At 49.3% G+C, this 69,374-nt stretch overlaps 2 protein-coding genes across 8 annotated transcripts; both read left to right on the top strand.

The window, feature by feature from the left end:
• The first annotated feature begins 13,276 nt into the window (after positions 1 to 13,276).
• SCAMP5 (secretory carrier membrane protein 5) lies at positions 13,277 to 25,909 on the top strand. Its single transcript, XM_059180353.1, has 7 exons — positions 13,277 to 13,383; positions 17,093 to 17,156; positions 17,895 to 18,023; positions 21,074 to 21,230; positions 22,333 to 22,434; positions 22,838 to 22,955; positions 23,198 to 25,909. The coding sequence occupies exons 2-7, from the start codon at positions 17,150 to 17,152 to the stop codon at positions 23,390 to 23,392; spliced, it is 708 nt and encodes a 235-aa protein (XP_059036336.1). The 5' UTR covers positions 13,277 to 13,383; positions 17,093 to 17,149; the 3' UTR covers positions 23,393 to 25,909.
• Positions 25,910 to 26,823: 914 nt separating this feature from the next.
• PPCDC (phosphopantothenoylcysteine decarboxylase) lies at positions 26,824 to 51,950 on the top strand. 7 transcript variants are annotated; one of them, XM_059180346.1, is made up of 7 exons: positions 26,824 to 26,983; positions 30,123 to 30,272; positions 31,441 to 31,649; positions 45,731 to 45,826; positions 46,682 to 46,810; positions 50,776 to 50,944; positions 51,379 to 51,950. In XM_059180346.1, exons 3-7 carry the CDS (start codon positions 31,515 to 31,517, stop codon positions 51,462 to 51,464), a joined length of 615 nt encoding a protein of 204 aa, XP_059036329.1. In that variant the 5' UTR covers positions 26,824 to 26,983; positions 30,123 to 30,272; positions 31,441 to 31,514; the 3' UTR covers positions 51,465 to 51,950. The 7 variants fall into 7 exon arrangements, with proteins under 7 accessions (XP_059036329.1, XP_059036334.1, XP_059036330.1 ...); XM_059180347.1 differs by having other exon boundaries at positions 26,861 to 27,017; XM_059180348.1 differs by having other exon boundaries at positions 26,861 to 27,034.
• Positions 51,951 to 69,374: the final 17,424 nt, after the last annotated feature.

Here is a 69,374-nt window from a genome sequence, read left to right as displayed (position 1 = left end):
TGATGTGGACTGGATCCCAGGACCTCAGGATCATGACCAGAGCTGGAGACAGATGCTTAACCAACTGAGCCACCCAGGTGTTCCTCCTTCGCCCATTTAAAAAGTGGGTTATTTTTCATTGTATTATTGAGTTTTGTGAATTCTTCATATATTCTACCTGCAAGTCTTCTATCAGATATGTGGTTTGTCAATACTTTTTTTCCATTCTGTGGGTTTCCTTGGTGGAGTTTCCAGTCTGGTTGGGGAGAGAAGACATACACAGGGACTGGGTAGTAGGGAGAAGGTATGGAGGAGAGAAGAATTGTGTGGGGAGGCCTAGGATGAACTATCTGAGTTGCACGGTCGACCACCTGACTAGTTAGTGGACTGAATGAGCTGCTCTGACATTGCAGGTAATAAGGTGGGTCATTGTATACACAGTGCCATGGGATCAGACATATATGCTAAGTGTAGGGACCTGACATCTCACAAGACCAGGAGCATGGAGTGGGATGGGGGGAGGTGGGGCAGGAAGGTCTTTCTTAAGAAAGGAGATTCCATATTGCAATCTTCCACAGGACTACTGGTTTACCTTGGAGGCAGCATGATGTGACTTGAGAGCCTGATGGACTTGGGTTTAGATCTTGGTTGTAGTAGATGCTACTACATTGTGTTCTCTCCCTTATTCCTTAACCATTTCTGATGACTTCATACTGCAAGCCCCTGGGATTTTCTGCCCAAGGGCTTTCTGTTCAGAAGGCACACTGGAAAGTCTGAAAATGCCAGGAGCAGCTCTCAAACCTTAGTTTCCTCACTTGTTTGGTGGAACAGCTGTGTTGCATTCTGCACCACTGTGTCCCAGAGGTCCCCCATAAAGATGCCCGCCAACCACCCCCAATGCGAACATTGCCCATGGTGGTAACCTGCTCATTATTGCACCCTGAATTGGTTTCCATTCATTTCTTTGTCTCTGCTTCCTCCACAACTCTACCAGTGTTTCCTGGGTATCATCTCTCAAAAAGGTTATTTGGTACTCACATCCTTATCCCACTGTCTGTTTCTGGGGTTTCCCAGAAACCCCTAAAAAATACTAAAAAATACTAGTTCTTCCATTTCTTAGAAATCCATTTTATTTCCTTGGGCAGATCACTTCACCTCTTTAAGCCTCACTTTCCTCAGACACAAATTGGGGATAATAGCACTTCACGGAGTAGTCATGAGGCTTAGCATCTCACTCAGATACATTAAGAGTTTAGCAAATGCTAGACAAATCCTCTTTTATTTTCAGTTGCTTACTGGCCTATAACATAGATACTATCCCAGACACCCTTTGGTGGACATGCTTCATTCAACCATAGCGAGGCAAGAGAAGACAAGTGGCCTGGAGCTGACCCTATGAGTGACTGGATTCTTGCTCCCAGTTACTTACTCCCTCCTTGCAATTGACATCCCCACAGTTTGTTATGCCTTGCATCCTCTAGAGAGAGCATGTCTTCTGTCTCTCATGCATTAGCCATATGACATGCTTTGGTGAGTGGCATGTGACATTTGCCACATGTGAGAAGAAGCTTTAAATAATTTGCATGATTTGACTCAGGCTTTTTCATTCCTGCCCTCAACCATGAGAAAGACATGTTCCCAGCACACAGTATAAACAAACAGTTATTAACTGTGTAACAGTTCTTGTGTTACATGTGTCTACATGTGTTAATGCATTTCATTGTCACAGAAAACCTAGACACAGGTTCTGTTCTCACCACCCTTGTTTTATATATGTGGAAAACTAAGGTTCAGTAAGAACGAGTACCTTGATCAAACCACCAAGCTGGGGAAAGGCAGGAAGTCTGCTTTCTAGGTCCATATTCTTAACCACTGCATTGTGCTCCTTCTCATTGTAGGTGATCAGCATGTTTGTTGACTAAAAGTTTGTTTAAATGATTGTCATCACTGACAACATTGTTCCTTTGCATTTACTCACACTCTGAAGATGTAATCCATTGGGACAAAGATGGGCTTATGACTCTGGACCTGGATATTTTCCTGTCTTATTTGTTGGACAACTAAGAGGTCCTTTTGATTCTCCTGACTGGGAAAAATATCCTCTGAAGTCATCATATGGAAACCCAGACATTTCTTCGGTAGGACCCACATGAACCACAAGATATCTCCTGTGAATTCTGTGTGGATCCCAGACAGATTACCTGTAAACTTCAGTGTGGACCTCAGGCCCCTCTCCTAAAGGCTTATGTGACTGCTATATCTTTCCCTAGGCTCACATGGACTCTCCACATCTCTCCTGTTAGGAGCCATTTTTTTTTTTGTTTTTCTTTTTAAGATTTTATTTACTTATTTGACACAGAGAGAGAGATCACAAGTAGGCAGAGAGGCAGGCAGAGAGAGAGGGGGAAGCGGGCTCCCTGCTGAGCAGAGAGCTGATGCGGGGCTCGATTGTAGGACCCTGAGATCATGACCTGAGCTGAAGGCAGAGGCTTAACCCACTGAGCCACCCAGGCACCCCAGGAGCCATGTTTGACAATGTCCTCAGGTTCCCATTCCTCATCTTATTGAGTCTTCCCCATAGCTCTGTAAATCAGCTAAAGCTTGCATTATAGCAGGGACAGAGAACAGTGACTATGTGAATGAACCAGGGACAGGACTAACAGCAGAACACAGTGTCCTGCCCTGTAGCACATGATTCTCCCCTCCTGATTGGCTTGGTAGCCAGACTGTACTTCCTACTCAACCCTCCATAGCCCCTTAAACTCCCTCCCTTCTCTTCCCTCTCCCTTGCTATTTCTTGTCTGCCTGTCTTCCCTCCCACCCTCTTTCCATCCCAGCTGTGGGAGTGTGGTCCCACTCCCAGCAGGCTAGAGCCAGACAATAGGCCCTTATTCTGGGCAAAGAATCCCCTCAGTGTCTCCCACCCACGGAGGCTCCCTTCCAGGCGCAGGATGGTGTGAGTGGAGGGCACTGTGAAGGGCAGGAGCCATTGGCTGGGAGGACAGAGGATAGCCTTGGTTGTCGAGATCCCATAGGAGGTTTGCAACATAAACACTGTTCACTATAAAAGCTTGTCTTTCACTCCCAGCCCCATCTCTCCAAGTGGGTCTCTTAAATGTCATTAGTTCTGGGTTTTTAAATATTTACCCTGGTCTCTACTCTCTTTACATGTTCATCTCTGCCAATCACAATCTCTTTCATTCTTTTTTTCTGTGTCTCTTTAAACTTTTGTCTTTCTATTCCTTTGTGTAGCTTGCCTGTCCCTATTTCTGGTCTCTTTCTCACTTCTTCATGTTTTCTCTGTCTCTCCTATCTTCCCATGTCTTTCTTTCTTTCCAAATCGTGATCTCTCCACGTCTCTCCATGTTTCTGTGTCTCTGTGTTCGTTGTTCGTGGCTTTCATCTCATCTTTCTATGTCCATCTTTCCATGGATCTATGTGTCCATTCTCCTACATCCTATCTCTGTTTCATCTGTGATTTTCCATCCTGCATCCTCTGTCACTTCGGGCTTGTGGGTCTTAAGGACCTTTATCAGGTACCCTGCTCACAAAGCTCTTTCTCTCCTCCTTTCTGGTATGGTCCCAGCAGCCCCTAGGATCGGCATAGAAATTATTCTCCCCAGTTTACAGATTTGGAAGCTGAGGCTCTGGCTACTGGTACCTGGCTTCCATCTCTGGGTCTCTTTCTCCACGTTCTAGTTCTCTGTGCACTCTTGTCCTGTCCGTGTCCACAACCACCTGATCCGGGCGTGTCCGGGAACTTAGCACCTCGGACAGTTCCTGCAAGGTGAGGGGGTGGTCAGACCTTGCTTCTCGCGAGAGTAGGAGGAGCGGCCCTAGAGGTGGCGCGGGAGTCTCGCGAGAGCGGCTGCTGCTGCGGGCGCGGGTGGCGCGGGCGCGTGAGGAGCCGGCCCGAGGAGCGCGCGCGCGCTCCCCGCCCCCAGCCCCGGAGCGGCTCGCGGCAGGCTCCGCGCCGCATCGCCGGGTGAAGCGCAACGCAGCGCAGCGCGGCGGCCTCTCCGCAACCGAGCGGCAGCGGCGGGTGAGTCCCGGGCCTGAAGGCCAGGAGAGGGGCTTTCCAGGGAGGCTGGGCGCAGGGCGAGATGTGGTCACCTACTCTCCAGCTTTGTGCCCCCTACGCTTCACCTTTGCATGCAGGGGCAGGCCAGGCTGCTGGAGAGGTGGGGAGTCGAGGTGACCTTCCCTGTTTGGGGCAGGAGAAAATCGTCGCAGGTGCCCCCGGGCCCCCAACCCCCACCGTCCCCATTCCCGGCTCCCGCAGAGGGAACCCGGGTCTTGGGTGACGTCAGACCCCTGGATTCTGGAGCCTGGGCCTTGGGCCCTCCTTCGCCCCACCTGGTGTTCCCTGGAAACCAGCCTCCCCCTCTTCCTGGGGATGGTGCACGCGACTGGTGGCGGGGTGACAGTGGCCTCCTTTGGGTCCTTCCTCACAAGAGGTGACTGCAGGTGGACCCAGGCTGTGTCCCCCGTCGCTTCCTTTGGTTTGCCAACCCTTAGTCGGCGGGGGATGGGCGCAGTGGCTTGACGGAGCCTAGGCTCCACTAGGGTTTTGGGATGGTGAGTTGGGAGTGCCGGATGTAGCTCATTCCAATATTGGCAGGAGTTGGCTATGAGGATGGGGGTGAGGTGTTTGGGAATCCATTCCTGTCCCCTCCTCGGGTAGCTCCTGGCCTGGGGGTTGGGGAAATCAAGTAGAGACTCCTACTGAGAATTCACCATCTTTGGTTGTTCAGACCGGTAATGCCCCTGCTGCGGGATGAGGAGATCTGCTAGGGCCTGGCAGGCTTTCCTGCAGAGACAAGGAGAAACCGAGGCAAGAGCCAGTGAATAGACTTGCTAGGGGAGGGGAGATTTGGATGGGGTAGAGTCAGGAGAGGGCATTCCCTGCGAGTGATATGGGCAAAGAGGAGGGAATTAAAAACAGCTGTTGGGGATGCCCGCCTGTGACCCCAGCCATGTGACTGTGCCCATGGGGTAGGGGAAGTCTGGAGAATTTTGCAGCCTGTGCTTTTCCTGTTCTACTTGTACAGGCGCAGGGACTGATGGGAGATCTTGCTTGGGGCTACACAAATCTTGCTAGCTTAGATCTGACCTGGGCTTACTTGGTGAGCCTGAAGGCAAAGTCCCTAGAACTGAGAGAGGATGTCTCTGGTGAATGGGTCACAGAAAGAGTGTCTTAGGTGTAGCAAACCCTGTGGAGAGTTAGTGGGGTCCTGGGAGGAAAGCTCTGGATAGGGGCCTTGGGGTCTGGAGCTGTTTCTTTAACTCTTTCCCTGGCTGGCTAGCTGCCTCTGAACAAGTTGATTCCCCTCTTGGGCCGCTCTTTGCCAACACCTTCCTCTGGAGACAAAATAATAGGACTAAGTACTTGTCCTCCCTTGAGGAAACTGCTTGTTCTAGTTTATAGAGTGTCCCTCCCAGTTCTCCATTTTCCTGTTCTCTCTCCTTCCTCTGCCTCCCTCCCAGTCCGTGCCCCCTCCCCACAGCATTTCCTCTACAGGCTGCCCTTCCTTCCCTGCTGATAGCCTGGAATCTCTGAAGGCTGCTGGGAGGAAGTAGCATACACACAGGGTTGACAGAAGTTGTGGGCTTAGCCTGACTGGAAAGGGCAGCAGGTGTTCCACTCCCACCCCTTTGGGAGAGTTTTCAAGTCTAAGGAAGAACAGGGGTTGACTGTGCTCTGTCCCCTGTCCTGTGCTGGGTGCTTCCTGGAAGTCTTATATATCAGGGAGTGAGGAGAAGATTGGATGAGAGTGAGTGCGCACTTGCTGTCCAACAACTGGTTCAGAATTTAAGCAGTGGGATTGTGGTAGGGTTATCTGGAAAGGCTTCCCAGAAGAGGTGGGATGTGAGCAAATAGTCGGACCTAGAGTTAACAGGGTCTAGTAGGCCCTGGAAATCGAGGGGGTGGCTAGATATGATCTCCTGCATGAAACTGGGTTGTGGGGGAAGCAGATCAGCCTGTGGTAGAGAAGCAAAGGTAGTGGTTTGGGGTGTTTGTAGCTGATTGACACAGGCCTTGAATGCCAGGCTCAGGATCAGCAGTGGTCATGAAGAGTCATCATAGGACAGTGATAGCAGTGCCAGGAGAGTGCTGTTTTCTGAGGATGATTCATAGTTCTGGGACTTCAGGGCTGGGGATGTGCAGCTTGGGCTGGGATAAGGGGATTAGAGGTAGAGCAAGAGTGGGGAACTTCCCTCTTAGCAGCCTTGCTCTGTGCTCTGGCTTCTCCTGCACTGAGTCATCCAGACTTTGCTACACTGACCTTAGAGCCATGGGCACATGGAAACAGCATGGGAGCAAGATTGGGGTCAGGCTGGAGCAGGGTTAGAGTCTCCTCCTTTGAGTCTTACACATTCTAAGTTATTATCTTCACCCCCTCCTTATTTTCATGGAGGACTTTAGTGCTGGACCAGTCTTTGACTCCATTGCCTCCCTCTACCACCCTTTCTACCAGCCACTTGGCATGTTACTACCTCTGAACTCTTAAACTCCAATATCCTCTGAGCACAGTCCAGCTTCTGTTTTGTATGCTTTGTGACCTCAGGGAGACCTCTAGTTCTCTGGTACCTCCATTTCCTCTGTCCCATGAGCGTGACACTTTCCATGTCCTTCCTGGACCCCATGGTCCAACCATTCTCTGGTTTGTGCCCTCAACAACCACATCATTTTGCCTGTGTGTCCCACTCCAGCAACAGACTCCTCCTCATTTTTGGACTCTATACTCAGAATGCAGAAGTTTCTGGGGGCTATCAGATACCAGGGCAGTCTGGTTCTACGCCCAGTCTCCAGCCCCACCTCTTTCTCTATTACTTGTAGAAACCCTTTCCTTCTTCCCATCAGCTCCCCATTCCATTTTGTGGGAGAAGTATCCCAAGCTGGCCTACTCTCCCAAAGCCCCCAGGGAAGGGGGTTTGGTGGGTGTATGGGAGGTGGAATTGCAGCCACGTTTCCCCATTTCTTGAATTTGATTTCTCGAATCCCAGTGGAAGGAGGGCTCTAGTCTAATGTGCCTGCTCTGTGATATGGATGCTGGCCCTTCTTATCTCCTGGGGTCTCAGTGTCCATCAGCTGTTTTCCCCCTGTTGTATCTTCACTCTCCACAGTTTTCTGTAATGCCTTCCTCCTGCTTCTAAGTATATATATTCACATATTCTATCTCGATAAACTTTTCTATGGTTCTACGCCCAGTCTCCAGCCCCACCAGGAGAGTGCTGTTTTCTGGCTTCCTATGTCCTCCTCCAGCTGCTGGTGTTTTAAACCTATTGCTTTGTCTTAATGTAAGAGTGGTATGAGACCATTGTAGAAATTTTAGAAAATAAAGATAAAAGGAAAGGAAACAAATAACTTATAATCTCATTATCCAGAGATGACTACTATTCATCCTTCGTTACAAAGTCTCTCAGTGTTGTCATTGATACTGTGTGTGTGTGTGTGTGTGTGTGTGTGTGTGGATTAAAATTTAAGCCAATTTTTTTGAAAGACGAGTCTGCTAGACTGGTCCCTTCTTCCTCTCCCTCCTGTTTTCATTTCTTGGCAGCTGGCCTTTACCCCACCACTTCCTGAAGCTGTGACCTTCGAATTGCCCGATCATCCCGTGACACACCTGACTGCTTCATGGCCACGATGGTGTTGATCCAGTTAATCAGTCATAAAAAAAATTGAGATAATCTGAATCACTGACATGAAAAATTTTTGAGAGATATTGCTGAGTGGAAAAACACAGGTTATAAAAGGGCATGTATAAAATGATCTTGCTTTGAGGGCACCTGGGTGGCTCAGTCAGTTTTAAGCATCTGCCTTCCGATCAGGGTCATGGGATCGAGTGCCACATCGGGCTCCCTGCTTGGTGGTGAGTCTGCTTCTCCCTCTCTCTCTGCTGCTCACCCTGCTTATGCTTTCTCTGTCTTTCTCAAATAAATAAATAAATAAAATCTTAAAAAAAAAATCTCGTTTTTGTCATATATGCTAGTATATACATTAAAAACAAAAACCTAGAGGTCAGTCTCTTAAAGAGGTGATCTCTGAGAAGGTCATTTAGAAGAACTTTTATTTTCAAGTTTATATACTTTTTTTTAAAAACTTGTAAATATTTTTATACAAAGCTAAAAAGCAACACATTTTCATTTTATGACAAAACTATAAAAACTATATATGAGGATATATATATATATACATATATTTAGTTTTTACTTAAGTTACAGTTAACATACAGGGCACTCTTTCTCTTTCTTTTTTGTTTGCTTTTATTGTTTTAGAAGGGGGAGAGGCAGAGGGAGAGAGAGAATCTTTTTTTTTTGTTTTTAAATTTTATTTGTCTGACAGATCACAAGTAGGCAGAGAGGCAGCTGGGGGGGGGGATGGGTGGGTAAAGCGGGCTCCCCTCTGAGCAGAGAGCCAGACAAGGGACAAGGATGCAGGGCTCCATCCTAGGACCCTGGGATCATGACCTGAGTTGAAGGCAGAGGCTTAACCCACTGAGCCACCCAGGCAGCCCGGAGAGGGAGAATCTTAAGCAGGCTCCCACCCAGCTCAGAGCTCAACTCAGGGCTTGAGCTCACACAACCCTGAGATCATGACCTGAGTCAAAATCAAGAATTGGATGCTTAACCCACTGAAGCACCCAAGTGCCCCATGAGGCTATATATTTAAAAAAAAAAAAAAAAAAAAAAAAAAAAAGGAAGAGGAATGGAATATTTCAGTGGCTTGTAAGACTCTTGAGGATAAAGCCCCAATTCTGCCCAGGGCCTTCAAGACTAAGATGACCCAGCCCCTTCTACCTTGCAACACTATTTTTGACTTTGCTTCCCTCCCTTCACCGTGAGCTTCATTTGTCCTCTGTCCGCGCCTGGCTTTGGAGACTTCACGCTCTCCCGGTTTTCCTCCTGCCTCCCTGGCTGCTCCTTCTCATCCTTTGCCAGCTCATCCTCTTTAGACTGTTTTTTTGCTTTTGTTTGGTTTTGTTTCTGTTTTTTTTTTTTTTAATTTTTTAAGATTTTATTTATTTATTTGACAGACAGAGATCACAAGTAGGCAGAGAGAGAGGGGGAAGCAGGCTCCTTGTTGAGCAAAGAGCCCGATGCAGGGCTCGATCCCAGGACCCTGTGATCATGACCTGGGCTGAAGGCAGAGGCTTAATCCAGAGCCACCCAGGCGTCTCTGTTTTTGTATTTTTGAACAGGTAATACATTTACATGATTTTTAATTCAGAAAGATGTTCCAAGTTTCATGAGTTCTAAGATCACCATTTTGATATTTCTGAAAACATTTTAATATCTGTATCTTAAAAATTTTCGGCATCTGAACAATTACAAGTTGGCAGTGTATTTTCTTTCTTTTTGTAAGTAAAATAATGATTTATCTTAAAATTGATGGTGTCTTGGATTAGCTGATACAAAGATACAAAGTAAAAATTATTCCTCCCTCCTGCTCCATATCCCTTGGGGAGCCACAATTACTGTTTCTTTTTTTTTTTTTTTTTAATATTTTATTTATTTATTTGACAGAGCGATCACAAGTAGGCAGAGAGGCAGGTAGAGAGAGAGGAAGAAGCAGGCTCCCTGTGGAGCAGAGAGCCCGATGTGGAGTTCGATCCCTGGACCCTGGGTTCATGACCTGAGCTGAAGGCAGAGGCTTTAATCCACTGAGCCACCCAGGTGCCCCCACAATTACTGTTTCTTTTTTTTTTTTTTTTTTAATTTTTTTTAAAGATTTTTATTTATTTATTTGACAGAGAGATCACAAGCAGGCAGAGAGGCAGGCAGAGAGAGAGGAGGAAGCAGGCTCCCGGCGGAGCAGAGAGCCCGATGCGGGCCTCGATCTCAGGACCCTGAGATCATGACCTGAGCCGAAGGCAGCGGCTTAACCCACTGAGCCACCCAGGCGCCCACAATTACTGTTTCTTAAGTATCCTATTAGACAGTGTTTGAATATCTATTATCAAATAAAAATATATTTCCCCCCCAACTTTTTATTTTGGAAAATTTCAAAGCTAAGAGAAATTTAAAGAACAGTGCAAAGGGGTACCTGGGTGTCTCAGTTGGTTAAGCATCTGCCTTCGGCTCAGGTCGTGATCCCAGGGCCCTGGGTTTGAGCTCCACATTGGACCCTCTTCTCGGTGGGGAGCCTGCTTCTCCCTCTCCCTCTGCTGCTCCCTCTTGCTTATGCTTGCTCTCTGTCTGTCAAATAAATAAATAAAATCTTAAAAAAAGAACAATGCAAAGAACATCTGTACTCCAGGATATTTCACCTAGATTCACTAATTGCTAATATATATTTTTAAAGATTTTATTTATTTATTTGTCAGAGAGATAGAGAGCACAAGCAGGGGGAGCGTCAGGCAGAGGGAGAAGCAGGCTCCCTGCTCAGCAGGGAGCCTGATGTGGGACCTGATCCCAGGACCCCGGAATCATGACTGAGCCGAAGCAGATGCCCAATCAATTGAGCCACCCAGGCATCCCGCCAGTTGCTAATATTTTGCAACATTTGCTTTATCTGTCATCTATTGAACTATCTAATTTTTTTTGCAGGACCCTTTGAAAGTAAGTTGCAGACAAGATGCTGACCTTTAAATACTTTAGCACATATCCCCTAAAAATGCTCTTGAGAGCTGTGATTTAAAAACCTAGGATCCACTGTGGGATCTCTCATGTGTCTTTAGTCTCCTTTAATTTAGATGCTCCCCTACCAATTTTTGTCCTTTTGACATTAATATTTGTCTTAAAGAATTTCCCACAGTCTGGTTTTGTCAGATTGTTTTTTTTTCCTAATTTCAAATTAAATATTTGGGCAACAATACTATATAGATGATCTTGTGGACTTCTAGGTGTATCACATCAAGAGGCAACATGTCCTTTTGTCCCAGTGTCAGAAATGCTAAGTTGGCTCACTTGTTCTGCCAGTTGCTCTCTTTGTAGAAGTACCTTTCCTCTATTGTGATTGATAATGGGAGGGGCAACAAACGGAGAGATGCTTCTCCTCCCCAGCACCCCCAGCTGGTGTTTTTAGCACAGCCATAGCACAGCCATCGATGACCCCAGCCTATATCAGATAGTGAATTTTTAAAATTGTCATTTTGTTTATATTTATTAGAAGAACATTCCCTCTCCTTCCTTTTCTTTTGTGTGTCTCCATAGACTACGTTCTTTTAATTTATTGTGTTGTAATCCATTACTGACATCATTCATATTCTGCTCCAGCTTTGTATTTGGAAAACTTTTACCCCAAACTAAAGTTGAAGGGACATTTATATTGCTTCACCTGGACTCATACCTTGTTCATTTGCTTTGATTCTGTATGTGTCCATCCATCATTTTTAATTTTCTGAGCTATTTGAAGCAAGTTGTAGACATAAGACACATTACTCCTAAGCCCATGAACACATTTTCTAAGAACAAGGGCATTCTCTTATGAAACCTCAGTTCCATTATCACACCCAAGAGATGTAACATCTACCCAATCGTATTATCTAGTTTCCTTTGTTATCCCAGTGATGACCCTTGTGGTGTTTCCCCCATGAATAATCCAGCCAAGGTTTACCCATTGGCTCTGGTTGCCATACATCTTTATTCTCCGTTGGTTTAGATAATCCCTTATTTTATTTTGTACTTTTAAAAATAGTTTAGGATGTTGGCATTTTAAAAAAGATTTTATTTATTTGCTTATTTATTTATATATATGTGTTTTAAAGATTTTATTTATTTATTTGACAGATCACAAGTAGGCAGAGAGGCAGGCAGAGAGAGGGGGGGAAGCAGGCTCCCTCCTTCGCAGAGAGCTCCATGCGGAACTCGATCCCAGGACCCTGGGATCATGACCTGAGCTGAAGGCAGAGGCTTTAACCCACTGAGCCACCCAGGCACCCTTATTTATTTATATTTTAAGATTTATTTATTTATTTATTTTTAAATATTTTATTTATTTATTTGAGAGAGAGACAGTGAGAGAGAGAACATGAGCGAGGAGAAGGTCAGAGAGAGAAGCAGACTCCCCGTGGAGCTGGGAGACCGATGCAGGACTCGATCCCGAGACTCCGGGATCATGACCTGAGCCGAAGGCAGTCGTCCAACCAACTGAGCCACCCAGGCGTCCCTTAAGATTTATTTTTAAGTCGTCTCTATCCTTAATGTGGGGCTCAAACTCACAATCCCAAAATCAAGAGCTGCTCCACCAACTGAGCCAGCCAGGTGCCTTTAGATGATGGCATTTTTTATTTTTTTAAAAGATTTATTTATTTATTTATTTGACAGACAGAGATCACAAGTAGGCAGAGAGGCAGGCAGAGAGAGAGGGAAGCAGGCTCCCCGCTGAGCAGAGAGCCTTGGGGCTCAATCCCAGGATCCTGGGATCATGACCTGAGCCGAAGGCGGAGGCTTAACCCACTGAGCCACCCAGGCGCCCCTATGATGGCATTTTTTAACAGTCCAGGTCAGTTTAGTTTTTATTACTATATTTTAATAGGCACTCATTTTATTTATTTATAGATTTATTTATTTATTTTAGAGCGGGTGCACACATGAGCAGGGGGAGGGGCAGAGGGAGAGGAAGACAGGCCGACTCCCTGCTGAGTGGGGAGCCTGTCACAGGGCTTGATCCCTGGACCCTGAGAGCATGACTTGAGCTGAAATCAACCAAGAGTTGGAGGCTTAACTGACTGAGCCCCCAAGCACTCCCAGGCCAGTTTAGTTTTTAGAATGCTCCACAACTTGCATTTGTCTGCTTATTTCTCATGATTGGATTCAAGTTAAACATTTTGGGGCAGGAATACTAGGTAGGCGATGTTGTGTCCTTATTGGTGCATCATACTGGGAGGCCGTAGTGTCTGTCTGTCCTGTTATTGGTGACATTAAGTTTGATCACTCGGTTAAGGTTGTATCTGTCAGCCTTCTTCACGCTAAAAGTGCCAATTCCCCTTTGTAAGTAGCACGTCATCTTTGGGCTGGTACTTGGAGACTCCCACAGTCTCCGGTCCAGTGGTTTTGGCAGCCGTCGTTCAAATCAGTAATTATAGTGATTGTGGCACTGGGAGATCTTCTAATTCTGCCACTCCTATGTTTATGGCTAGCTTCTTCTACGAAGAAGAGCTCTTCCCTCTCTTTTTTAAAAATGAGAGTGTCCCTTTGGACTCATGGATTATTATTTTTTTTCACAAAGTGGTGGTACTTATTTTTGACTTTTATATTTTATTTTATTTTTTTTTAAAGATTTTTATTTATTTATTTGACAGAGAGAGGCACAGCAAGAGAAGGAACACAAGCAGGGGAGTGACAGAGGGAGAAGCAGATCTCCCGCCGAGCAGGGAGCCCAGTGTGGGGCTCCATCCCAGGACCCTGGGATCATGACCTGAGGCGAAGGCAGAGGCTTAATGACTGAGCCACCCAGGGGTCTGTGACTTTTACATCTAAAATAGCACTTACTATTTATCTTATTAAGAAAGTTGTGTATATTCGGTGTAGAGAATTTGGAAAATACATAGGGGAATAAAGGAAAAGATTAAAATCACCTGTGATCCCCACCATTAGATGAAAATTCCTGAGAGCATTTTGGTGTATCGTGGATTATTGTTTAACATTCAGGATGTCATATGTCACTGTCATTCTTATTTTTGAGACTCTTGATTGTCTCAGATTTGGGTGGTGGTAGCTCTTTTAAACTTGTGTCCTTTTTTTAAAAAAAAAAAATATATATATATATATTTTTTTTTTTAAAGATTATTTTTATTATTATTTATTATTATTATTATTATTTTTAAAGATTTATTTATTTATTTGACAGAAAGAAATCACAAGTAGACGAAGAGGCAGGCAGAGAGAGAGAGGGAAGCAGGCTCCCTACTGAGCAGAGAGCCCGATGTGGGACTCGATCCCAGGACTCTGAGATCATGACCCGAGCTGAAGGCAGCAGCTTAACCCACTGAGCCACCCAGGCGCCCCTTAAAAATATTTATATTTATTTATTTATTTAACATAGAGAGATCACAAATAGAGCAGAGCAGCAGGCAGGTGGGGGGCGGGGAAGCAGGCTCCCTGCTGAGCAGAGAGCCCGATGTAGGGCTCAATCCCAGGACCCTGAGATCATGACCTGAGCCGAAGGCAGAGGCTTAACCCATTGACCCACCCAGGTGCCCCTAAACTTGTGCCCTTTTGACCTGCATCCATTTGTTGTATACATGCTTGTCTCTGTTACCTCACGATATTCTAGGCTATCGTGGTATTTCCTTGTCCTGGCTTGAGACCAGCCATATGTTTTTTAAGCTGTGAGTTCATACTGATCCCTCATTTCAAATCCAACAGCACAGGCCTCTTACTGTCCCACCTTGCATGTTCTCTCTCCGTATTTTAACAGTGAGAACCCAGGTCCTACAACAACCTGTACACTTGTATGTCCTCTCCTCTGGGACACATGACAAAGCTTCAGCATCACCACACTATATAAACCTGCTTATACTGAAGCTTTCTTTCCAGTTATTTTTATCCTGGAGATATATTCTTTTAAGAGAACAAAGAGTGCTCTGACCAAGTTACTTGGCCAGTTCTTTTCTCTATGTGGTCGTGTTATCAATTTCCTGTACAGTTAGCGTCATTTGCTTTTGTTTATTTCAATTTTAGGGTCTGCTTTTCTTTCTGGTGTAAGTTCTTGAGTATGGAAGAGATTATATATACAAAAAGTATGTGTAAATCTTTACTCAAAGAAATCTCACTAGTCATCCTAGCCCTTCCATCCTGTAGGTGACCATTTTTATACTGCGTGGTTTACTTTTCCTGTGTTTCTTTTGCAAAAATAAGCAAATTTGTATGTATGTTCTTATCCCCCCCTTTTACGTAAAAAGTAGCATACTATATATACTTGTCTGTGCTTTGCTTTTTTTTTCTTTAATCATTCCACAACAATTAATAGAGATCCTCTTCATTCTTTTTTTTTTTTTTTTTAAAGATTTTATTTATTTACTTGAGAGAGAGACAGTGAGAGAGAGCATGAACGAGGAGAAGGTCAGAGAGAGAAGCAGACTCCCCATGGAGCTGGGAGCCCGATGCGGGACTCGATCCCGGGACTCCAGGATCATGACCTGAGCCGAAGGCAGTCGTCCAACCAACTGAGCCACCCAGGCGTCCCTCTTCATTCTTTTTTTAAATTAAATTTTTTTCAGTGTGCCAAAATTCATTTTTTTAAAAGATTTTATTTATTTATTTGACAGAAATCACAAGTAGGTAGAGAGGCAGGTAGAGAGACAGGGAAGCAGGCTCCCTGCTGAGCACAGAGTGCTCACAGATGTGAGGATGTGAGGCTGGATCCCATGACCTTGGGACCATGACCTGAGCCAAAGGCAGAGGCTTTAACCCACTGAGCCACCCAGGCGCCCCCAAACTTCATTTTTTATGCACCACACCCTGTGCTCCATGTAATACATGCCCTTCATAATATAGTACTCCATTGAATGATATACCATAGTTTATTCAAACAGTTGCATTTAGGTCACTTCCAACATTTTCCTATTGTAAAATAGTGTCATGTTGAATGACATGTATTTATTGTTTCTTATTTGTGGGTAAAAAAGCAGAAATAGGATTGTTGGGTCAAAAGGAAAAAAAATTTTATTCTCTTCTCCCCTCCTTTTTTTTCTTTTTTTTTCTTAAATTATGAGTTAGTGTATTGTTTTGACTGTTCTGTGTCTTTTGTTTCCCATTGTCTAGACTATTCTATATCTGTGTCCTTTTTTTCAATGACTAGTAATCGTGGAGATCTTTTCATAGTAGTATTTTCTTTTAAAGAGCTGCAGAGCATTTTAAAAAACTGCAGAACAGCCCATTGTATGTGTGCACTGTTTATTTCCTTATCCCCTATTGCTGTGTAGATTCTTTCCAGTCTTTTGGTGTTACAAACAATGCTACAATTAATGCAGCTGTGCGAGGGGATCATTTCAGGCAGGTTTCTACCCTGCCTGTCTTTTCCCCTTTTGTGGTAGATGTTGTTGGTTTTTTCTTTTTTTTTAAGATTTTACTTAGTGAGCATGAGAGGGGGAGGGTCAGAGGGAGTTGCAGACACTCCCCCCCCCCCCCCCCCCCCCGCTGAGAAGGGAGCCTGACTCCAGAATCATGACCAGAGCTGAAGGCAGTTGTTCAACCAACTGAGCCACCCAGGTGCCCCAGTATTGTTGGTTTTTCTTTTAAATCTGTATTTGATTTCATATCACAAAGGGGCCATAAAAGATTATTTGACTGGAGCTCTAGGAGGGTTGTTTTTTTTTGTTGTTTTTATTTTTTAAATGCAAAGATTTTATGTATTTATTTTGTGGTGTAAGGGATAGAAAGAGAGAGAGCACAGGAGCCACCCAGGTGCCCTTAAAGCAAACTTTTAATTGAAGTATAACACAAGAAAGTGCACAAATTGTAATCTCATGCTGGATAAATTTGCACCGAATTGACACTGTGTAACCTTCTCCCAGACCCAGGAACAGACCAGTCCCAGTACCTCAGCTTATGCTCCCTTCTTCAAGGTTAACACTATCTTGACTTCAATTTTTTTTTTTTTTTTGGAACCCGCCCCACCCAGCCTTGACTTTTAATGCCTTGCTCTGTGTTATGGATATTTTCTTGGTAGTCACCCTTCCCTTTTAGAGGCTGCATCACACAGGTTATTGACTATCTCCTGCAGAGGGCAGAAACCCCATCTGTCTTACTCTCGCTGCCTCCACGCTGCCACATTACCCATCCCTAACAAAGGACTGAAGGCAAAAGCTGGAGAGAGGGGAGGCCAGCCTGTGACTCTTGTCATGTTCAGGGTCAAGGAGTAAAAGTCTCTCTTTCAGAGGTCTCTAGTCTCCTCAGGCCTTCTCTGTTACTTGCCTTTGCCTCATGGGCTCGCTTCCCAGCTTCTTTTCCTACCCTTGGATAGGGTTTTCTGAAGATAAACCCAATGCCTTGAGGCAAAGGGCAGGAGCGCCTGGAAGGAGGTAGCTGGTGGTGCTGCCCCTGCTGGGCTCCTGTGGGATGTGGGAGCCCGTTCTGACCCAGGGAGCTTCCAGCCCTGTAGGGGCTGAGACAGGGTCTGGGTCATGTAGGGCCTCATCCTGCTCTGGTTTTGCTTTCCTTCCAGGTCAAGACAAAGAGGCGTGGGCAGGCCGCTGGGCCGGCTGGTGCCATCCTTGCCATCATGGCAGGTAAGGACAGGGTCATGTAGACAGGACATGTAAGTGAGCAGAGGGTGGGTGGCCCCCTTCCTAGTCTCCTTATACCCTTTAGTTTTTGGAGGTTACATTCTTTCTCTCCTCCCATCCCTGGGCTTTCCCTGGCTCCCCTCTGAGGCGTGTCTGTCTGACACCATCAGCCTGACACTGTCTAGCTCTCTGACCGTGGGAACCTGAGACTGAGAACCCTGAGGCTCTGGTCCTGCCAGCCATCTGACTTATAAGCAGCAGGGGTGGCTCAGTCCTTGTCCCCTCTGTCATCACTGCTCTTTAATACTCTGAGACCCTTTCCTTCAAATTTCTGAATTGCTGGCTTCCAAAGGCTCAGGTACAGAATGCAGGAGCTGGAGGGACCTTTAGAGACGATCTGGCTCAAGCCCTGCCCATCCCTCTGGATAAAACGAGAACATGGATATTGGAATGGACACGGGAACCCCTTCTCCAGGCTCACCCATCCTGCTTCATCTGCCTGGATCTGGACAGCATTTATTGTTTTCTTTCTGAGAAACAACAACACTGGCTCAGGGCCTTTGGTTACTTTGGGAACCTCCTAGCAGAGGAAGCGGGGATGGCTGGGAGGGGTTAGCAGTGTAGTCTGGGACCTCAGGGGCCAGGGGTGGGGGACCGCTGAAACTAGGGCAGGAGGCTCATATTGGGTTATCGGGGAGGGGGCCATTCAAGGTGATGCTGTGCCATATGCTTCACCCACAGAAAAAGTGAACAACTTCCCTCCATTGCCCAAATTCATCCCCCTGAAGCCATGTTTCTACCAAGACTTTGAGGCAGACATTCCTCCCCAGCATCTCAGCATGACCAAGCGCCTCTACTACCTCTGGATGTGTGAGTGCTGTGGGATGGGGGTGGGCCGTGGAGGGTGGAGGGAGGAGAGGGAGAGGCTGGAGGGTGCTGGGCACCAGGTGGGATGGGGCGCTGCAGGCCCGGCTGTCCATCAGCCCCACTTGCAGTAACTGCATGGGCCATCTCCCAGCAGCCTCCTCGCGTGGGCCAACCCCCATATGGACCCCAGTTTCCCTCATCCCCCTACCCTACACTTCCCATTCACAGAGCATCTGGATGAGGGTCTCTGTCCACAGGATCATTTCTCTTTTCTTTTTTTCCCTTCCCTTTCCCACTGGGGTGGTTTTCCAGGGAGCCAGTGGTGGCTGCCAGGACCTCGGGTTCTGGATGCAGAGAGGAATCCTTGTCTTGAAGCCACATTTGTCTTGCTTTCTTTGGAAAACTGCTCAGAGAAAATAGCATTAACTGGGGGTCGGGAGATACGGGATTCAACTGGGCTGGTTGTCCAACTCCCCAAGAGCAGATTCCTCACTTATAGAAAGAGGGTGTTGGCTCAGTGATCACTATGGTTCCAAGGAGTTCTGTGTTGTGTGGTCTGTACTTTTCTAAGACTGTAGAGTTCTAATGTTCTACAGTGTTGAGGTCCAAAGTGTCAAAGTCCTCGTTGCTGATGGTTGGTGGCAGGTTGGTGGGAAAGTGTCATCTTAGAGGGATGGCACTTGGCTGTCCCCAGGCTAGTCAAAGGTACCTTTAGGCATGTACAAGGAAGGCAGGCTGACTTTCCCGTGCTGGGTTCTGGCCTCAAGGAAGCTTAGACCTGCGGTGTGACCACAGTCAAGGTCTGTCACATGTGATCTTGCCTTGAGTCAGCCCGCACTTAGCTGCCAACCTGAGGAAGTGATTGCTTGTGCCCAGAAGAGGTAAAGAATGCTGTCTTTGCAGATTCTTCATGGGGTGGTAGAAGGAGTGCGGAGATAGACAGACTCTGTTTCAAGTCCTGGCTTGGCCTTTAGTGGAGAAGGCATCTTTCTCTGTGTAATGTGAGGGAAGGAAGAGATGGGGGCAGGTGGAAGTCGGTCTGTAGATGTTGGGAAGAGAATGAAGAGGTCACCTCTGATGGCTTCTATTTTTTCCCATCAAATGTGATGTAGAAGTGGGGATGGGAACTTTGAGGAAAGTGGAATTAGAATGAGAGCACCTTTGTGGACAGAAGGTGAGGACGCTATCCAAAGACACATGACTCCTAAGATTTCTGGGCCATGCACAGGGTTCATTTGAGGTTGGCTGACGTGAATTTATAGTCCCACCAGGCTTCTATGTAGGCTCCTTTCCTAGCAACGTTCAGCTCTGGTACGGATGGGAGTTGTGTTCATCTGGGGGGAGGGTGACCAAAAGACAAGGCTGGGGTCCCTTCATTAGGGAACATGTAATGAACTATGGAATCTAAGTGGGACAGGGAGAGAAATAGAGATGGAAAAAGCTGAGTGGCCACGTTAATGGATGTCTGTTCCAAACAGGGGATACAATAATTACAATAGAGGAACTAGAACCAGTGAGCTAGAGAGAGAGGGATGGGACTGGGAAGAGAGGTGTTAATCAATATAGAAACAGGTTAATGTCTGTTCTATGTAAAGAGCAAATAAAATCAGTTCCGGGAGTTCCGGAGTTCCAGGAAATTGGGGTGCAATGAACAGAGATGGAGGAAATGCAGCCGAAGTTCAGAAGAAGAAATGTTCACCCTTGTCGTGAGGGACCCTGAGGCGGGTATACCTACACAGGTGACAGCATTGTCCCGCCAGACTTGGGGAGCACCCCACTTGGCCCTGGGATCTGGGAACTCTGCTCCAGAGAAGATCTCATCCAGGAGCTGGATTTAAGGGCTATAAATATCTTCCTAAGTCCTCACTAGGCACCTGCCGGATGCTTTGCTCCCAGGGAAATGCAAATGACCCTTGAGATGCTTAAGGGCTCTATTCAGATGCCTGGTTGTTGGAGGCAGAGATGGAGGCCCACCCCCCAGCCTTTGTTTATTCAGCAGGTCTTTGTGGAGCCTTAAAGAGACTCAGCCTATTGTGGAGCCTTAAAGGGATTCAGCCTCATGTTTGAGGAAGGGAGCATCCTGATGTCAGAAGCCCTGGGTGTGTGGTAGTGCCAGCACAAGTCTTTGAGGTTTCTGCTGACTGTGACTTGGTGATCCTGTGATTCTGAGTTCAACTAGAGTATGTGGGCACAGAGGGGTGGGAGCCTGGGTTCTGCCCCTGGGGAGCTTCTGGTGTGGTTGATGGGCTAGAATTTGTATTTGGGGAACTGTGCTTGAGAGCAGCCCAGGTCTGCAAGAGGTCAGAGGGATGGGACACGAATAAGGGTGCAGCAATGAAGGAAGGCTCTGTGGAGGAGGTGGTATGGTCTGAGAGATGAATTAGATAAAGACTAAGATCCCAGCTACTGCTGCCTGCCCCATTTAAGAGCAGGGCAAAAGGTACAACGGCTTGAAGAGATGTTTCTACAAGGCCTTTTACTTTCCACTTTTTGTGCCCCTTGCAAGAGGAGATGTTAAGGTTTCCTGTGCCTTGGTCTTGGTGGTTGCTGTGAGTCTGGGAGGGCCAGGGACTGAGGCCATTCTTATAAGGAGAAGAACATTTCTACCACCTGGAGCCTTTGGGGCCCTTCAGTGAGGCTTTTAGGACTGAGGTTCTGGGTTCCTGCTCTGGAGACTCTGTTTGGATTTCTCAGCTCCCTAGGAATGGGTTTGGGGAGGGGAATTGGTCTAAGCTCCCAGCTTTCTTTCTTACAGTCTGTATTCTTTCTGTGTGTGTATGTATGTGTGTCTCATGTATCTGTGGGTATGTGTGTGTATTCACTGATGTGGGTTGTGGGTACGAATCTCTGTAAATGTGGTTTTCATGTATGTTTGTGTGTATCTCCCTCTCTGTGCATTATGCTGTTTCCATGTGTTTGATTGTGGGTCTGTTGAATTATGGGTGTGTGTGTGTGTCCATGTCTGGGTGCTCACGTGTCTCTGCATGTGCCGGGGTGTCTGTGTGCATGTCTGGTGTTTGTCTGTGTGCATGCATGTGCTCCTGGGTCTGCAGTGAACAGCGTCACGCTGGCCGTGAACCTGGTAGGCTGTCTCGCGTGGCTGATCGGAGGCGGGGGAGCCACCAACTTTGGCCTCGCCTTTCTCTGGCTCATCCTCTTCACACCCTGCTCCTACGTCTGCTGGTTTCGGCCCATTTACAAGGCCTTCAAGTAAGTGGTTGGTACTGACCTCAGCTCCTAACCTTGTCTCTCTGCCCTATTTCTTCTTCTCTGTATATTTTCTCACTTTGGTTTGACAGCCCCCCCAAACTCACTTTCACTTGTTCACCCTCAGCTCAGACTGCCCAGTAGGATGTGGGCTTCCTGAGAATTCAGTGCTGGGGATCAGGGAGCTGGGAGTCAGAGCCTTGGTTCCCTCTTTCCTCATTCCTCATTTCCTTGGGTAGGCATCACATAGAAGTTAGGCCTCTCTTAGCTTTGCCTTCCCCAGGCAGCTGTATGTCAGATTTGCCAATGGGGCCACCTGTGTCGGTGGAGCTGCCTATCTTGGCATCTGTGGGGCTAGCTGATTTGGTACCAAGTGGACATCTATCTATGTGCTAATGGAACCAGTCATCCATGTACTACGGACACTATGTGCTAATGATGTCATCCAACTCTGTGCTAAAGGGACCATTCATCCATGTACAAGTGGGGCTAACTGTCTTGGTGCCAGAGGATGTCTACCTTGTATAAAAGGGATTTTCAGTCTTGGTGCCAATGGGACTGTTCATCCAGGTACCAACAAGGCTGTCTGTCTTGGTGCCAGTGGAGAATCCATCTCAGTGCTAACGGGGCCTCAGATATCTTTCCAATCCATCTGTATGCCAGTTAGGCTACTGTTTGGAGCTGGTTGGGTTCCATTCTTATACCAGTGGGGCTTTCTGTCTCTGAGCTTATCCATCCACGTACCGGTGGATCTAGATATATTGGTGCCAGTAAGGCTGTCTATCACCTTGACAATGGGGTCATTTATTCTTGCCCTAATTGACCCATCTACTTCTATGCCAGTGGGACCAACTATCCATGTACCGTCCATATGAGTGGTCCATTTTTAAGGAGATCTCTCCCTATGTACTGCTGCTCACACAAGATTAACACATGGAAACTCGCAAAGATTCATGTAAACACTGTTCCATTTTGCCTCTCAAGGCCTTTAAGTGTCTTCTGTCTATTGCATACTCATTTAAACTTGGAAGTTCTGGGGGCTCTTGAAGACAGGGGAAGGCTTCGCCCTCTGCCCAGGTAATGCGAGTCATCTTCTCTGCTGCAGGACTGACAGCTCCTTCAGCTTCATGGCGTTCTTCTTCACCTTCATGGCCCAGATGGTCATCAGCATCATCCAAGCCGTGGGCATCCCAGGCTGGGGCGTCTGGTAAGACATTGGGATGGCTGGGATGGCCCCAGGGCTGGCATGGGTGGCACCTTGCGTGTGTCCTTTGTTTATGCCTGTGTGTTAGCTGCTTGGCCTGTGAGAGGATTCAGTGTAGTGTAGTAGACACAGGCACAGCAGCAGAGGAGTGGTTTTGGGGAGTTCCCAGGGGTGGTAGGCATCATGGAAGAACCCAAGGCAAGGAAGCCTTATGTCTGAGGAGTTTGTCTCCTGAGCCGTGGGAAAAGATTCTTTTGAAACACTGCCACAGGCCCTGTGGCTGGTCTCTTTGCATCCGATGATATGGCCCCTCCCCATGACAACGAGATGGCTCCTGGCTGTGGTGGTAGGGCTCCGGGTTACCCCTCAACATGCTGGCAGCCCCACAGCTGGCCTCTTCCTGCAGTGGCTGGATCGCTACCATCTCCTTCTTCGGAACAAATGTTGGCTCAGCAGTGGTGATGCTCATTCCCACCATCATGTTCACGGTTGTGGCTGTGTTTTCCTTCATTGCCCTCAGCATGGTACGTGGTCACCTCAAGGCTGAGAGGGTGGCTTTGGAAAGGGGCTGTGATCTGGGACAAACCCTCCTCCAAATTACAGGAGGACCTGGAGGTCTTCCAAGGGACTCACTCTAGAATGACTTGGCGGACTTTGCTCCTAGTACACAGGGTGGGTTTGGGAGGGAGGATTGGCTTCCAGGATTTTCCTGGATGGGCTGCCCCTTCCCTTTGATTAATCCTTCCTTGTTCTCCTCCTCCTACAGGTTCATAAATTCTACCGGGGCAGTGGGGGGAGTTTCAGCAAAGCTCAGGAGGAGTGGACCACGGGGGCATGGAAGAACCCACACGTGCAGCAGGCGGCCCAGAATGCAGCCATGGGGGCAGCCCAGGGTGCCATGAATCAGCCGCAGACTCAGTATTCTGCCACCCCCAACTACACATACTCCAATGAGATGTGAGCCAGCCGAGCCAACCAGGAGGGCAGGGCTGGGGGTCCGTGGGATGGGGACTCAAGCCACATTGTCGGTTGTGGTGACCAAGCAGGGTTCCCCCCTCCCTTTTCTCCTCCCCAACTTTGTACAAAGAATCAGAGTTATATATATATATAAATATATATATATATATATATATATATATATGTATATGTCTCCCCCCCTTTCCCTGCTCCTTTGGATTCTGTTCTCAGTACTCTGAGAGCTGTGGGCTGCACGTGGAGCTGTCCCGTGCGGTGGTAGCTATGTCCGTGTCCCCTTGTGAAGTAGTATGCAGTGGAGGTCTCTGTTGTTGTGGTGCTAGATGTATGTTTAGAACTAAACCAGCCCCCACCCTCCACCAGGCTGCCCCCTCTGACCTTGCCCTGGAGACCCCTTATGGACCAGGGGGAGGCATAGCAGAAAGCCTGGCCCCTTCCCCAGGGTTATGAGCTAAAACTGTCTCCACTTTCAGCCTCACTGGGAAGCAACAGTATTTAGCACTTATGGGGGTGGGTAGGTAGTAGGGTGGGGATAGGCCAGGGATCTTCCTTTGCTCCTTCGGATCTGGTCTCCTCCCCCTCCCTTCCCTCCTCCTGGTGTCAGATTCCCTGTGGCTTCTTTTTCTTGCCAGGGTCTCTCCCATCCCCATGTGGCTTTTCTTTGTCTTTCCCAAGGCTATGTGTCCCAGTGGTATATGCTCCTGAGACTGAGCCCATTCCCAGATCAAGGAAGAAGACAGGAGTGAGCCTTAGGTGTGATGTGGGAGGGCACATGGCTGGAGATGCACAGCCCACCTGGGTACCTCACTCCCAGGGAGTAGAAATGCTGGGTCATCGCAGAGCTTGGCCTGCAAGGAGGGGGGCTCCTTTCTCCTCTGCCCTGCTTCCCCTCCTCTTCCCAGAGCCCCCTTGAGCCCCTCTGCCTATGTCCCTCCCCATGCCCCCAGCTGCTAGCCTACCCCCATCCCATGCTAGGTGGCATCTGTTGTCTATGAGGGCCAATTCCATTGCCTTCTCTGAAGAGCTGGGTGGTATCCAAGTAATTTTCAGGTGTAAAGGTACAGCTGGAGCAGAGGGTATGTAAATAATTATTGGTCCCTGAGTGAGTTCTGACTGGCCTAAGGCCACTGGGCAGGTACGAGGTATCTCTGAATGACCATTGGATTCCTGGGAGCAGAGAGCTGTTCTGCTTGGGTCTGGTAGAGGGGCGGGCTCAGAGGCCTGGAGGGAAGATTGGAGGAGAAGGCAGGCAGGACCCAGGGAGAGGAGAGCCTGCTTTCTCCCACCCCAGCTTGCTTTTGGTCACAGAGCAGTTCTGGGCACTTGAACTCAGGGCCCAGGGAGAAGCACATGCTCAGTCCTATCCCTGAGCATAGTAGCTGGAATGGGGTTTTCAGATTAGGCGGGGTGGGAGGGGACGCCTTCTCACATTTTTTTTTTCCCCCAAATCAAGATCACCTACCGCCTTCTGCCTATTAGACTTGGTCTTTGGACCTTTCTCACCCCGTCAGAACCCACTTTCCCTTGCAGGGTAGTGATTTAAGGCTACCTGGGGCTACTTGGGGCTGTTCTGTTCCAAGCATTGTGAAAATGTTGCTGGTAGAGGTCCTAGCTCTTTCTGAGGCCTAGAGGGAGTGGACTTTTTTACCCAAAGAGCAGCTGCCTGTTTTCCATCCTCCCTTCTCCTGTCTGGGCTATTTGGCCTGAAAATTTTGGCCAGCCCAGCTTGGTCACTCTGGGTTGGCTCCAGCCGGGAACCCAACACCTGTGCTTCCAGGTGCCATCCTGAGCTTTGAGCTCCAGGCACTTCAATTTTCCTATAAGGGGAGCCAAGTCTTCTGAAAAGTTCTCTTCCTAATGGTCCCTGATGCTTGGGCCAGAGTATGATTGACTATCTGCTCTACCATTTTCTCTCCAGAAAGCAGTTGTCCCAGCCTCTATACCTAAAAAGAGACTCTAGGTCTAGGTTTTCTTCCCTTTTCCTTTCCCCTACCCTAGACCTCTGGCTCCCTTTCTCTTAGTGTATCTGGTAGCTCCAGGAGGCGTGTGGTAGCGCTCATTCCTGTTGGATGCCACCTGCAGTCAATTTCCTGTCCTCCTTGCCTCTCTTCTTTCCTGGCCCAGACCTATATGGCCATGCCCTGGCTCTGCTCTTGGGAAGGCCTGCTACCTGTGTGTGACCCAGCTTGTCCAGGCCCTGGGATGCTGCATCTCTAGGCAACTATGCACTTTCCTAGGGAGGGAACCAGTATGAGAATTGGGGGCTGGTCATGAATTCATCTCCGCTGGATGGTCTGTCTTGGGAGTGTGATGGAGGAAGGTCACTTCTGGGAATCCTCAGGTCTGGCCAGCCAGTGATCTGCTTTTGCATTTTGCTGGTGCCTACTGCTCCTCCTCATTTCTGGGAGACACAGACCATTGTCCACCTGGCAGTTGACCTGCCTGAGCTGTCTGTCTATGGTAATTGAGTGAACCATAATAAAGGGGAACATTTGGCCCTGTGTGTCCTGCTGCGTCATGTGTCTTCATGTGGGCCTGTGTGGAGCCTCACTGTGGGCTGTGGGGCATGGAGGTAGGGTGGGTCAAATGGGTCTGTGGCCTGTCGTTCCCCGGGGGCCAAAAGTCACAGACTTCTGTGTGATTCTTTCTGAGGCAGCCTTGAGTAGGCCTTGAAATTGCCACAAAGGCCTCCTGCCTGTTGGAAGGAGTTCTGAGTTGCCTGAGGAGGAAGTAGAAGGCTGGATTAATAGGGGAGAGGTGGTTTGGTCCAGATGCAGACAAGGGCAAGGGTAGAACACAGAGGACCCCCTCCTCAGCTCTCACTGATGGAGAATGGCAGCGGATTAAGTAGCCTCAGCACACAGAGCTTATGGGGGTCTTGATGCTGGATAATGAAGAAGGCAGTGAGGTGCACCCAGTATGCTTTCTCCTGCCGCTTTTCCTTTGGCAACGCTGTGCCCTCCATTTGGAGACACTTCAGCTAAGCTTATGGCCATACTTCAAGATTCACCTTGATTGACTCCTCTGAGAGGGCTTCCCTGCCTCTAGTTTTTTGGTCCTTCTGATTGTTCATGGAGGATCTTATTCTGTAATTTCCCGGACACTGATTTAGCTCCGTATTCTGTGCATTTTAAACAGGAGAGGTTCCGCAAATGTTCAGTATAAAGTGCCCCAATGATGAGCAGTGTGTCTGTGTGGGATGAGGGTGTGGGATGAGGGTGTGGGGTGAGGAGGTCAGGCAATTAGGCCAGACCCCGAAGAGGGCACCAGCACTGTTAAGAACAGCAACCTGATGTTCACGGCAGGATTCTCTCGACTGGACTACAACGACCAGAGGCAGAGAAATAGACTACAGTTCCCAGAAGGCTGCGCGACATGTAGGCAGTCCGGCACCCTCGCGAAACTACGTGGTAGGCGGAAACAGTGGGAAGGGCGGCTGAGATATCGCGATGTTTGGGGCCGCCCGAGAAGCGTCAGGCGTGCGTGAGGAACCTAAGGGGATTCGGAGGCTGTGTCCTTTCCGCCCGGCGGTAGGGAGACGCTGGGAACTTCGCTGACTGTCGGTCCGCGACTGTTTGTGCGTGACCTTCCTTTGGCCCGCTCGCGCGCGTGTATGTGTGTGAAGGCTGTGAGTCCGCGGGGGTGTATGACCTCAGTTTCCTATCTCTGCTCGTGAAGCTCAGCTCGCCACTGTGGGTTGGCGGCTGTGTCTGTGTGGGCAGTGTCGAGCCTTTAGGACTGTACTTACCTGTCTGCCGGCGCATTTGGGACCTCTTCCTGGCTCGAGTTGGGAGTGGGGGATTTGTACCTGTGTTCTCACCCCTGCTTTGTGCTGCACTGCGACTGTTCAGTGCTGTTTAAACTAGTTTAAAAGGTAGTCCCATCAGTTCCCCTTATTTTTAAAATTGGTAAAATAGAAAAAAGGAAAGCCTTGGTATGTTGGATCCGCCTAAAAGTGCTGATGGTTTTTAAAATTAGATCCGCCTAAAAGTGCTGATGGTTTTTAAAATTAGAATGAGGCTAAATTTTGCCAAAGAAAAACTTCCTACTGTCCTTTAAAGGCCTGTACCAAATGATAATCAGGAGAGATTGCTGTAGTTGAACTGGTGAATGTCTTGGGAGCCGGGTTTTTCCCCCACATCTCTGGCAGTGGCTGTAACTAGCTTGCTAGTAGGCTGTGTGTGTGACTATGATACTTAGTTAATATACAATATATAGCAATATAACAATATATTACTATATAATATGTTATATACAACGTATATTAATGTGATACAGAAATATATAATATATACAATATATATAATAAAAATATATCATATACCCTATAGTATATGTATATATCCTCAACATGTGGACTTGAGGAGTGCCTAAATGGGATTACAGAAGCTGCAGAGTCAAACATGCCTGCTTCTAGTGGCAGAGAAGAGCAGTTTTAGCAGAAGTTCGTTGCCTTACCTTGGGGACAAGGATTTAAAGTGCCCTATGCCCTTTTAATGTCTTTGGATTGGGGAGCAGGGTGACATTTTGGGGAACTAGAAGTTGCTCATTATGAGGGGGACAGAGTAGAGTGCATTGACTGTTGGGAGATAGGGCCAGAGCAAAAGCTTGGGGCCAGGAGTGAGGGGCTTTGACATTAAATTGAAGGTTATAATCTCTTAATGGATCCTGGATCCCTGTTCCCCCAGTCTTACATGTTTGGTTCTGCTTTGTTCTAGGTCCCAGCCCCTCACTGTTCCTGTGTTGGGCAGTGTTTGTACTGTCTGGCTGTTTTTTAGCCCTAGTTCTGTGAGGCTCCATATATTCCCCTATTGTGACTGGCAGATATTCTTGAAACCTTTATTTAACTCTGCCTGCCCTAATTAAACTCAGCAGAGGAGACTTATACATCACAAGCTTGCCATAAGCAAGCTCTGGCTCTGCCTTTTTTTTTTTTTTTTTTTTTTTGAGAAAGAGAGCAAGAGAGTGCATGAGCAGCAGGGGGAGGGGCAGAGAGAGAATCTTAAGGAGACTTAATGCTCTTCGTGTAGCCTGATGCAGGGCTCGACCATGGGGCTCGATCTCATGACCCTGGGATCGTGACCTGAGCTGAAGCCAAGAGTCCCACACTTAACCTTCTGAGCCACCCCACCCAGGTACCACTGTCTGGTCCTGTCTTTCTAAGGGATGGAGAACCTGCCATTTTTCTGGTTGTGGCTTACCAACATGACTGATGTCCTGGGAGCCTGAGGCTCAGTAATCATAGTCTTCAGCCCTTATAACCTCTCTGTGATAACTTTCTGCTCAAGATTTCCTAGGAGTCTAGCAAAGCCCAGAAAAATCAGGCACTGTCTACAGCTATCTTGGCTGTGCAAGTAAGTAGGTGGTTCTAACAGGAACTGGCTAGAGTAACACTTACTAGTTTGGGATTTGATCTTTTGAGAATGAACATAAAGACTGCTAGTTATCACATGTCACAAGACTGTTAGGTTGAACCAGTTTGACCTTGCTTTCAAATGTTGGTTAAATTATCCACTTTCTGGTACTCAAGTACTTCTTCCCCTACTCCCCCAACACCCAACCCACATACACTTTTCTCTGAAGGTAGGTAGGCTTTGGTCCTTATTGGTCCTTAGCAAGTCTTGCTCAGCAGGCTAAGTTGTAAATCTTGGGCTATACCACCCAGTGTGTGGGGAAGTAATTGAAATCCCCAACATGGCTTCATGCCATAATTTTTTTTTTTTTTAAGATTTATTTATTAGAGTATAAACAGGGAGGAGCAGAGGGAGAGGAAGAGAGAATACTCAAGCAGACTCCCTGCTGAGTGTGGAGCCCCTTACTCCGGGCTCAATCCCAGGATCCTGAGATCATGCCCTGAGCTGAAATCAAGAATTGGCCACTGAACAAACTGAGCCACCCAGGCGCCCTGTTCCCTCGATTTAACTGATGGCTTTCAGTAACCTGTTTCTTAGGAATGATACCAGCTTGATGTAGAGGAGGTTTATGGGCTGCAGAGATGAAGTTCAGCCTCTGGTTTGGCAGGAGTCTCCCTGTCCTGGCACCAGTGAGCTGGGGTGGGATGGGGTCGGGGTTTGAGCTTTAGCAGATAGGCTTCCCCAGAGAGTCAAGAATGCCTCCATGGCCTACTGAGTGTGCTCATCAGTATGCTGGTCTGGGAAGGGGCTGGCTGATAGGCCCTCTAGACCTTGCCATGGGCTGAAATAGGCTCCCCAAGCTCTGGAGTAGACTCGTGTCTGGTTTGGGCATGCAAGGCCCTGGCTGAGGCCCTGATTTAGAGCAGAGACTGAAACAGAGCTAGCAAATGGAACTTCGGGGGTGTCTTGCTCTAGGGAACTGGTCTGTGCTTAACTCCTGCTGATTAATCCCCGGGTCTGGGCCTCTGGGAGATCTTTCTGGGCAAGGGCTCATGTAGGTGTGTGCCTGAGGCTTGAAGGCAGATACTGGGTGAAGAGGCCTTCAGGAACCAAGGAGCCTCTGGAGTGAAGAGGAAGCCCCTCTGGGTGTGCAGCCTCAGAGGTAGCCTCTGGGTGATTGAGATAACTTCCTCCTTGACGTTTGCCTTGGTTTCCCCTCCTACTGCTGATTCTGCCCGTTTTGAGTCATCTCGCAGGACTCTTTTACTGAGAGCCCTTACCTCTGTCTTTCATACATTGACTCAGAAGTTTCTACTGGAAGGAGCTTCAGAGATCACCTGGTCTTACCTCTGTATTTTTCAGATGAAGAGACAGGTCCAGGGAGGGAAGTCTGTGAGACAAGGTCACACATCAGCTCAGGAGCACAACGATGGATGGGGTCCAGGGCTCCTGATGTACCAGCTGGGCTTCTGTGCCAGTGTCCTGTGCCCCACGCCCACCCTGCTTCAGAAGGTACAGTTCATTATTCCTCCAGCAGTGGTTCAGGCCCTAGCAGGTGCCTGGCTGTTGGTGATTAGACCTGGTCATACATTCAGGGAGATGCTGGTGGCAGTGGTGGTGGTGGGGAAGTGAAGAGGGAGAGGCAAGGAAACACGGAAAAAATGGAATCACTAATTATTACCAGGCACGTGCATCCCAGAGAAAAGCCTATCTCAAGTGATTTCGGGTGTGACTCCTGTCTTCTCAACTCATCTACAGATTCCCCAAAGGCAGTGTTGTGTCTTGAAAAATTCCTATGCCCAGTGCTAGATGTTATTGGCCCTCAGTGATTGTTGCTGATGGAGTGGGCATGTTTTGCTGGCCCAGCTTGCAGAGTGTAGGTTTTGGTGTGTCCATCAGCTGTATTATCTGGGACACTCACTCCTAGCAACATCTGAGGGCCAGAGGTAAAAAACCCAAGCAGCTGGTCCCACAGGAGTGGCCAACATGCTTGTTTCGTCCTGGGCTTAGATTTGTAGAGGGGTGTCCAGTTTGATCTCCAGGGACGGGGACAAAAAGGTAAATGTCTTCACTCCCCGGATCATCTGAGTCTTCCTGTTGCTTCGGGTTTCCCACCTCTCAGGCATCTCTGAACCCATGCCATTCAGTCCAGCGTCCTCCCGTCTCCACCTTAGGGCCCCCTCCACACCTGGCACCAGCACTACCCTTCTAAAATGAAAACTCACCTTGGCCCTCACCACCCTTCACACTGCCCTTGACCTCATTGCAACCTTACCTCCTGCCACCCCCTACCTCCCATCAAACTTTAGCCTCACTCCTAAGCTGTTCCTTGTTCCCCAAACTTGCCACCCTCCTTAGGCCTCTTCACCTTTGTGAGATTTTCCCTTCTTGCATGGTTATTTCCTTCTTTCTCTGGGAAACATACTGGTCCTTCAGGACCCAAGCTGTCCTTGTTCAGGTCTCTGACTTCCTCAGATGGTTAATCCTGAGCAGCTACAGCCCCCAGTAAAGACCTTCCTCAACACTGGGCCGAATTACACAGTACCTGACCTCATCAAATCGTGTGCTCCCAGCCACTGGGGCTGCTTACCCCTCAGTAACCCCAGCATCTGGCCCAGGGTCCTCAAGACAGTTTGGTTGAACATATGAGTGAAGTGGGTGCCCCTTACTCTGCTTTTAGATTTTAAGTCCTGACAGAGCCTTGTGGAGGCCCGTCCTGGCAGGCTCCTGAGATTCGAAGCCATTAGATCCCACATGGAATCCAGTGCCTCGTGTCCAGCTGCTGCACCCTTGGTGAAGAAACAGTTCCGTGTTCTCGTTGGTGTCACTGGGAGTGTTGCAGCCCTGAAATTGCCTCTTCTGGTGTCTAGGCTTTTGGACATTCCTGGCGTGAGTATGCTTATTAGCCAGTGTGGCAGTCTGATGGTGGAGAGCTTCTGCTCCTGGGGCCAGGCCATTTTTATGCAGTGCACGGGTTTTTTTGGTTAATGATGGTGTTTTTGGAAGCCCTCCATGTGCATTAGTGTGTAGTAGGGGAGGCAGGAGACAGTCCAGTATAACTGAGAGCTAGATGAGAGGGTGTGGACAGTGAGAGGGGAGACTTGGAAAGGAACACTGTGCTGAATGGAGGGTTTGGGTTCCCATATGCTGACCCTGGTTCCCTGAGATGCTGGTGTGGGAGGAGGCTGGCTGGAAAAGTGGGGGTTTATAGGAACACATTTGCAGTGTCCCCTTGCTGCCTTGGGTGCCCCACCCCCACTTCATCTTGAGCACCGTGGCTCTGTTCTCCCTCCTTGTTAGATACCGTGGCTGTCCTATCTGCCTAGATGCACTGGAATGTCAGGGGTACCCTGTTGCCTGCAGCTCTGGTTTCAGACTGCTCCTTCAGGTGTTCAGAGATGCTGGGGCACCACAGTGTATTGGGGGTGAGGGAAACCTCCATTTTGATCAGTTTTATATATATATATATATATATATATATATATATATATTTTTTTTTTTAAGATTTTATTTATTTATTTGACAGAGAGAGATCATGAGTAGGCAGAGAGGCAGGCAGAGAGAGAGGGGGAAGCAGGCTCCCTGCTGAGTAGAGAGCCCAATGCACGGCTTGACCAGGACACTGGGATCCTGGCCTGAGCTGAAGGCAGAGGCCCAACCCACTGAGCCACCCAGGGGCCCCTATATTTATTTTTATATATTGAGGTCCTGGGGCAGATTTTTCATCGGGAAAAATTCAAGGCTTTAAACAATGCGAAAGCCAGCAACTACTGACCTCATTTCCTTGTCTGGTCTTCAAGGTCTGTTGAACTCCCACTGCCTACACTCCACTCTAATGGCCCTTGCTTTGGCCTGGCCCCTGTCAAGCTGTGCTGTTGTCCTATTCCTCTGCCTCTCTAAATTCTGCACAAACACTTTACAGGGAAACCTTCCTGGCTTGCTTCAGCCCATGTGGCATTTTCTCCTTCCTTTTAAAACTAATTTGATGAGGGTCACCTGGCTGTCTCAGTAGAGCATGCGACTCTTGAGCTCCAGGTTGTGAGTTCGAGCCCCACATTGCGCATAGAATTTACTTAAATAAATAAAATACTTAAAAAAAAATAACCCAACTCATTTGATTTTTTTTTTTTAAAGATTTTATGTATTTGTGTGAAAGAGAGCTCAGAGGGAGAGTGAGAAGGAGAAGCAGACTCCCTGCTGAGTAGAGAGGCCAAATTAGGGCTCGATCCCAGGATTCCCAGGATGCTGAGATCATGACCTGAGCCAACAGCAGAGGCTTAACCCACCAAGCCACCCAGTCACCCTCATTTGATGTATTAAAGAAAAACCTGAGATGGGCTGTAAGGTGGTAAAAACAGGGTTTATTCAGAAAAATTACCACAATAAGGGAAAGAGACCTCAGCAGAGAACTGGGCTTGATTCCAAATACAACAGGGAAAAGTGGGGGTTTATAGGCAAGGAGCAGGTGGAGGGCAGTGGATGGAAAGTTACTAAGAGGAAGTATCAGGAGTAAGGAGGGTTCTGGCTAACTGTCCTGACAGGATTCTTGGTGCAGGCAGGCCAAGGTGACCCGTCATCACGTGGGGGTTGTTGAGGGTTGAGGAGCCCTATGAGATACCCAGGCTGATCAGATAGTGAGAGTGGGGGATTCTGGCCAAACCTGCTTAACAGGAATCTTGCTCTTAAGGATCAGGCCCCAGGATGAGCCTAGTCAAAAAAAAATGGTGCAGGGGCGCCTGGGTGGCTCAGTGGGTTAAGCCGCTGCCTTCGGCTCGGGTCATGATCTCAGGGTCCTGGGATCGAGTCCCGCATCGGGCTCTCTGCTTGGCAGGGAGCCTGCTTCCTCCTCTCTCTCTCTGCCTGCCTCTCTGCCTACTTGTGATCTCTCTCTGTCAAAAAAAAAAAAAAAAAAAAAAATGGTGCAGAGAAGCCTGAGTAGAGTTTGGTCTGGGAGAGAATCTTGAACAGGGTGTGGGGAATCTTAGGTTGGCTTTGACATTGCTCGCGCTGTTGCACATCACTTTCGTGTAGTGCACTGCTGGGGCCCAGGCTGCGCTTTTCCTTGTTATCTGTGCGCCACCTTATGTGGTTGCACAGGTGCTTGTATCAGTGTGTCCAGCAGGGGGCAGTGCTCCCTTGCAGATGACCATGTCAAGGCTGAAGGCAGGGGTGAGCAATCTCCCCCTCACTCCCTTACTTTCCCCAGACTTACAGTGAGAAAGTCAGCCCTTCACCCTACCCCTCATACTGCCACAGCAATGAAGCAGGCAGCCAGGGATGCCACCAGGCCAGAAGGGAGGAAGGAGGTGAGTCTCGTGCTGCTGGGCAGCACACCCCCTGTGGCCTGGTCCCTCTCCCCCGCAGGCCCAGTAGGAGCTGGCTCCCTAGACCTGTGAGAGTGGGAGGCCTGGAGGCCTGGAAGGGCTTGTTGCAGCAGTGACAGCCTCTGTCCCCTTGGGAGGGAGTGAGCCATGCAGTTCCCTTTTCCCATAGCCCCAGAGCAAGTGAATTTCCGGACTGGGGGTGGGTGGGGGCAGGGCGTCCTATCCCAGGAAACAGATGGGCAGCCTCAGAGCTGGGGGAAATGGCAACTCCCCCATTTCCTGCCTCCCGTGCAGCCAGTATTTATAGGGGTGTGAGGAGGCTCTCCAGCCCACCTCAGGCCCTGGCCTTCTGAGGGGGACAGGCCTTGTCTGGAACAGGAACTTGGCTCTCCCTCTCTGGCTGTGAAGTCAAGCTGAAAGTCCGGCAGCCAGAAAGGCACTGACCTAGGAGGGAGGACTTGGAGCCTGCTTTTCGAATTTAAAATTAAGGTGATTACTGCCACCCATCCCCTCAGGCTCTTGTCCAGGCTTGGGGAGGGGACACAAAGTTTGTCATCAGCTAGGCACAGCTCCTGGCACACAAAAACACTTGCCAGTGTTTGTTTCCTGTCCTTCACCCTCTCCTTTCCCCTTATGTCCTTTGGGCCAGCCACATGGGGAGGGGAAGGGGTTGTTGGGGTTGGTGAGACAGCCCATGTTAGGAGAGCTGCTTCTGTGGAGTTCATCTGCTTCTGTGGAGGGGCCCTCTGCCCTCTCACTTCTTGGCTGGCTCATCCCACAGGTAGAATGGTTCTCCAAGGAGCCTGGGTTTGCTTGGTAGAGTTCTTGTGAGGTGCAACCAGAGGGGGGTCCTTGCTTGGCCTGATGCCGTGGCCTCCCCACACCCCTGATGGTACTGATCACCCAATTGCCCTCTTTTTCTGGGTCACCCGCAGGAGCAGTCTTTGTCCCTTGGAACGGTCCTTCTCAGCTGTTTGCCTCCATCATGGAATCACACGCTCAGGGCTTTTCTGAGTTCCCGAGGCATTTCTAGATTTGGACCTGCAGATGTGCAGCTGAAGGCTGGGCCCCGGGGAGCTGGGTGATGCCACACATCTGGCCCATAACTGCAGGTGTACCTCATCTTACCGTGCTCTGCAGGTACTGAGGTTTCTTACAGATTGAAGATTTGTGCCAGTCCTGGGTCAAGCAAGTCTCTTGGTGCCATTTTTCCAACAGCATTTGCTCACTTTGTGTCATTTTTTTGGTCATTCTCCTCATATTTCAAACTATTTGATTATTTGTTATGGCGATCTGTGGTCGGCGATTACAACTTGCTGAAGGTTCAGATGATGGTTATCCTTTTTTTTTTTTTTTAAGCAATAAACTATTTTTATTTTTGTTTATTTTAGGGAGGTAGGGGAGGGGCAGACGTAGAGAGAATCTCAGGACCTGGGGGCTGGATCTCACAACCCTGAGATCTGAGATCGTGACCCAGAGTGGGATGTTCAACCGACTGCACCACTGAGGTGCCCCACAGTAAACCACTTTTAATTATTAAGGTATGGTCAGAAGTGGGGGAGGGAGAGTGAGGAGTTCTCCAGCCTGAGAAGGCACTTTGAGACTGAAAAGTGAGCCGCTCCATACCGTTACAGGGATTTATTCAGGGGAGCTTGCTGAGGAGCCAGAGGGCAAGCAGGCTGGCTGGATGACTGGCAGTGCAGGCACCGTGCGGCTCTTCTCTTTCAAGTTGGTACCTCAGTCTACAGCTTTTATGGAGTGAAGGGCGTGGGGAGGTCAATGAGTCCTTCTCTAGTGTGGTGCTGTCTGTGCATCCCTTCAGGGAAGGTCAGAACAAACATTCCTGCATTCTGGTGAGGCAGACGTTACCCACCACAGGGCCTGAAACACACCGTCTGGAGGGAGGGCACTGCTCGGGCACGAACACGGTGGAGAGTCCGGTATGGGGTTGGTGTTGTCAGCACCCCTCCAGGTACACTTGCTGCTTTCTTCAGACAGAATGCTCTTGCGCATGTGAGAGACTACAGTATGGTGCAGTATGGGATGGTATGACTTTTATATGTGCTGGGAAACCGAAGAACTTACTTGGCTAGTTTTATTGTGATATGTGTTTCATTGCAGTGGTCTGGAACCAGACTCGCAATGTCCCAAGGTAGGTCTCTATTCCTCACTCACTGGTGTGTCCAGGCATCCCAGGGCAGCGGCTGGCTGGAGCCAGGCCAGGAAGACTGTGGAGGGTTGCAGGAGAGGGGTGGATGTGTCCTCAGGACTCACATGCCAGCAGGTGGGCAGAGAGGCCACCGCCAAGAATCCTGGGATGCTTTCTGTAGTGGGGGAAGTTTGCTAGTGGGGGCCTGCTGTACCTCAAGAGAGGCATCTGCATAGAGGATTTCTTATGTTGTCTTTATGGCCTTGGTCTTCTTAGCCCTGCAGGGAAGTGGGGGTGGGTGTGGGTAGGGTACTAAAATAACCCTTCTCCAAGGCCTATTCTGGCACTAGTGGTGGAAGATTCTAGATGCGAGGCCAAAAGGAATAGATCCTGAAGGCATCCCGAGAGAAGGTCCTGGGATGCAGGAGCGTCAGGGCATTTGCATTTCCACAGTTATCATGGCACTGGGGGGCGGTTCCGTCTGGGCATCCTCTCACTTTGGGGAAGAAGACACCTTGCTAGCTTTTGCCCCGGCAGGGGTCAGCAGGGGTACAGCCAGCTGGGGATTTCTAAAGGTGGAGAGAGTCTCCCATCTGGGGAGCTGGCAGGACAAGGTTAAGTTTCTTTCTTCTTTCTCTTTAAAAAAGATTTTGTTTATTTGTTGGAGATAGGGAGAGAGAGCAGGAGCAGGGGGAGGAAGAGGGAGAAGAAGCAGATTCCCTGATGAGCAGGTGGTGGGGGGTTGCTCGATCCCAGGACCTTGAGATCATGACCTGAGCTGAGACAGACACTTAATCAACTGAGCCACCGACGTGCCCCAAAGGTTAATTTCTAGATTGCCTGTCAGGACATTCACCGCGGTCAAGGGTGAGGGAAAGAAGGTCCCACTCATATGCAGTATGAAGTAAATTCGGCTTCTCTGGAGGACCATTTGGCAATGTCTAGAGAGAGAGTAAGTGTTCCTAGCCCTTGATTCACCCATAGGTTTGACTCCTGTAGGGCACAGAGATTCACCGTGTGTATGGGGATGTTCATGATAGCATTGCTTAGCGTTTCAAAACAAAACCAAAACTGGAAATAAAATGTCCAAGGATAAAGAGCACTCTGGTACAGTTTCGGTCCAGCCTTGTGAAGGATTAAGGCAGCGATTCAGAAGGCCTGGATCTTGGTGTTCATGCGATACAGTCCTCAAGATAGAGATGAAATGGGCCTGGGACAGGAGTTGGCAAACCGGGGCCAAGAGGCCAACTTTGGTCTTGTTACCTGCTTTTGTGCTTTTGTATGGTCTGTGAGCTAAGAATGCTTTTTACATTTTTAAGTGGTTGAAAATTAAAAACAGTATTTGGAGACACATAAAATTATGTGAAATTCAAATTTCAGTGTCCATAACGTTTTTGCTGGAACACAGCCCCATGTTTATCTAAGTATTGCCTAGGATTGCGGTCTCTCGCTCCTACAGAATCGAGTAGTTGTGTCAAAGCTGAAAATAGTGTCTGGTCCTTTAGAGAAAATGTATGCTGACCGCTGGCATATTGAATGGTTCCTTTATATGTTCACATATCTGAGTTACTGCCTACACATTTTCCTCTGGAGGTTGTCACCTTTGCGTGGGAAAGGAGGGTGGGAAGGGAGACTTGGATTTTGTATCATTCTGTTCAATCTTCGTTTTTTAACCTCTGTGTATATTTATTTTTAAAGTCAGTGGGACTCTTGGTGGGAAAATTATAGAACATTCTTTGTAACTTTATGCTTTTTTTTTTCTTTTCTTTTTTTTAATGCTCACTGAGAAAAGGAAGTAGGAGAAACAAGGCCTGGTTTGAGGTTTTCCTCTCTTTCTGGGCAGGGGCTACCTGCCTGCCCTGTGGTCCTGTTGTGGAAACTGGTCTGTTCAGCAGTGCCGCTCTGAGGCATTTACTTAGGTTTCTGCTGGTTTGGCCAGCCCCTTCGGTCCCTGACCAGCCCCTCCAGGGAGTGAACTCTGTATTCTGCCTTTTGAGTTCCATTCTTGAGAATTTTCTCTAGGTGGGGAAGGGCACAGAGGGATTGGCAGCTCAGTCCTGCTTGAATGGCAGGAAGGACTGTTGAGACCAGAACACTAGCTCCCCCAGGAGGCCCACTGGGAGGCTGATGGAGAATGGTTTTCCCCACAGCGCCTGGTGGGAAAGGGCAAGAGGGCTGGGACGGCATAGTGAGCTGGATGGGCCCCTTGAAGGCCTTGTGGTTTAAATGTCTCATGGCTCAGACGAGGAAACCAGGGCCAAAGAGGAAGAAGGATTTGCCCAAGACCTGCCACCCTCCCTCCCCGAGCCAGTGAGCTGGCAGAACTGGTGGTTGGGGCCAGGTTTCTTGACTCCTGTCAGCAAGTGAACTTGAGGAGCTGGGATCTGGAGCATAGGCATTCTGTGCTCAAGCTCATCATGGCTGTGAGGATGAGAATTTCCAGGACACTGTGGACTCTTACCTGGTTCACCTTGCTTCACGGTCAAGGTCATAAATACCGCACCTACTTGTCAGACTGAGTCCTTGCTGAGGGGAGCGTTCGTATCTTACCAGCTGTGTGTAGGCTCAGTAAATGTTTGACAAGTCAAGACATCGGGCACCTGGATGGCTTAGTCAGTTAAGCATCTGCCTTCAGCAGAGGTCATGGTCTCAGGGTCCTGGGATCGAGTCCTGTCCGTGGGGGCTCCCTGCTCAGCAGGATGTCTGCTTCTCCCCTTCCCTCTGCCACTCCCCTCTGTGGCCCCCTTGTGCTGTCTCTCTCAAAGAAATATCAAAAAAAATTTTTTTAAAGATTTTTAAATTTACTTATTTGACAGAGATCACAAGTAGGCAGAGAGGCAGGCAGAGACAGAGGAAGCAGGCTCCCTGCTGAGCAGAGAGCCTGATGTGGGGCTTGATCCCAGGACCCTGGGATCACGACCTGAGCCGAAGGCAGAGGCTTTAACCCACTGAGCCACCCAGGCGCCCAAGAAATAAAAATTTAAAAAACATTATGAGCTGGAACATTATGAGTTGGGACACCCACTCAGTCAACCAGAACCCCTCAGGAATTTTTAAATGAGGCCTCCTACTCCACAGCTCCCCACCCTATGTGCTGACTCCTCTGGGCACCAAGAGTCCTTTTTCCTAGAGTATACCCACCACCCCCAAGCTCAGGTTCGTGCCAGCGTCTGGGCTGGTTCCCAGGCTCTGGGCACAGCCACTGTCCACACTGGTCAGCTTAGTGTTAGAGGCCTCTGCTGTGTATGCTAGCCCAGAGGCCTGAGTCACCAGAGCTCCAGGTTCCTTGCCCTGTGGCAGTGCAAAGCACGGCGGGTGCTTCCTCTTTGGAATCCTCCGAAGCCCCCGTGATGCTGTCATCTCCTGCCGTACTAGAAACACCTGCTCTTTTTGGGCCACTCAGATGGAGGTTCCAGCTGTGTCTCTCCTTTCCTTATATATGCTAGAACTGTGCTATCTAATATAGTAGTCATTAGCCACATTTAAATTTAAATTATTAAGATTAAATTAAACCAAAGCTTCAGTCCCTCAGTCATATTAGCCACACCTCAGGTGTTCAGTAGCCACATGTGGCAAGTGGCTGCTGTACTGAGCGGCACAGATGTGACATGTTTCTGTCACTGCAGAGTTCTGGTGGATAGTCCTGTAGAGAGCTGGTTCTCACCTTGGGCAGCTCTGTGTCCCAGGGGACATTGGACTATGTTCAGGAACGTTTTTGGTTGTCCTACTTGGACAGGGGTGCTACTGGGTCCTGGTGATAGTAGTTAGGGGCCAGAGATAGGGTGGGAGGTGGAAGTTCAGGTCATGGGCTTTGTCTCATCTGATGGCTATGAAAGTGCTTTCATAGTCCCTTTGGTTGTTCCTTTGGTTGTCTGCCCCAGAAGCAGCCTGGGCCAGACTAGGCCTGACAGTAGATACAGAGGTATCACTCCCAAATCTGTTTCCATTTCTCCCTCCTTGATTCTCCAGGAACCGCAGATGGGATTGCTAATGTACCTTCAGCAGAGAAAAGGAAATGAGACTTGCCAACTGGTTTCTGGAAGGAACGTTATAAATGCCAAGCCAAATGCGGACAGCTTATATGATAAGGTCTGGCCAAGCCTTGGTCGTGTTACACAAAGAAGTTCAGGTTTTATTTATTTAATTATTTTTAAAGATTTTATTTATTTATTTGACAGAGAGAGAGATCACAAATAGGCAGAGAGACAGACAGAGAGAGAGATGAGGAGAAGCAGGCTCCCTGCTGAGCAGAGAGCCCTATGTGGGACTCGATCCCAGGCCCCTGGGATCATGACCTGAGCCGAAGGTAGAGGCTTAACCCACTGAGCCACCCAGGTGCCCCGAAGTTCAGGTTTTAAATATTAGATATTAGGGATGCCTGGGTGGCTCAGTTGGTTGGACGACTGCCTTCGACTCAGGTCATGATCCTGGAGTCCCGGGATCGAGTCCCTCATCGGGCTCTCAGCTCCGCGGGGAGTCTGCTTCTCTCTCTGACCTTCTCCTCGCTCATGCTCTGTCTCACTTTCTCTCTCTCAAATAAATAAATATTTAATAAATAAATAAATAAATAAATATTAGATATTAAAAACTCTTGGCAGGGTTCTCACCAGGGGACCAAGCACAGAGCTGCCTTTCAGAACTCTCCAGTGTGTGGGAGCTTGTTTTAATCCCAGTCCTGTTTCTATCAGGACCCGTGATGGGTATAAGAAAGCCAAAGCGGGTTCCTGCCCTGACAGAGCCCCTTGGCATTTGCTAGGGGAAGGGTCAGGTTAAATGAATAAGTAGTCTGAATTATTTAGTATTTCAGAAGGTAACACAACATGTCCTTCCCCCCCCCCCCCTTTTTAAGTATATGTGCTGCCAAAGCGAGCACTCCTTTTTTTTTTTTTTAAAGTGTGTGCAAACCCAGGGCCTAGTCCTTGGCTCCCAGGACATTTGGCAGAGTGAATGAAAATGAAAGAACAAAGCCCATAGGGCTGATGAATTAGATCAAGTGACATCCCTCTAAAACCAGAAAAACGGGCTTGGGCCTGCTGGACGGCACGAGGGTCAAGTCACTGCCAAGAAGAGGTAGCTGCTTCAGTGGGGTCAGGGGACGGGCATCAGGAAGGATTGGCTCATCACATACTCTTCACATTACTCTTGAGGTAAAGACATTGGCCCCAGGAAGCTCCCTGACAATGACTGTGTAACCTGGGAAGGTAGCCAGAGAAGGATGGACTTAGAGTCTGAGGGGAAAAGCTCAGAGGGAAGAGTTCAAGCAGGGGCCCCAGGTGGGAGGCTCACCTAGATCTGTGGTTTGAACTCTCTAGGGGCTGGGGGAGGCTCAGGCCATGAGGGGGATGCAGGCAGAGGTGAGAGGGAGGAGGGCCATTACCAAACTGGGAATATTTCTCACTAGCCCTAGGCATAGTCCTTTGGAGAACTGACAGGCAGTTTGGAATTAGGGAAAGCAGGGGAACTAGATCTTCAGGAAGTAGCTTTCAAGATTTCAGAATAGAGGACGAACTGGAATATTTTTTTTAAGATTTTATTTATTTGATAGAGCATGCACAAGCAGGGGAAGTAGCAGGGAGAGGGAGAAGCAGGCTCCCTCCTGAGCAGGAAGCCTGATGTGGAACTCGATTCCAGGACCCTGGGATCGTGACTGGAGCCGAAGCAGATGCTTAACTGAGCCACCCAGGCACCCCTGAACTGGGATATTCTTTTTTTTTTTATTTTTTTAAGATTATATATTTATTTATTTGAGAGAGAGAGAGACAGAGCTTGAGGGAGGGTGAGTCAGAGGGAGAAGCAGACTTTCCACTGAGCAGGGAGCCCGATTCGGGGCTCGATCCTGGGACTGCAGGATCATGACCTGAGCCAAAGGCAGACGTTTAACCTACTAAACCACCCAGGTGCCCCTGAACTGAGATATTCTTGTTTAGGGTAGTTGGGAAGCTCTTAGAGACAAAAGATAGCGGTGTCCAGAGACCGATGTGTCTATCTGGGAAGCTTTCTGTTGAAGGAGATTGGAAAACAGTTAAATGGAAAGGAGGACATGTAGCTAAAAATGGAGGTGGCCCAGAGGCCACCCAGAGTGAGCAGAAGCTTGCCCTGAGACTCAGGATGACCAAGGGCTGTTACATACATTTGGGAAAGGAACAAGGGTTATGTCCCATTTTTGTTTCCGTCTTTTGAGCTTGAAAAAGCAGGACAAATGGTGATAGAAGGGACTTGAACCCAAGTTGGGCGGCTCATCTCCTGGGCAAATTTCTGTTTGGTTGGTGGCCTGCAGGATGGGTGGGAAACAGCAGAGGGCCTGGGAGCTAGAGACGATATATCTCCATTTATCAAAAAGGCAAATTACCATATACAGGGTCTGCGAACACTTAGAAAAGCTCTTAGAAACTGGTAGTCACTGGGGCTTGATCAGGCTCATTGAGAACAAGGCCTAACAATTTCAGGGTTTTTGTTTTGTTTTTTTGTTTTTGTTTTTTTTTGGACATCAAAGTACTTCTGGGGGGCGCCTGGGGGACTCAACTGGTTAAGCATCTGCCTTCGGCTTAGGTCATGATCCCAGGGTCCTAGGATTGAGCCCCAAGTTGGGCTTTCTGCTCAGTGGGAAGCCTGCTTCTCCTTCTCCCTCCTGCTTGTGTTCCTTCTCTCGCTGTCTTTTTCTCTGACAAATAGATAAAAATCTTAAAAAAAAAAAAAAAAAGTTCGGGGTTGAGGTGAGGCCCTTATAGAGTCTTAGGATCTGGACCATCTGATGGTGATGTCAGCATGTTAAGCCCTGAAAGATCCCATTTTGGGAGGGTTTGTTCTTGATTCCTTCCCACCTCTCACCCCCACCCCCACGGACCTTAGGGAAGAGCTCTGCTCTGGTCTTTGTTCTGTTCATGATTTGGTTCATGTCTCGGGGTAGGGATGGAGGGCTCCTGATGGTGGTGCTGGCTAAGAGCGGGACTGAGATGTTATGAACTCTCTGTGGGCTACGTCTCAAGGTGGAATTTACCAGGGAAGTGTGACAGACTGCAGTTGGGACCAGAAGAGTATCTATGTAGGTACAGGCTGGGGTTTGCGGCTTAGCAATGTGGTGAGGAACTCTTTCGAGCTTGCTGATTGTAGACCCCCCCCCCCCATATGTCAGCAGGAGGGTGTGGCCTCCGGAAGAGGTGCTGTGGGCCCAGGCTCCACAGACAGACACTCAGCAGGTAACAGGGACATGATTCTCTGGTCCCCTGATCCTGATCAAATGTCAGTAGGGAGGCAGAAGAGATGGCTCCTGTCTCAGACAGGATGGAATGGGAGATTCCATTCCATTTCTTGTCTTTCTTTTTAAAGGTTTTATGTATTTATTTGACAGACACAGTGAGAGAGGGAACACAAGAGGGGGAGAGGGGGGGTGGGAGAGGGAAAAGCAGGCTTCCCGCTGAGCAGGGAGCCCAATGCAGGAGTGGATCCCAGAACCCTGGGATCATGACCAGAGCTGAAGGCAGGCACTTAATGACTGAGCCACCCAGGCGCCCCACCATTTTTTCTTCATGTTTTATTTTTAAGTAATCTCTACACCCAACGTGGGGCTTGAACTCATAACCCCCAAGATCAAGAGTCACATGCTCCACTGACTGACCAGCCAGGTGCCCCAGTATATCCTTTTGTTTTAAATGTGTCTTTTTAGACACGTTTTGATATGATTGAGGGTTTTAAAAAATTCAGTATGAGAGTCTGAATCAAATGGCAGTAGGGAATTTAACTCATTATATATTACTGGCATAACTGTTATGTTAGGACTTAGCTTCTGCTGTCTTAATACCATCTCACATACTTGTCACGTGTTCTCTCTGCTCCTTTTTCCCTTTCCCAATCCTTTATTATGTAACTTGAGTTTTTTGCTGGTTTGAGAGTTACCTGTTCTTCTGGTTACCTCTAACTTACCATTCCCATCTTACCTTGTCACTGTTTTGTGTCTTGAGAGTCTCAGCACTACCTTGCCTCCCTCTGCTTTCCCTGCCTTTGCTGATCCTGTGTCATCTCTCCAGGCCTGGGTTCTGTGGAGAGAAGGCAGCCCTCTTCATCCGCCATCTTGTTCAGAGCTGTCCTGGAGGGGCCTCCAGTGCTCAGTGGGGGTTTGGTTTAAATGACCTTTAAAAAGGTCACTGAGGTTTTGTGCAAGTTCTGGGGATGGTAGATTCTAAGGGAGAGTGAGGGAGAGGGGACCTGTCTGAGAGCTCTCCAGTGGAGCTAGGAATAGCAGACCTTCTGAAGTACCACATTTTGCTGCTTCAAGACATCTGCTTCTGAGCCCCAGCTTCGCTCTACGGGCTGTGTGGAATGCTGTCATTCATTGTTGCAGGACAGGCAGGACACAGATGAGGAGGGGGGCCTCCATGAGACCATAGGGAGGGATGGGGCTACTAGGAGTTGGCATGGGCATGCCCCATCCCAAAAGGTAGCCATGACGCAACACTGCCATTATCAAGGAGGAGTGTGGGCTCCAGGGTGTCAGAGTTTAGTTTTTCAAGAGAAGCCAGGAAATTGGATTTTCTTTGTGAAATCTCCCGATCTGTATATATTGGCTCAAAAATGTTTATAACCTCATGCAGGCCACGAAGCATGTCTGCAGGCTGGATCTGGCCTACGTGCCACATAGGATTCCTGTTCCAGCCAGCTGATGAGTCTGTCCTTGTCATCCTTGACTCTTCCATCTCCTGGATAAATGTCCCCTAGAGATGTGATTTTCTGTGTCCTTCCCCTCCCAGCCACTTCCTCGGAGCTCTTTTCTCTGCCAGCGTGTTAGATGAACACGGCACTTTACAAATAATGGCAACTGGTTAGTGCTGTCCGCACTATGGTGCGCCGTTTTTCACGGCCGTCTAGTCTGCCAGGCGCCTTAACCATTCCCCTGTTTGCATTATGAATTACTTGTGACCGAGGAGTGTGAAAGTAAACGTCATTCTTGCCCCACGAGTGTAGGGTGGACGGGTTTAGTTTTCCTTGAGTCTGTCTGCAAGTAGAGCCCACGAGGCCTTGTTCCTAGAAGTCCGAGAAGGGACTCTGACTTGTGTTCTCGCTGGGGCATGCGGCAGAGACTGTGTGCCAAGCCCCAGCGCCCAGTGCCTTGGCCTGCAGAGGGCAGGGTTGCCGTGTGGGTTAGAGCTCAGGACCTGTAAGCCTTTTTGGGGGTGGCCCCTCTTTGCCCTGCATTCCTTCCTGTCTGCCTCTGCCCCTAGAGCTGAGTGGCAGGAGCCTGCCGCTTTATAGGCACTGGGCAGTTGGTGACTCATTCCTCAGCAGCCCCTCAGATAGGGAAGTGAAACGGCCACATCTGGTGGGGGCTGACCTTTGGGTGACATCGGAAGTAGCTATGCAAACATGGGGCTCACTGCCGAGGAGGGAGAAGTCTTTTCCACAGCACTTGCCTGGCCTGGCCCCGTGTGGCCTCCAGGCCCGTGGCTTTGGTAACAGTTTCCTTTCCCTTTCCCTCCCCGCCTCCATTTTTCTCTCGGTGACAGCTGGAAGTAGCAGTGGTCACAACTGAGAGAGCCAGACATTTCTACAGCCCCCAGGACATTCCTGTCCCTCTCTACAGCGACGCTGATGAATGGGAGGTCAGTGCATGGGGGCCCCAGGGCCGAGTTCTCTCTACCAACAGGGCAGGAGTGCCCTCCCCACAGCCTGTGGTCCCAGAGGCCAGAGCAGACGGACCAGGCTCACGTCAGTGGTCAGGGCCCTCTGGGCAGAGGCAATGAGGAAAACATCTGTCTAGCTTCTGGCCTGCGGGAGGCCCGACGTCTCCTCCCACCCCAGGCTGAGTTCAGCCCTGGCCCTGGGCCTCAGGTTGAATGTCCTTGTACTTATCTGGGCTGATGAAACCACAGAGGAGCTCTGTTCCCACCACCCCTGTCCACGTGGCTCCCAGTGTCAGGGCTGTCGAGAGTGCCTTGCTTCCCACGGCCACAGGGTTTTGCCTCTGCTCTCCCGCAGAGGGCCAGGCACTGCCGGCTCACCAGACATCGAGTGTGGGCCTCACAGGGGTGCCCTGCCAGGCATTTTTAAACATTCTCAGCCTAGAACATTTCTGGCTGGCCTGTCTTCTCCACCCCGCCCCCTCCATTCTCGCCACCCCAGAGCCCTTCCCCTGGCTTGGACAACCCAAGCATCCGCCTCAAGCAGACAGGCCAGGAGTTCCCTGCCAGATGTCAGTTCTCTTGAAAACCAAACCATAAAGGGAATAGCTTGGAGAGACAAGGGGCGTTTGTTTCCTTGGGCCTGGTTTCTCTCAGGCTGTTGGCTCCACAGCCAGTGCTCCCCAGCATAGCTGTGAGAGGGAACAGCAGTAGACTTGGGCAGGCCTTGCCCAGGTGGTCTCCCTTGGTTTCCCATTCAAGTTTCTACCTGGCCTCATTGCCCCTCACCCCCGCCAAGCTTTCTCCCTCTCTCCCCCATTTCCTTCCCTCTGCCAGATGTGGAAGTGCCGATCCGACCCTGTTCTTCACATTGACCTGCGGAGGTGGGCCGACCTCATGCTGGTGGCTCCTCTTGATGCCAACACCCTGGGGAAGGTGGCCAGTGGCATATGTGACAACTTGCTTGTGAGTGACTCTGCCTTCCTCCCTCCCTGGGCCTCACTGCTGGTTTGCTGAGCTGTAGACTGCCTTTGTATGGGGTTCTTGCCATGGAATTCTTTTTATGGTGGACTGATTTGCCCGGGACACTGTCCCCTGGACTCTCTCCCCTCCACCTGGTGTCAGCGTGTTCCAGCTAGTGGGCAGACGGATGGCGTCAGCTTGTGTGTGCTCTCTGAGGGGGTCTACCTCTCACCCGCCCCTTGGTGCTCAGCTCTTCTCCCTTTGTCCCTCATTCATGTGCTGTCCTCGATGTGCTCTTCCATTGTTCTCCATGCCCAGCCCTGCTGCCTGTCCCACTTGGCCCTGTCTTCTCCCCAGGATCTGGATATCCACATGGGGAATCTGATAAGAGTGTTTACTTCCTCATGGATCTCTTGTACACACTTATCTCTCCTGTAGCATTGGCCACAAGGCAGAAATGTGGTTTTCCTGTGTGTTAGGGAAAGCTTAGAGGGGAAGGAGAAGAAAGGCTGGATGAGAGGAGCCAGCTGATGGCTGGTGGTGGAGAGGAACAGAAGTCCAGCTGCACAAAGTGGGGATTGTCATCGGTCTGAGGGACCTCCAGGAAGCCGTTGTCCTAAAAGGCCTGTTTATATGATCCTCCTGGGAAGGTGTGTGATCTCTCTCCTGCCTCCTCTCCATTATTACCCCGCTTCCCTCACTCATTGAGCGGTTCCCTAACATGAACCAGGCCCTGTGATTGGGGACACACAGGACACGGGGCTCCCAGTTTGGAAGGAGAAGGCTTTTGGTTACACATGCAGGTGAGAAGGGAGTATGCTTTGGTGTGTGTGGTACAGTCTTTAGTGACCCCAGGTGGTGCTTTGACAGTGGACACGGCTGGGCATATAGTAAGTGTTCAGTAAATATTTACTGTATGTAGGAGGTCATCAGTCACTCTGCTTTGGCAAAGAGCAAGGAGATTTTCAGAGTTCAGTAGAATAAAGAAGTGAATAGTGAAGCTGGGTCAAAATGTTGGGGGTCTGATAGGAGGTTAGTCTCCTTGAATGCTAATTGATGAGTACGTAAGGCACTTCTCGAAGAATCTGCTAGTGATTGAAGCGTCATTTGAATAAGAGCCCAGGGTGACCAGAAAAAGAGTGACACACGGATTCTGCAGCCAGGAGCAGGGGTAGGGCAGTACAGAGAAGGGCGAGTCTGGGGTCAGTATTATTCAAAAGGCTTCCCAGTGAGGCTGGTGCATGGCTGACTAGGCAGTTGGAGCAGGGAGGCTCCTGGCCACTTCCATCTTTGGAGGCCTGAGTGGTGTGTGCCCTGCACCATCTCAGCAGGTCTGCAGGCTTCCCACCGGCCGGTCAGCAGCGGCTGATATGATGGAAGTACACTGACCTCTAGGAGGTGTGCCCCAGGCTGGACTGGCTCTCGGAGGGCTCTTTTCTTCCCCTGCAAAGCTTTGCTTCCCTTTTTCCTTCAAAGCTGCCCCCTGCTCCATGAAATCTTCAGGGCTCCCTCTTCCTGAGTTGGCTGAGCAGTGTTATATGTTCCTAGGACCAGTCCCCAGGCCATTTGCCTCAAAAGGTTTCACTTGAAGGCATACATATTTCAAGGAATTACAAATCCCATGGTTTATTTTATTTTATTTTTTAAAAATTCTATGTATTTGAGAGAGAGTGGGTGAGAGAGAACAGGAGTGAGGAGAGGGGCAGAGAGTGAGGGAGAAGCAGACTCCTCCCTGAACAGGAGCCCAGTGTGGAGCTCGATTTCGGGACCATAGAATCATGACCTGAGCCGAAGGCAGACGCTTAACCGACTGAGCCACCCAGGCGCTCCTCTCATAGAGTTTAAACTGTCATCCTTGCTCTATGGCTCTGTCCTCAATCAAAGATGTTTTGTCCTTTTATCCCTGAAAACATGACCCTGCTGTGCCCTTCCATCAGATCCCCTTTCCAGTGTCTAGAACCCAGGGTACCGGTAAAGCAGCGTGCTAGGTGTGAACCTGTGCGCCAGGCCTCTGGGCCCTTGGCGTGGGTGAGGTGTCTCTCTAGCCAGTCCTCTGGCCTACTCGGGCCCTGGCCCCTTCTTTGTGCTAAATAGCCAAGCAGAGGGCTTCCTGGCTGGCTCAGCTGGTAGAGTGTGCAGCTCTTGATCTCAGAGTCATGAGTTTGAGCCCCACACTGGGTGTGGAAATTACTAAAAAAAAAAAAAAAAAAGCCAAGCAGAACCAGAAAGAGGAGTGACTTTCCTGGGTCACCAGTCTAGCTGGGCACTTGTCTCAATCGGGATCTAGGCCTTCTCTCCTCCCAGGCAGCTTCCCAGGGGCAGAGCTTGAGGTACTGATTGAGCAGAACACTGACCAAACAGAAGTGACCATGGGAACTGTTGCCTCCTCTCATCCCTCCTGCTGCCAGAGGTTCAGACGAGCTGTGGTTTGTCCGGGAAGGGCTGAGTTGCGAGGTGAGGTGGGAAGAGCTAGAGAGGCGTGGAGGTATTGGGTTTGTCCTCTGGTTGTTGGTGTGCTTTGCTTTGACGACGCTTAGAAACCCCAAGCCAGCCCTGACCACACTCCACACGCAGACAGGCTCCTCTAGGTAAGTTCGTTTTATAGATGCAGCAGGTGGCACAGGGCCAAAAGGAAGTGGGACTGAAACTGTCCATTCAGCCTGGTTGCCACATTGAGACGACTTGGTGGGAAACAGACGCTGGTATCTGGGACTGCACAAGCAGCCAGTCCTGAGGCTGCAGGCCATCCCACTTCCTTCCTGTCCCTAGGAGAGGGCCAGGGCACTGAGAGGGGCAGGCATCGGCTCGGTCCTGCTCATGGCATTGTTTTCTGAACTCCCCCCACCCCTTCCTACATGGGCTGCACTTCAGGGAAGGGGTGTGCTGACCATTGTCTCCCCAAGGGGCCCACAGCTGGGGAGGGGGTACCAGAGCAGTCAGGGCATAGGGGAGCACCCTCCTGGGGGGCCCCAGGGCTTATTTCTCCCCCAGGCAGCCCCTGGCCCAGGGAGCCTGTGCTTATAGTAGTAATAGGAGCTACTGTCTTGGGAGCCTGTCCTTGATGCCAGGCCCTGCATGAAGAGCTTTAAGCATTTCCAGCCTCTGTCCTCACAACCACGCAATGAGGGGGGCATTTGCAGAGAGGAGGCTAAGACTCCCAACCTTAAATTACTCCTCCAAGTTCTCATGGCTTGAAGTAGGAGTAGATAGCACAGTCGGGATTCGAACCCAGGTCTGTGATTTGGCAACCCACTGAGCAGGCGGGTCCCACTCACAGCTTCTCTGGTGTATGACTTGGTGAGATGGCCTGGAACTCGGAACTCGGGAGGTAGTGAGGCTGTGTGGGATAATGGCAGATACCATGGGGTGGCATGCAGAGTTCTGTGCCCTGGATTGTCTCCATGGGACCTTGGGGAGTGCAGCTTTTCTGTCCGGGACCCAGAGCAGCTTCCTTACAGGGTCATGGTGAGGTGCGTGGGGTACTGCGTAGAAGAGGATTTTTGTCACGTTCAGGTGTTCTCACTGCCCAGTTTTAGTCCGGCCTCGAAGTAGAGCTGGTGTTGGGGTGGATGGGCCCCAACCAGTGAGTAGTCTGGGCCTTTGCTTTGGGGGTAACTACTGCCTGGGCTGGCTTCTGTCTGGGAGGTGTGTCCCGCAGTGGAGAAGCCTTGTGCTTTGGCTCGGAGAGAGCATTCTGCAGAGGAGTGGGGGTCTGCGTGGAGGTGGCTGGGCTGCTGCGAGGGTTGGTGGAGGACCTTTTCTGTATCAGGCCCCATGCCAGCACCCATGGGGAGGTGGAGAGGCTGAGGAGACATGAGATTGGCGGACACGGACGAGTCTCACCCAGTCATCCCCGGCCCATGGCTGGCTGTTACCCAGAGGATGGTGGGTGGGATTGGGAGTGCTGGGGAGGGGTGGCAGGCAGAGCAGCAGGCACCCGCCTGCCACACCCCGGCCCTTCTCCACAGACCTGTGTCATCCGAGCTTGGGACTGCCGCAAACCCCTGCTCTTCTGCCCGGCGATGAACACCGTCATGTGGGAGCATCCCATCACTGCTCAGCAGCTGGGCCAGCTCAAGGCCTTCGGCTATGTTGAGATACCTTGTGTGGCCAAGAAGTTGGTGTGTGGAGACCAAGGTGCGCACCTGGCCAGGCTCATAGGCCCTCCCTGTGGCCCTGGGTCGCAGAAGGGCTCAGCTCCAGGGTCAGATCTGGGTCGGCATCGCAGTCTGTTGTGACCTTGGGCAGAATTGTTCTCTGGGCTCCGTTTTCTTGTCTGGGAAATGGAAGTCATGATTCCTCTCAGACTTGGGAGGATTAAATGAGATGTCAGGTGCCTGGTGTCCCTGGCACACTGCCCGTATGCAATTCCGGACGGCTACTGCGACTCTTCCCGGGGCCTGACCTGAGGGTGCCTCAGAAGGGATTAGATGGGTCTGGCTCCTGCAGACATGGTCCTGGCCTTCAGTCATTGGGCTTTGGGTGGAGTGCTCAGGCGAGCATTGAGCAGGGTGGCTTGGGGCTGGGCCCTTGCCTTAGTCTGCAGGCCATAGCAGAACCTTACTCCCTAGGTCTGGGGGCCATGGCCGAGGTGGGCACCATTGTGGACAAAGTGAAAGAAGTCCTCTTCCAGCATTGTGGCTCTCAGCAGAGTTGAACCCAGGATTTCTGTCATGTGTATCGCTCTGCACTCAGCGTGTTTTCAGGCCAAGTTTATGAAGAAGGTGGACATTGGCATAATATGGTGAAGACTCCTGTGTTTACTGGGGGGTCTGGCCTGGTCCTGCTCCAGAGCCTCCCTGGGGGCCTGACTGGCCTCAGGTTCAATGAGACCAAAGGCCCAGGCCCCAACTTCTTTCCAGCTGAGAGATGCCTGCTTTCCAAGACCCTCCTTACCTTTCCCTGGGATTGGCACAGCAGGCTACTGTATGTCCCTGTGCTCTGGGAGGGGGACTGAGGGATGACGGAGAAACCGTGGTTCTCCCTGGTGCCTGGGAGCCACTTCAGCTCCTCGGTGGGCTGCCCCGGCACTGTGCAGTCAGGGCAGCCTGTGATTGGCAAGACACTGAGATTCTCCATAAACCATGCGGTGAGATCGGTGGGGCAAGGGGGTTGCCAACTGGGGAATAAAGAGTGACCTTTAGAGGAGTCTGTGTCCTTCCTTTACCTCTGTCTTGGTCTCGGAGCTCAGGGGCATTGCTTGGTGTGGCTGGGGAAGGGTCAGGGCTGACAACTGACTGGCGTGTCTTCCTGCCAAGCTCATATGGGTGGTTGAGGGCTCAGAAGCCCGACAGACTCTAGTTGAAATCCCAGCTCTGCCATGTGTTAGCAGTGGGACTGTGGCTCAGGGCCCAGCCTTTCTGACTCTGGCTTTCCACATCTCGGTTATCCTGCCCTAGTGGAGTTGAGAGATTAAACGAGGTTATGTGTACAAGATACCCACCTCCCTGCCTCTTACATAGTAAATGTCAACTAAAGGGAAGTTAAAGCCAAATACATATCATACCAGTGAGCTTTGCTTAACATTTACTGAAACAGATCCTCTCATTTTGGGAGAAGTAAAATCCCCAGCCCTAAGCTGACGGGGCCTTTATGCAAATGACAGCCACACAGCCGGCAGGGTTGGAACCTGCCCTTACTTCCTGATGTCTTCATCAGCTTTGTTGCACCTGAGACTGGGACCTGGGTGTCTTGTGCCTCCCCTTCAACACCACCCCGTGGTACACAAGAGTGTGGGAAGTAGACTCCGGAGAGAAACATGTTCTGCCCTAGAAAACCCCACCACCCTGTCTCTGACCTCACGGCTGCCTGGTTGCTGCATTGGGGAGAGGCTTGTGTGCCTATTTGGAGCTGTGGTTGGGGCTGGCTTCCTGCCTGCCGGGCCTGGAGGGTGTGTGGGCACTCCATGCATGCCCCTGGACCCCTGAGGGTAGAGATTAACCTTTGAGGGGCACCAGTAAGCCTCCTGGCTGGGACCAGAGCTTCCAGACCTCCATGAGCCTTTATCTTGACTTAATCAAGTGACCCTTTGCGATAAAATAATCTGAAGGCAATAAAGAAAATCCACTTCAAAGCGCACACCAGCCTCTTTGACAGGCTTGAAGTTGGGGGATGGAGAGGACCTGGATAACTGAAATCCAGAGACAATCCAAAAGTCGTTCTTACAGTGGTTCCCAGCATCCCTTGTGTCCACATTGCCCTTTCTTTCCCTCAGCAACCTATTAATGAGTAGTGAGGCTCTCCAGGTTTAACAAACTGCTACGGATTTACTGAGTGCTTATTGTATGCAAAACCTTGTGCCGGGCACTTTAGGGAAGACAGCTGCCCAGCAGACCTGCTACACGATGCTGGTTCTTGAGGGCCGTAGGAGCAGCGAGGCTGATAGGCCTCTAGATGGCACGTCTGCAGGCAGCTCTGGCTTCTCAGAGCGGGACCGAGGAGGTTGTTGGCTGGAAGGAGAAATGTCCTCTGTGGACTTGGGCCAGCTGGAGGCTCCATCCCTGGGGTGTGCCACTCTGTCACGGCAATCCTGTATCCCCGTTGCACATTTTGAACTGGGGTTTGGATGAATGGCCTGGAGCTGGGGCTGAAGAGCCCGGGTGTCCCCTGAGCCCCTGACGCTGGAGTTGAGAGAACAACATCAGGCTGCTCCCGCCTGGTCCTAGCTGCAGAGAAATGAGGGGCACAGCTCGCCCCACCAAGAGTCAGAGCTCTGAAAGTGGTCAGCGTAGAAGTTAGAAGTATTTCTGAGAGAAGATGCTAGTTTCTCTCATTTTATTGAATTCTGGAAGTTTGACAAAACTGAACATTTGGGTCTGAAACTCACACTCTCGTTCGGCAGCCTGGAGCTTCTCTGGGCTGCTGTGGCTACTGTGGGGTGAGAGGCGCAAGTCTCCAAGCCAGGGCCTGGCCCCAAACTGGGCTGCATCTAGCTCTTCTGTGATCCTGTGATTTCTCCCCACTGCCTCAGGGTAAGGCCCTGACTTCTGGGCCATACTCAACTTGGCCTTCCATGAACTGGCCCCTGCCTACCTTTCCAGCTCCACCCCTGTTACATGCCACCATGCAAGGCTCCCCATCCTCTTCCCGACTGGGCTGCCTTGACAGAGCCCTGTTGCTTCTTACCTTTGCACCTGCTGCCACTTGGCCTCGCTGACCCCTGTTCTTCATCTGGCTGACTCCAGGTGATACACTCATGCCTCAGATATACCTGGGTGCCACCTCTTTTGGAAAGCCTTTCCTGGCTGGCTCAGGCTAGATCGAGTGGTGCTTGCCCAGGTTCCTATGGTGCCCCCTCTTCTTTATTATAACACGGAATTGCAATTGCCTGTTTACTTTGTAAACAGGGATCTCCTGGAGGGCAGGAGTTGGCCTGTTCCTCACAAAGCCTGGTATGTCATTCCAAGCTTGTACTGACAAAAGATGTGTGTGTGTGGTGGTGGGGGGAGGGGCAGTCCTCCTTTCTGAGAAAGACAACCTAGGAGCGATAAAAGCAAAGACTGATAAATTTGCCTACAGAAAAACAAACAGTTCCACCTAGCAGTAACCCAAAGGCAAGGTCAAAAGACAAACATAAGTGGGAGATTATCCGCAGCTCATATAACAAAGGACTAATTCCTCTAAGATATAAAGAGCTATATGTTGATTCCCAAAAGACCAAGAATACAAAAGAAAAGTGAGCAGAGGATAAAAAGATCAAGTCCATGCACACACACAAACGCACACCCCCGACAAGGCTCTTAAATGTGAAAAGCTACTCCACCACATTCACAGGGAGAGTGATGCAAAGCAGACTGCACCCCCGTGGAGGTTTCTGTCTGTCAGATTGGTGAGGGCGAAGGGACGGGCACCTGCTACCTCAATAGCAGGTCTGCAGGTTTGCTACAACCTCGCTTGAGAACAATCTGGAAATATCCATCAAAATCATGTATGTCCTTTGCTCTTTCACCCAGCAATTCTACTTCCAGGGATTAGTCCCACAGATAGGCTGGCATATAGGACATTATGTCTGAATAAGGCTATTTATTGCAGCATCGTACAAGCCGGTAAAAGGCTCGGAACACCCTTGCTATCTCACAGCTGGAGACCAGTTGTATCAGTTACAGTTGCCCCTACACAGGGACGCTACGCAGCCACAAGGTGAAAGTGAGGAAGCCCTCTAGGTGCCCCATGGGATGCCGTCCAAGACCACGTTGCTAAACAGAAAATGCGAGACGCAGAACAATGTCTGTTGCATGCTAGCTTGTGTGCAAAGCAAGTGAGGGGCGGAAAGGAGGCTGTGTTCCCATTGGCTTGCAGGTGCATCAAACACCTATGGAAAAATAAACAAGAAACCAGTCAGTCCATTGTTTGGCGCTTGGCAGCAAATGGTGGAGAGAGGTGGGAGACCAACTGCATCTTAAGTTGTGAGGCAGAGTCTATTACCAACCGCAGAGGCAGTAAATCCACATATTTTAGGAAAGGTTCCTTCTGTCCTTCATCCAGAAGTTCCTAAAAATGACTTGGCAGAGAGTTAATGCAAAAGGCTTGGCAGGGGCCTCTGGAGATTTCCATCAAGGCCTCTGGAGTAGGAATGGGTCTGTTTTTCCTGTCATGAGCTCATAGAGGACCCTGGGTGCTCCTTAGGATTCTCTGAGAACCCTGGTTTCAAGCAGCTTATGGTCTTATGAGAAGAAGACCCAAGGCCTTAAAACAATCAAATTACCGTTAGAATTGAACGTGAGACTCCGTGTATGGCTCAGAATTGAGAAGTAGGAAGGCTGGGCCTGTTGAAGGGTGCAGAGCTCACGCCCATGCTTCCTGGAGGACGGGGGAAGGGACAAGAGGACAGGAAGGCTGGAGACGTGCTGCCTGTGCTTGATGTGGGACACCTGGATAGGAACTTGGGCTTCCGGGGCTAAGGACCTGGGGAGGTTCAGAAGGGGAGCGAGGAGAACGGGGAGTGTGACAGAGGTCAGCTTCCTGGTTCCCAGGACAGACTGGAGGACTGAGATGCTGGAGTTGGGGAGGAAGCCGGACACTAAGCAGGGGAAGCGAGGCTGTGCTGAAGGCCTTGGCCAGACCTGTGGTTCTGGGGAGGAAGGGGGTGCAAAAGTGAGTGACGATGTGACAAAAATCTAGCAGGATTAGAAAGCGTAAGAACCACTGTCCTGTGGCTGGAGGGTGTGGGGCTGGGTTGGGGGGGGCACTTAATGACAACTGTGTGTGTGTTGCCGCAAGATTTATTACCAGTCCCCCGTGCCACCCACTAAAAAGAATTTTGCTTTGCTTACCACAGTTTTTTTTTCCCTCAGGATTGTTTAGTCTGCCCTCATGGTTCCTGGGCATTCTGTGGTGTGGAAGTAGGAAAAACAGACGGAGCCAACAGAACTGAGGAGATGGGAAGAGAGGGGCAGGGAGTCTTGCTTTTCGTGTTGTGTCTCCTTTGTGAGGTAAATTCTGGTACTGGGCGAAGGGGGAGAGAAATTAAAGCCCAGAGCAGAGACTTGATGAACTCCGTAAGGAAGAGTGGAGAGAGGCCTGAGTGGAGGGGGCGGCAGCAGAGCCTGGGAGTTGGGGTACAGTTTGCGAGTTGGCGTCACAGTCTTTGAGCTGCTGGGGAGTGTTCAAGAAGATGGAGGTGTTTGAGGAATGTTGCTGAGGATGGTGAGTTGGACACACGTCAGAGTTCTTCAAGAGACCCAAATAAGGATTGCGGTTCCTTTTAAATTCCTTGGCCCGTGTGTGCATTCTGAGTGGGACTTTGCAGGACCGAACCACCTGGAGCCCTCATTCTATCTGGGTTACGTACGTGGGTTACGTGTTCCCTGTCCCGTTACATTGACTGATCTTGTTCCACCGTCCTGACACCCCAGCTTCGTGATGGAGCTAGCTAGACTAACCCACCTTACAGATGGGACGGTGAGGGTCCCCCCAGCCAGTTTCTCTCTGCCCAGGAGCCACCTCCGTGGAGGCCGTTGCCGCAGAACCAGCGCTACCCACTTCGTGAGCGTGTACCGCGCCGGGGTTCCTCGAAACGCTCCGTCTACCACACACCACGACTACCACCAGATACCTGTTTTTTTGTTTGTTTTAGTTTTTTTGAGTTCCAATTTAGCAGCTGCCTCATTACCTTTTTCCTCCCATATCTTCCTTCAGACATACATTGCGGTTTCTGGGGCAGCACAAAAATCTGAAATGTCACGCAGATGCCTCAGAACAAAGAGGCCCGGAATCTGATCCCAGTGACTGACAGGTTGTTTACACCAGAAGCTTCCTGGTGGAACCAAATCTTCCACAATCGTCAAGGCGGGTTTGGTACTACCTGGGGCAAGGCAAGGATCGGGCCAGAGCTGCCAGTGGTCTAACAGCAAAGGAATGTCAAGAGTGGGTGGGTGTGGAGGCACTGGAGACTGGGGCTTTGGGGCCTTTGGAGGACGTGCTGCTAATCCAGCTATGATCTGAGACCGTGTTATTCCCTTGGTGTAACCGGCTCGTCTCGTGGTGGCTTTATCCACTGAAGTTACACAGTTACCCTTTGCCTGCTGACCCAGATAGCAGGTCCCCGGGGATTGGAGGCCCAACAAACTCCCTTTCGGGCCTCTGGATTCCTGAAAAAGTGGGGAGAGTTCAAAGGTGCCCTTACTCCCTGTGGGTGAGGACTCAGAAGCAGCCAGCTCAGGCATGCACGCGGAAAGGAGAGGCTGGGGTGCCCCCCAGAGCCTGCAGGGGAGCTTGGGGGTGGGGGTGAGGATCATTTCTTGTGCTCTCGGAAAGAGCACAGCTTGGTAGTTCATATGTCACCTGTAACTTCCACAAATCTCTCTCTTGGCAGGGGAGAAGTCGAGCTCTGGAGCTCTGCTCTTGGGAAATTGGCATGACGGGAACTGGGGAGAGAAGGCCCTTGGAGGGAACTTCTGCTTCTCTCCAGCCCCTGGCCTGTGCTTTGCCTTCCTTATTTTGTCTTTCTCACCATCCTTCAGGATAGGCATTGCTTTCCTATTAAAATCAAGAATCTGAGGCTCAGAGGGAACTACAAACCGAGATAAGTCCTCTCAGATGGGAGAGCCAAGTGGGCGCTGTGTGCACAGGCTGGGCCCGTGTTGGGAATGGGAAGAGGTGCTGGTGAGCTCACTTTGTCGTCTAGAGTGAGCTCTTCTGAGGGGGTAAGAAGGGACAATGAACACATCAGGAGCACTGGCATCAACAGGGGCTGACCAGGGTAAACCAGGGCGCGTGGTCACCTTCCACGCAGAGCCGCAGGAGGAGGGACTGCTCAGAAGTGACTGCCACCATTTTTACTGTAACCCTCATGGCATCCCTAAGGTGGGATGGTCCAATTGGCAGATGTTAGCCCCAGTTGGCAGATGAACACACTGAGGCTTGACTTCCTCAGGGATCCACAGCTTTGAAGTGGGATAGCATGGGTTGGCTCTAAGCCCTTGCTGCCTCTCAGGCCTAGAGCCCTTGGAGGACCCAGACGACGAGACCCACTGGAGGAACAGCAGGTGAGTGAGGGTGTGGTGGGGGGCTGGGACAGGGTGGAGGCCCCAAAGGCTTCGGTAGCATTCCCTGGTGGTCCTGGACCTCCAGGGGAACAGTGGCTGAGGCAGGGAATTTCTGAGGGGGAAAAAAGTCTTCACTGAGTTGCCCCATTTCTACCATTGGTGAACAGGAACACCGAGGACTCCTTGTGTGTCTCTTGGAGCCAGGACTGGCCCCTCCGGGCTACGGGCTCCAGCTCTGTCCTTCTAGGACTCCCAGAGAGACTGTGGTCATCTGGGATGCAGGAATACTTAGGTCATGGGGCAGAGGGTGGGTCCGATCATGCATGGGGGGAGGGTTTGTGAGCCTTGTGGTTGGTTCCTCCTATATCCACCAACATGGCTGGTCTCCCAGGAGTGGATCAGCAGCAGACATGGAGAGCCCAGGGCAAAGGTCAGATGGCCTTTGCAGACCCCTGGGCATGTTGCATCACAGGTGGATGGGCAGGGCTGGCCTCCGGTCATCTGGCTGCACCGACCACGCTGCTTGGTAGCACCCACGCCTGTGTGGGATTGCAGGCTGGCAGGGCTGACCCAGGAAGGGTGGTCCTTCCCTTAGTGAGGACCAGTCTGTCTGGGGCAGGTCACACAAGTGCAGCAGTCTGAGGACTCTGCAAGCCAATGTTGTGTCATCAAAGGCTGATCGGGTTTCTTCATTCATTTAAAAATTGAAAAGAAAAACACACAAAAAAACAAATGGACTTTTTAGGTTCACGGCAAAGTTGAGTGGAAAGTATAGTGAGTTCCCGGGTACCTGAACCCCAACACATGCCCAGCCTCCTCCCATTATGCATCTTTCCAACTTTGTGTCCAGACACTGTCCTGGCCCAAGGCCCAGCCCTGACCTCAAGACACTTCCAGTTCAGTGAAGTAGACAGAAGAGCAGATAGACTAGCCCAGGGCAGGGGTAAGGGGTGGGAGCAAGTAATCTTGGGGTGTGAAGGGGGCTCTTACTGGACCACCTGCCCAGCCTGCAGGGGTGCTCTGATGAGTGAGGAGCTCTATAAGGAGGCTTTCCAGCGCCGGATTCTAAGAGTAGGGTAGGCATTAGCAGAGAGGTCCAGTGGGGTGGGCAGGGGCGGGGTGCAGAGTGTGTACAGAGGCCTGGGGCTGGCTGGCCCATCTGACCCTGACTCTGGATCTGGCTTCGAGATTGGATGTGGTGGGTGGAAGCAGGAGGAATCCCACCCTGCAGAGCCTAAAGCAAAGGGGTTTAGTTTGAGAAGGAAGGGTCCAGGCTGGCTGGAGCAGGCAGCAGGGGCTTACCGGTACAGCCTTTGGAAGAGTCTGTGAAAACTCAGCTACCGGGTTGTGCAACTTGTGGCTTTAAATGTGTCCTGAAGATGCTTCAAGCATTCTCACTGATGCCTCAACTGCAAGCCCCTTGAGGACAGAGTCATTTTTCTGATGGCCCATGGGCCAGTGCCCCCCTTCCCTTCCACCCAGAAATAGCCTTGGCCAATAGTCTCATCTCACAGAGAGGCAGCTAAGACCCACCAGGCACAAGTCTGGTTCATGTCAGTGTTTCTCCATTTATCCCTGGTGGTGTTTCTAGGAAAGGGACATGAAAAAAAGGAAAACCCCATTCTTTTTTTTTTTTTTTTTAAAGCTTCTTCTTATTTATTTATTTGACAGATCACACGTAGGCAGAGAGGCAGGCAGAGAGAGGAAGAGAAGCAGGCTCCCTCCTTAGCAGAGAGCCCGATGCAGGGCTCAATCCCAGCACCCTGGGATCACAACCTGAGCCGAAGGCAGAGGCTTTAACCCACTGAGCCACCCAGGTGCCCCAGAAAACCCCTTTCTTTTATTTATTTATTTATTTTTAAATTTTTAAAAAAATTTTTATTTTTTATAAACTATATAATATATTTTTATCCCCCGGGGTACAGGTATGTGAATCGCCAGGTTTACACACTTCACAGCACTCACCATAGCACATACCCTCCCCAATGTCCATAATCCCACCCCCCTTCTCCCAACCCCCCTCCCCCCAGCAACCCTCAGTTTGTTTTGTGAGATTAAGAGTCACTTATGGAAAACCCCTTTCTAACAGAGCAAGCTGACAAGGCACAGAGTGGGCAAGGACGTGGACCCCTCGCCCCAGCAAGCCTGAGGCACAGCCAGAGTCCCCTGGACCCCAGAGTCCTCTGCGAGGGGCATCAGCCAGGCCCGGGGTAGGTGAGGGTGCCCCGTGCAGCTGGGGCTCCGAGCCTCTGCTTGCTTGCTTGTTCAGCAAATGCAGACAGTCCGGTGTGCCCTTTCCCTGTGATCCTGAGGACAAGGGGGCTCTGAGGCCATCTGACAGCAAAGATAGTCCTGAACCAGAGTAGAGAATTCCCAGAGCAGTTCTGTCCATGAGGACAGCCTCTTCCCTTCCACCACTGCTTTGGGCCTGCAGCAGAGGGGTCCCTGCATGGGGGACAAGGACCTACCTGTTGGAGGTCCGAGGCTGTGCACACGCCCCTCTCACCTGTGTCCCACCAAGGAGACTCGTGTTCTGAGCATCGTGTGCTGGGTTCTTTGCCCCTATGACTATTTCATCTGTCATCCTGTGAGGTGGATACTGTTACCATCCCCATTTTACTGGTGAGTAAACTGAGGCTCAGAAGGGAGAAGTGACCACCGAAGGCATAATCTGGTTGGTGGCCATGCTGGAATACTTCCTCTTGCTCCGGCTGGGCAGGATGGAGCAGTGTGGCAACAGAGGGGCTCGGCCTAATCAATAACACTGCGCCTCATTCATTCATTCCCTCCCTCCATCCCTCTTTATTGTACAGACACCTCCTGCCAGGCACTGTGCTCAGCATTGGGGGTGGGCTACTGAGAGGAACAGAAGCAGATGTGCTCCCTGCCCTCAGGGGCTAGCTATCTAGCACTAGAGATGGACCTTTATCAGATACAGAAGAGGAAACCCTCTGATAAGGACCTAGAAAGAAAAGTACAGAACGCTCTGAGAGTGGTAACCACAGGGCCTAATTTTGTGAGGCGAAAGGGAGGTTTCAGGGAAGAATTCCTGGAGGAAATGAGCAGAAGAAAAATGAATGGCCAATAGTTAGCTGGGGAAGATGACCCAGAACATTTCAGGCTGAGGTTACTGGATGTGCAAAGGTAGGAAGGAGATGGCTAGCTGGGGAAACTGAAAGAAGAGTCATGAATAGGGCAGAGGGCAGTGAGCGAAGGTGGATAGGATGGGCAGAGGTCCAATGGGGCAGGGTCTGGGGGGCCACAGCAAATAGCTGTGGGAAACTGAGGCAGGCACCTGTGAAATGAGAGCTTCCTCTCTTTGCCATGAGCAAAATGAAAACACAACAGTGCATGTAGCTTCCCCAAAAGTTTGGGCTGCATTAATAGTGGCATAAGATGCAGATCAAAGGAGGCAATTGTTTCTCTTTTTGACCTAGACTGCACTTGAAGGGTTGTGGTCCTTTCAGAGCCCTCCCTGTCCAATATCTACAGGAGAAGAGCCAGCACACTGAACAGGTGCATAAAAATGGCTGGATGTACAGAGAAGAACAGCCTCTGGGGAAAGAGTGTGTGCTAAACCTCTGAGGAATCTCGTAGAGACTAAGTTCAATTCCATAGAGAGAAAAACATCCTGGCACTTAGGTTTATGAAATGCAGAGTGAGGTCCTGTGAGGCACTGAGCCTGCTGCCCTGGGGGTCAGAGATGTGGAGATGGACCCTGCTTAGCTTAATGGGTGGTCTATGTACAGTCCTTAGTTCTGATTCAGCACAAACTGTCTGCCCTCTCCCTTCCACCTCTGAGTTGGAGACCCACCACACATGTCCCCAGAATACAGGGTCTTGGGCCAAGATAGTGATGGGCTGACCACAGCTAGCCCGGGGGCAGTGGGGGGCCTCTGGGTTTGTGCTATTTAGATTGCTTTGCAGAAACCAGACATTGAGGATGGTGGTGGTCTTAGGCCTATGGACTGCTGCTGGTCTATACCTGGCGTCATTTCCCAGGGCCTCTCTTTCGGAATTCTAAATATCTTCTTCTTTTTTTTTTTTTTTTAAAGATTTTATTTATTTATTTGACAGAGAGAGATCACAAGTAGGCAGAGAGGCAGGCAGAGAGAGAGGAGGAAGCAGGCACCCTGCTGAGCAGAGAGCCCGATGTGGGACTCGATCCCAGGACTCTGAGATCATGACCTGAGCCGAAGGCAGCGGCTTAACCCACTGAGCCACCCAGGCGCCCCCTAAATATCTTCTGGTACCCTGGGCATTCCAGTTGTCCGTCACATGGTCCCCACTCAATCAGAATCTACGAGAAGCCAACAGATCCCTCCCCCACTTCCCCATCAACCGTGTGCATACTGAGTCTTCTCAGAACTCCCCTGTTTCCCGAAAGAGAGGGTTGCTGTGGCTCTCATACCCCAGTACTCTCACTCTTGATCCCTTCTGGCTTTGACATTCTGTTAGTCCCCAGCCTTTGTCTTCTTTCTTGACAAGAGCTCCAACCTATGCCCTTAGCTCCTTCCCACTGCCGCCATAGCCTCCACACCTGTTCTTGCTCATGGCGCTGGCACCTGCCTTCTGTTCCCCACTTGGCTTGTCTGCTCTCTGCTGAGCTCTGGGGCTGGGGGCAATTACAGTCATTTGTAAATGAAGTGTATATATCTTCAGTGTACAACTTGATGGTTTTTGCATGTGTGTACACCTGTGTAACTACCATCCAGATCAAGCTAGAGACCATTTCCAGATCCATCCTCTAGGCTCCTACTGTATTATTACTGGACACTTGGCAAGGGTTGCCTTTTATTCCAGCTAGCTGGAGGACAGGAATGTATCCTCTTTACTGTTTTTGCCTCATTCCACCTGGCTTCGCACAGAGCCATGCCCATGGGAGATGCCCCTTGAGGCCCATTAGATGGAGGGGCGTAGAGTTGGCCAAGCATATCTCAACATGTGCCCACTTGTCCTTCCGAAATGTGGGAGAGATGACAGATGAAGGATGGAGTCACTGGAGCGCCGGAGAACCCCTGAGCCCCAAGTGTGCTGGTTCTGATCAGGTGAGCTGCCATCCCCAGGATGACGTGTACAGGTGTGCAGGCACACATTTGCACCTAGGGTGCAGGTGTGAGGAGCTCCTTGTGTGGAATGCCCTTCCCAGAGGGCACCTGCTAGAGCATGGAGCTAGCCAAGCTCCCAGTCGGGGCCCAGAGAACTCTGGCTTGAGCACTCACCATGGCTGGTTCTGAGAGCTGAAGAAATAGGTCCAGACCCAACTCAGAGGAGACTTTGGATGCCTGGTGCAGAATCCCCTGAGGGAGGTCAGAGGGCATGGATTCTCACTTGGAGGCCAACACTTCCCCTGCTGGCTACCCTTCCTCGGGAGAGCCTATCCCTTTCCTCCTCTTAGTTCATAACCTCGCTTGGGAGATGGTGCCTGCAAGAAAATAGAACCTGGGCCTGGGCTTGAGCAGTAAAATGGGGACAGCAGGAAGAAGTTGGAGGGAAGAGGGGAGGCAGGGCGGCATGGGTAGGTGGCACATGAAGTCCAACTGCTGTCCTGGAAAAGCATATCTCCGGACTGTTGAGACTTGAAGATGTGCTCCTTATTCTGAGACACAACTCTCTAGTTCTTTGGGGAACAGAGAGGGACCTCTTTTCTGAGGTCCAGATGCCAATTGTGGTTGAGGGTCTTGCCCTCAGGTGGTCTCTGCGTCCCTCAGACTGTATGATTGCTATTTCCCTTTTTTTTTTTTTTTTTAAGATTTTATTTATTTATTTGACAGAGAGACGGTGAGAGAGAGAACACAGCAGGGAGAGTGGGAGAGGGAGAAGCAGGCTCCCGCTGAGCAGTGAGCCCGATGCGGGGCTCGATCCCAGGACCCTGAGACCATGACCTGAGCTGAAGGCAGAGGCTCAACCCATTGAGCCACCCAGGCGCCCCTCTCATCTTTTTGACTGTAGTAAATATGGGTCTCACACAAGGCTGGGGGACACTGGGTGAATCTTGGCTTTTATGTAATATCTGTCACTTAAGGGCTCAGTGCAGGGCTTGAATCCCAGGTCCACCTGACACCAAAATTTGTCTTATTAACCACTCTGCTTAAGGCAGCATGATGGCAAAGTCTTATTAACAGGGGTGGCCTGTCCCTCCATAATTGGTAGAGGCGTGATCATGAGCATATGATGTCAGATAGGAAAGGAGGGAGAAAATGAGGAGAACTGCGCATCAGTGCTCAATGCAGATGGTAAGGATTAACTAAACAACCCTAGATCAATTTGTGAATGGGAAAAGCTGGGATCTGCAAGGGTGTATTATTATCCTTATTTTACTAGAAGAGAAACTGATGCTCAGGGGATTTACTCAATCAGAGTCAAGAAGCAGGAAGATGTGGAGATGTGACTGACTGCAGAAATGGCTCACTCTGTCCTCCAAGGAAAGTGATCTTCAGGTGCCATGAACACACCACCAGGTTGGGATGTTTAGCCCCAAAACAAAGAGCCATAATCTCCAGACATTGGAGGGAAGTCTTAACATGTAAGAGAAGCCAAAACAACAGGAAAAACAAACTTAGAAACAGAGATCTTAGAAATGAAGATGCTGCAAAGGGCAGAAGAAAACCTCAAAGAAACTATCGATAATCTCAGAGAGACCAGAAGAAATATGGCATCCTGAGGTGCCTGGGGGGAGCAGTCGGTTCAGTATCTGATTCTAGGTTTCAGCTCAGGGCATGATCTTAGGGTCCTGGGATTGAGCCCCTAGGTCAGGCTCTGCACTCAGCTTAGAGTCTGCTTGAGATTCTCTCTCTCTCCCTCTTTGCCCCTCCCACTCTTGCTGTCTGTCTGTCTGTCTCTCTCTCTATATATATATATTGCTGTATATTGCTATATATAGATGTTGCTGTCTCTCTCTATATATACACATATATATATTGCATCCTGAAACAAAAACAAGATGCCACAAGGAGGGGAAGGAGAAGTAAAGCTAAGTGATAGAAAAGATAACCAAGGAAATCTTTCAGAAAGTCAAACAGAAAGAAACAGCAACAGATAATAGAATACAAGAGATACGAAAATAAGATCAATCTGAGATTGACTACCTGACTGATTCTGTTTCCTGAAAGAGAGGACAGAGACAACTGTGGGATGGAAGATAGATATATACATATAGTTACATATCTTATATATATAGACAGATACCTTGTATTTATATTTATGTGCCACCAAAACCCACAATAAACATTTTCAGATCAAAAGTCCACTGACTGGGGTGCCTGGGTGGCTCAGTGGGTTAAAGCCTCTACCTTCGGCTCAGGTCATGATCCCAGGGTCCTGGGATTGAGTCCCGAGTCGGGCTCTCTGCTCAGCAGGGAGGCTGCTTCCCTTCCTCTCTCTCTGCCTGCCTCTCTGTCTACTTGTAATCTCTGTCAAATAAATAAATAAAATCTTAAAGAAAAAATAAAAGTCCACTGACTAGGGCACCTGGGTGGCTCAGTTGGTTAACCATCTGCCTTTGGCTCAGGTCATGGTCCCTGGTCCTGGGATCCAGCCCCACATCGGGCTCCCTGCTCAGTGGGAAGCCTGCTTCTCCCTCTCCCACTCCTTCTGCTTGTGTTCCTTCTCTCACTGTGTCTCTCTCTGTCAAATAAATAAAATCTTAAAAAAAAAAAAAGAAGTCCGCTGACTATCCAGCACAGTAGATGAAAACAAAACAAAGCTAAACCTCTCACCAATCTTAGAACACCAGGATTTAAGTGATCTTAGGGACATGATTTCTGGAATGATGACAAGCACTCTGCAGATCCTCTCCCTAATAAAACAACCATAACTGATGAAACTTAATCAGAAAATGAAATTCTTTAGAAACTATTCTAAAGGCATACAGCAAAAAAGAAACATTTATTCAAGAAAATCTACTAAAACTTGGTAAGAAGACTAAGCAACTGTGGCATTTGAGCTGACTTGCTTCCTTCCTCTCCCCTCCCAGCTCATTGTATGAGAAGCTCTATCCTAGGCAGGGACAGCCAAGAACACAGGGTTCTTGTTACCTTTGGCTCCCAGTTGAGGGCTACTGTATCTTCCCCGGGGGTGACAGACCACCGGCATTTCCATTTCCCCTACCCCTGTGTTGCAGAAGTTCTAATCCAGAAAACAGTAGCTGAGGGGACTGGGGCTTTCTACCTCAACACACCCTCAACTCATAGGGTGGAAGCTCTACCCCAAGCATGGCAGGCTGAGAATATGGAGGCCCTGATCTTCACCCTAGTTTACTCATAGAATGGGGTTTCCACACTAGGAGAGGGCAGTTTAGAAAACCAGAGGCTAACCCAGCACCCTTATAAAGGAAGAGTGTCACCCCAAGACACACACTTCAGAGCAGTGGCACAGAGGTTTTGTACAGGGAGGGAGGAAGGCCTTAAGAACAGAACTCTGATTCTCTCCCCAAGGAAACTGACTTTACGTGGACTAGAGAGTGGAGAAATTCAAGCCTGTGGATGCTGTCAAACACAATGGAGATATTGGTGGTAAGCAATGAAGAAAAAGCTGGTACCTCCATGAGAAAAACAAACTATTTAACCAGCTAGGAGTTTGTCAGAGAGAAGCAGAGACCCTTGAGAAGAGCCCTTTTGTGTTTAAAACAAATCTCAATGTCTAGCCTTAAAGACAGCCCCTGCAAAGGGGCTTAATTTAATCGGATTAGACTGTGAAGCAATTTATGCCATAGGTGTTGTTGAAAATGATAGAATAATCAGTCAGCAATTAGTGGGCAGGATACCAATAAAGACAACTTAAAAGTCAAGGAAAGTGACAAAGCCCTCTTAAAATTACTCCCATCCCAAGGTGACAGTGCACATGCTCAAGGCTGTGCCTTTGGGTGTGTCATCAGACCATGCACACTGCAAAAGAAATACTTTTCAAAATAGTCCAGCCAAATCATAATAAATAAACAAGCAAACTGCAAGAGGAAACTCTGTGTTGGATTAGAGGCTAGTATCCAGTTGTTGCAATATATTATCTAAAATGTTAATGCATTTTTATATTGCTAATATACATTTATGTTATTATATAGTAAATTTTAAAAACTACAGTTTTAACAGAAATTATGAGACATGGAAAGAAACAGGAAAGTGAGACTAATACACAAGAAAAAAAGACCAAACAAAGATTTCACAAGGGTCATTACAAATTATGTTCAAAGAAACAAAGGAAATCCTGTATGTGGAAGTAAAAGAAGGTATGATGATAATATCTCATCAAATAGATAATATAGCTAAAGAGATAGACATTACAAGAAAGAATAATGTAGCTAAAGAGATAGACATTACAAGAAAGAATATTCTGAAGTTGAAAAATATAAGAACTGAAATGGAAAATCCGCTAGCAAGGCTCAATAGTAGATGTGAGCTGACAAAGGAAAGAATCAGAAAACTTGAAGATAGATTGGTAGAGAATATGCAATCTGAAATAGAGAGAGAAGAAAGATTTAAGAAAAATGAACAGAGCTTTAGGGAAAAAAGGGATACTGTTAAATGCACCAACATAAGCATAAGAGGACTATCAGAGGGGAGAAAAAGAACAGAACACAAAAAATATTTGAAGAAATAAAACTTCCCAAATTTGATGAAAAATATGAATCTACACATCTAAGATGCTTAATGAACTCTAAGTAGGATAAACCTGAAAAGTCCACACATACCTTGTGTGTGTGTGTGTGTGTGTTTTAAAGATTTTATTTATTTACTTGAGAGAGAGAGAGCATGAGAGGGGAGAGGGTCAGAGGGAGAAGCAGACTCCCTGCTGAGCAGGGAGCCCGATATGGGACTCGATCCCAGGACTCCAGGATCATGACTTGAGCTGAAGGCAGTTGCTTAACTAACTGAGCCACCCAGGTGCCCCCCCGCCACACACACATTGTAGTAACATTTGAAAGTTAAGGACAAAGAAAATCTTGAAAATAGTAAGGAAAAATGACTTGTCATGTGCCAGGAAACCCTAATAAAGTATCAGCTGCCTTCTCATCAGATAACAACAGAGGCTGGAAGGCAGAGGAACGACATATTCAAGATGCTAAAAGGGAAAAAAAAAAAAAAAAGAGAGACCTGTTAACCAAGAATCTTATATTAGCAAAACTAACTTTCAAAAATGAAAGTGAAATAAAGACGTTCCCAAATAAAAATTGAGAGAATTTGTTACTAACAGACCTATTTCATAAGATATACTAAAAAGGAAGTTCTTCAGCCTGAAAGCAAATGAACCCAGAAAGTAACTTGAAACCATATGAAAAATCAGAGTGCCGGTGAAGGTGATTATGTAATTATAAAAGACAATATAAGTGTATATTTCTTCTTCCTTCTCTTAAGTAATTAAAAACAATTGTATAGAACAATATGTCTATAATTATATTATTGGGTCTATAACATACAGAAATGAAATAAATTTGACAATAAGAGTAGAAAGGAGGTAGGTGGAAACAAAGCTGTACTGGAGTAAGGAAATGACAACAGGTTGCAATTTGGATCCACAGGAACAAAGGAAGAGATCAAAACTGGCAAATAACAAACTCTATAAATATATATATTTGTTCTCCTTCTCTCAGCTTTAAAAGACATACAAATATATAAATGTAATAATTTCAACAATGTAGTGTTGAATTTATAACTCAGACTTTTATAAACACATAATTTATACATATTTTAACATTTTTTTAAAAAGATTTTGTTTATTTATTTATTTGACAGACAGAGATCACAAGTAGGCAGAGAGGCAGGCAGAGAGAGAGGAGGAAGCAGGCTCTCTGCCGAGCAGAGAGCCCAATTTGGGGCTCGATCCCAGGACTCCGGGATCATGACCCGAGCTGAAGGCAGAGGCTTTAACCCACTGAGCCACCCAGGCGCCCCTAAATATTTTAACATATTTATAACAGTAATATATATAATATATCATAGCACAAGGAAAGGAGCTGTATAGGAGTAATGTTCTTATATCTCACTGTAATTAAGGTAGAATAAATTTGAAATAGATTTTGATAAGATGTATATGGAGGGGCCCCTGGGTGGCTCAGTTGGTTAAGTGAGTGCCTTTGGCAAGTCATT

Source organism: Mustela lutreola, chromosome 7, assembly GCF_030435805.1.
Source record: "Mustela lutreola isolate mMusLut2 chromosome 7, mMusLut2.pri, whole genome shotgun sequence".
Classification (NCBI taxonomy): domain Eukaryota; kingdom Metazoa; phylum Chordata; class Mammalia; order Carnivora; family Mustelidae; genus Mustela; species Mustela lutreola.
This window is presented reverse-complemented; position numbering and strand designations above follow the sequence as displayed.

Excerpts from the sequence above, each read along its gene's own strand:
- PPCDC (XM_059180346.1), top strand. The coding sequence starts at position 31,515 with ATGGAATCCAGTGCCTCGTGTCCAGCTGCTGCACCCTTGGTGAAGAAA. Across the intron at positions 31,650-45,730 it reads GGCTTTTGGACATTCCTGGC|CTGGAAGTAGCAGTGGTCAC; the intron begins GTGAGTATGCTT and ends TCTCGGTGACAG. Across the intron at positions 50,945-51,378 it reads GTTGGTGTGTGGAGACCAAG|GTCTGGGGGCCATGGCCGAG; the intron begins GTGCGCACCTGG and ends CTTACTCCCTAG.
- SCAMP5 (XM_059180353.1), top strand. Across the intron at positions 21,231-22,332 it reads CCCATTTACAAGGCCTTCAA|GACTGACAGCTCCTTCAGCT; the intron begins GTAAGTGGTTGG and ends TCTCTGCTGCAG. Across the intron at positions 22,435-22,837 it reads ATCCCAGGCTGGGGCGTCTG|TGGCTGGATCGCTACCATCT; the intron begins GTAAGACATTGG and ends CTCTTCCTGCAG.